General features: G+C 38.8%; 5 protein-coding genes across 6 annotated transcripts in view; 3 read left to right on the plus strand and 2 right to left on the minus strand.

Moving 5' to 3' along the window:
* The first annotated feature begins 381 nt into the window (after nt 1–381).
* LOC132764543 (pre-mRNA-processing factor 39-like) lies at nt 382–15,401 on the plus strand. Its single transcript, XM_067472592.1, has 14 exons — nt 382–511; nt 2,308–2,669; nt 5,096–5,221; nt 5,314–5,432; nt 7,874–8,041; nt 8,177–8,405; nt 9,615–9,722; nt 9,845–10,009; nt 10,151–10,277; nt 12,065–12,333; nt 12,565–12,749; nt 12,849–12,923; nt 14,258–14,411; nt 15,143–15,401. Exons 1-14 carry the CDS (start codon nt 409–411, stop codon nt 15,206–15,208), a joined length of 2,256 nt encoding a protein of 751 aa, XP_067328693.1. The 5' UTR covers nt 382–408; the 3' UTR covers nt 15,209–15,401.
* Nucleotides 15,402–17,206: 1,805 nt separating this feature from the next.
* MRPL49 (mitochondrial ribosomal protein L49) lies at nt 17,207–21,963 on the minus strand. Its single transcript, XM_060757830.2, has 4 exons — nt 21,837–21,963; nt 20,257–20,422; nt 19,649–19,773; nt 17,207–17,474 (listed from the first exon to the last, which is right to left on the minus strand). Exons 1-4 carry the CDS (start codon nt 21,909–21,911, stop codon nt 17,328–17,330), a joined length of 513 nt encoding a protein of 170 aa, XP_060613813.2. The 5' UTR covers nt 21,912–21,963; the 3' UTR covers nt 17,207–17,327.
* Nucleotides 21,964–22,169: 206 nt separating this feature from the next.
* FAU (FAU ubiquitin like and ribosomal protein S30 fusion) lies at nt 22,170–29,574 on the plus strand. Of its 2 annotated transcripts, none has more exons than XM_060757835.2 (5): nt 22,170–22,252; nt 25,252–25,338; nt 27,002–27,146; nt 27,936–27,991; nt 29,392–29,574. In XM_060757835.2, exons 2-5 carry the CDS (start codon nt 25,264–25,266, stop codon nt 29,515–29,517), a joined length of 402 nt encoding a protein of 133 aa, XP_060613818.2. In that variant the 5' UTR covers nt 22,170–22,252; nt 25,252–25,263; the 3' UTR covers nt 29,518–29,574. The 2 variants fall into 2 exon arrangements, with proteins under 2 accessions (XP_060613818.2, XP_060613817.2); XM_060757834.2 differs by having other exon boundaries at nt 22,185–22,253; nt 25,255–25,338.
* Nucleotides 29,575–31,588: 2,014 nt separating this feature from the next.
* On the plus strand, nt 31,589–35,240 carry ZNHIT2 (zinc finger HIT-type containing 2). The gene has a single exon (XM_060757836.2). It carries the CDS (start codon nt 31,628–31,630, stop codon nt 34,151–34,153), a length of 2,526 nt encoding a protein of 841 aa, XP_060613819.2. The 5' UTR covers nt 31,589–31,627; the 3' UTR covers nt 34,154–35,240.
* Nucleotides 35,241–38,643: 3,403 nt separating this feature from the next.
* Nucleotides 38,644–54,352, minus strand: part of TM7SF2 (transmembrane 7 superfamily member 2) — a 15,927-nt gene continuing 218 nt past the window's right edge. The window contains exons 2-11 of the mRNA XM_060757837.2: nt 51,516–51,622; nt 49,031–49,224; nt 48,884–48,938; nt 46,356–46,550; nt 44,878–44,981; nt 44,356–44,475; nt 44,069–44,237; nt 41,085–41,165; nt 40,864–40,986; nt 38,644–39,181 (exon numbers count right to left, since the gene is read on the minus strand). Of these exons, the coding sequence (XP_060613820.2) occupies nt 39,021–39,181; nt 40,864–40,986; nt 41,085–41,165; nt 44,069–44,237; nt 44,356–44,475; nt 44,878–44,981; nt 46,356–46,550; nt 48,884–48,938; nt 49,031–49,224; nt 51,516–51,570 (1,257 nt within the window). The 5' untranslated portion in view covers nt 51,571–51,622 and the 3' untranslated portion in view covers nt 38,644–39,020. The remainder of the gene's footprint in view (nt 39,182–40,863; nt 40,987–41,084; nt 41,166–44,068; nt 44,238–44,355; nt 44,476–44,877; nt 44,982–46,355; nt 46,551–48,883; nt 48,939–49,030; nt 49,225–51,515; nt 51,623–54,352) is intronic.

A 54,352-nucleotide genomic window follows, 5' to 3' on the forward strand; every position in this document is an offset into this window, starting at 1 on the left:
TTAAAGGAAACAGGCGGAGAATTGCATTAGGCCGGGTCCTCCCATATTCAAATTAAGGGGCGGGGCTAAGAGGCAGCATCCCACTGATTACCTCAAAAGAAAAAAGGCGGAGCTATAAGATAGCATCCCATTGGCTGGTTCCTCCGTTACTCAAAGGGAAGGGGCGGAGCTAGCACCGACTTACTCAAAGGGGCGGAGCTTTCGGCTGAATATTAATAAAAGGGGGTGGAGCCAGGTGGTTGGAAGCAGCATCCCAATGGCTGTCTCTCTGACTCAAAGCCCTCGGGGGAGCCAATGAAAGAGCGGCCCGCCGAAGGGGCGGGGCTAACAAGTAGGGTGAAGCCCCGCCTACATCCGGGTCCCGGGTCCGCGCATGCGCAGTTCAATCCGGCGTGAGGCGCCTTGAAGATGGCGGCGGAGGGTTGTGAGGGGCCGGGCAGCCCGGGCGCTGGAGGCATGGCGGCGGCGGCCGAGAGCGAGGAGGCGGCAGCAGCCCCGGAGGCCGTGGCCGGTGAGAGACCCTTGGAGAAGCAGAAAGGCCTTCCGAGAATAGAGAGGGTTCTCGAGGGAATGTAGGCCCGCATCTCCCAGCATCCCCCGCGCCTAGGCTCATTTGCATACAGGCTCAATATTTGCATACAGGCAGAAGGAGAGCTGGTTTAGCCATGCCACCATCACATACACATACTCACTCATATATATATAACATAGCATATACATTATGTATATACGTCTACACACACATATATAATTTTAATACATTCTATAATAATCTATATGTTATGCTATATATGTATATACATCTTTCTATATATATATATATAATTTTAATATATTAATATGATGTATATATATTAATATTATATGTAGGTGTGTATACATAATCTATATGTTATGCTATATATGTGTATGTATATATAATATATATTAATATGAATATTATGTTTCTTAATATTATATGTAGGCGTTTATACATAATGTATATGTTATGTTATATATGTGTGCATATATGTGTGTGTGTGCAGATATATACTATATATCAATATGAATATTATATATTAGCATATTACTCATATATAAGAGTATATACATAATGTATATGTTATGTTATATATGTGTGTATGAATATATGTGTGTATATATAATATATATTAATATGAATATTATATATATTAATATATTAATATTCTATGTAGGTGTATATACATAATGTATATGTTATGTTATCTGTGTGTATGTATATGTGTGTATGTATAATATATATTAATATGAATATTATATATATTAATATATTATTATATGTAGGTTTATACATAATGTATACATTATGTTATATATGTGTGTATGTATATGTGTGTGTGTGTGTATAGAATATATTAATATATATACTGTTCATATATATATATATATACTCACATATATAACATAACATATACATTATTTATATATTCCTACATAGAATACTAATATACTAATATATATATATATATTACATTAATATTATATATACATAGTGTATATATTATGTTATGTATATGTGTGTGTAGATATATTAATATATATTAATATATATATTAATATGGATATATATATTAATATATGTAGGCATATATACATAAGGTATATATTATGTTATGTATATGTGTATGTATATGTGTGTATGTATATATAATATATATTAATATGAATGCTATATATATTAATATATTAATATATGTAGGCATTTATACATAATGTATATGTTATGTTATATGTGTGTGTATTTATACGTGTGTTTGTGTGTGAAATGAGTTACTGGAAAGGCTAATGGAATATGTAATTGACGCATATATTGATCTAAGCTATATGTAAGGAATTTACTGTCTCCACAACATAATAATAATAGAAATAACGATGGCAATAATAATAGTATCTACAATAATAATATCTATAAAATACTACATTAATATGATTTTAATAATTATAATAATAATATATTATTATTATTATTATGGCTTCTCCCAATCCACATTATTAATACTAATACTAATAATATGATATTATAATCATATATTTATATTACATGTAATATTGCTAATAATAATATAACAATATAATAGTATAGTACAATATAGTAATTTTTTTGTGGTCGTGTCAGGAGCAACTTCAGAAACTGCAAGTCACTTCTGGTGTGAATTGGCCGTCTGCAAGGGCGTTGCCCAGGGAACGTTGCCCGGATGTTTTGATGTGTTGCCATCCTTGTGGGAGGCTTCTCCCATGTGGAAATAAATTAGTGATGCTTTCTTATTTCCTCCCGAAATAATGCAGCCACCGTGGAGGAGCTGCCTGCCAAGCCGCCCAGCAGCAATGGCGCTCCGAAGCCGCCGGAGGAGGAGGAGGAAGTGGCGCCTGTGCCGGCGCCATTGGATGAAGGCTGCAATGGGTCCAGTGGGGAAGCCACCGCGGTTGTGGCCACTGCTACGGCCTGCCCGTTGCTGATGCCGGAGCCCATGAAGGAGGAGGTGTCGATGGCGGTGCCGGAGCTGGTGACGCACCTGGCGCAGAACCCGCCGCAGGAGGACCTCTCCATCACCTACCCGCTGGACTTTGAGCGCTACTGGCGCGCCGCCCAGGACAACCCCCTCGACTTCACCGCCTGGACGGACCTCCTCCAGTACGTCGAGCAAGAGGTGGGTGGGCAGCCGTTATTAGACTATCCCTCTTCCTGGTTTGGAAGCGTCATTTCCTGTTTCGTGATGCGGTCTGGATGTTCCACTCTGGAAACTGCGTTGTTTTTATGTCCGAATTGGTTGAGACTCAGTGATGAGTGATTTATTAGGAAACTATACTAGCAAAATGTTCTATGGCCGGATGTCCCTCTGTCCCTCCCTCAGAAACACAGTTTGTCCAGTTCAGTAAACTTTCCCCATGTTTTTATGATTAGTTTAGTTTTGGTAAAGTTTAGGTAAAGGTTTTCCCCTGGTATATTGTCGAAGGCTTTCATAGCCGGAATCACTGGGTTGTTGTGGGTTTTCCAGGCTGTCTGGCCATGTTCCAGAAGCATTCTCTCCTGATGTTTCCCCTGCATCTGTGGCAGGCATCCTCAGAGGTTGTGAGGTCTGTTGGAAACTCCTTGGAGCAAGGCCAACGGAGGTGGCCTCGCGACCCCTCCAAAATGGCCAGGTGACCCCCCTGGGGGTCGCGACCCCCAGATTGAGAACTGCTGTATTTTATTGTGTTATTATATTATCAAGTAATAATAATATAAGGAAGTTAGTGAAAAGTGGGTCACAACAATTATTATTCTTATAATAATAATCATCATCATCATCATATAAGTAAGCAGCTAAGGAGAAATGGGTCACAGAATTCATTCCATTATTATTCTGTTATTAAGTAATAATAATAGAAGTTGGTAAGGAAAAGTGGACCTGTCGTGACCCAGAACCCAAAGATTGTCCAACACAGCAAATAAGGGGTTAACAGTCTTTAATGGGTCTTTAACAAGGCTAATAGCACTTAAACTGCAGTACTAATTAGCAAAACAAAAAGGCCTTCCTGCAGGTAAACAAAGGAGGAGAAAAGCCGCATTTTCTCAGAACTCAGTCACTCAAAAAGGAAAGCTGGAGCAAAACTAGCGATGGCAAATGCGAAGTCAAACAGTCCTAGGTCAAACATGGAGTAAGGCAGCAAGAAGGGTCCAAAAGGCAGATGTCGTGGTCAAGAAACGTTCCGTTCCGTAGTCAAGGGCAAGGCCAATCCAGAGTCGAGGCACACAGTAACACGATAGCTGTATTCCCAGGACCCAAACAGGAGATAAGGCAGCACAAAACACCCGATACAACGCTTTGTCCTTTGCAAAGCTACACATCCCAAAGCCCTCATTTTATTAGCAGTCGCTATCGCTGGATTGACTATCATCACTTGCACCTGGATCATTATCTTCAGCTGCTGGCTCATTACTTCGCCAGCGTTGCCAACGTTGATCTTGTCCAGAATCCTGCCAAGACGTGCCTGCCTGCCAAGTATCTTGGAATCCTTCAAACTCGTCGCTAGACGTGGGCTGTGTACATATGTCATGAATTTCTCTAACACGCATCCAGTCCAGCCCCTCTTCCATTTCCCCATCACTGGATCCCTGTTCATCCGAACTGCAATTGTTGGCTATATCTTTAAGCCGTTTGTTCAGTACTTCCTCATCACTGTTGGACTCACTGGCAAAGCGCTTTACTCCCCTGTAATCTAATTCCTCTAAGTCTTCAGGTCCAAACCCTGCAAAGTCCTCCGAGTCACTAGGTGCCAAAATAATCTCCCGAATGCGTTTCAGCTGACGCTGTTCCTCCTCTAACTCAGCATCACTCCTTTTCCTCCTACAACTGCTAGTAGCTTCACTGCCAGGACGCTGAGCCTCAACAGGACCGTAGATAAAATTTATTATATTATTAGGGTCACAAAATTTATTCTTATTCTGTTATTAAGTAATAATAATAGAAGTCAGTAAGGAAAAGTGGACCGTAGATACAATGTATTATATTATTATTTAATAGTATAAGTAAGAGAAGCAAGAAAGGTCAGAAAATTTGTTATTACCATATATATGGTAATGGCGCTCCATGTAGCCATGTTGGTCACATGACCTTGGAGGCGCCTATGGACAATGCCGGCTCTTTGGCTTTGAAATGGAGATGAGCACCAGAATCCCAGAGTCGGACACTAGAATATATTTGGTATTCTATTATCATTATTATTATTATTCTATTATTAAGTCATATAAGTACGTAAGGTGAAGCACTCCAAGGGGCCAGATAATGGTCAAAGGACATTTAATCAACTACCAAACTCACTAATTTTGTATTATGTCTGTTTATGTGCTTTGTTCTGTTAGAAATGTAATATAATTGACTGGCTGTCCTGACACGAAATAAATAAAAAGTAAGGTGAAATGGGTCACAAAACTTATTGTATTATTATTATTATTATTATTATTATTAAAGTAATCTAAGGAAGCAAGTCAAGAGAGGTGGGTTGCAACATTTATTAATATTATTCTATTATCAAGTAATAAAAGTGTTCTAAGGGGAAGTGGGTCACAGATTCAGTATTCTTCTTCTTGCAGAACCACATCTATGCGGCCCGGAAGGCCTTTGACAGCTTCTTCCTGCGCTACCCGTACTGCTACGGCTATTGGAAGAAGTACGCCGACATGGAGCGGCGCTTCGACTTCATCAAGGAGACGGAGGAGGTAGGGGAGGCCCTCCAATCCCTCCTGACAGATGGCCAGCTGGACGGACCCTTCCTCGCCCCTTATCATCTCCTCTCTTCTCTTCTCGACAGGTCTTCCAGCGCGGCCTGCAGTCCATCCCGCTGAGCATGGACCTCTGGATCCATTACATCTCCTTCCTCCAGTCCTCCTTGGACATGAACCACCCCGATTCGGCCCAGAAGATTTGCGGGTAAATCCTAGAATCCTAGAATCCTAGAGTTGGAAGAGACCTCCTGGGCCATCCTCCAGTCCAACCCCATTCTGCCAAGAAGCAGGAATATTGCATTCAAATTACCCCTGACAGATGGCCATCCAGCCTCTGTTTCAAAGCTTCCAAAGAAGGAGCCTCCACCACACTCCGGGGCAGAGAGTTCCACTGCTGAACGGCTTTCACAGTCAGGAAGTTCTTCCTCATGTTCAGATGGAATCTCCTCTCTTGTAGTTTGAAGCCATTGTTTTGCATCCTAATACTCATCATCATAATACTCATTGCATTTCTTACCCGTCTCTCCTCGAGGTGGCTTGCAGCCTAATTAAAACATGTAAACATTGCAAAAATTCTAGAAATACACAGATTAAAATGCATTTCTATAAAAGATACATATCGAAGCATGTTGTTGTTGTTCAGCAAAGGCTGGGAAGCCTCTTTGAATCGTACAGTCATCTCAGCCCAGACTTACTTTCTCTTTCTCTCTATATAACCTCCATCATTATTATTATTATTATTATTGTTATTATTATTATTATTATTATTATTATTCAGAGGCTGGGTGGCCTCTTTGAAGCATACAGTGATAACAACCCAGACTTACTTTCTCTTTCTCTCTCTCTAATATCTATTATTATTATTATTATTATTAATTATTATTATTATTATTATTATGTTGAACCCTGTGAATTATTATTGTTATTATTCAAAGGCTGGGAGGCCTCTTTGAAGCATACAGTCATATCAGCCCTCTCTCTCTCTCTATATATATATAATCTCTATTATTATTATTATGTTGAATTCTTTGAATTATTATTATTATTATTATTATTATTATTATTATTATTATTCAGAGGCTGGGTGGCCTCTTTGAATCGTACAGTCATCTCAGCCCAGACTTACTTTCTCTTTCTCTCTATATAACCTCCATTATTATTATTATTATTATTATTGTTGTTAAGCAAAGGCTGAGTGTCTCTCTATGTATATATTCTACATGATGATGATGATGATTATTATTATTCAGAGGCTTATTATTTATTTATTATAAATAATAAATCTCTATTATTATTATTGTGAACCCTGTGAATTATTGTTGTTGTTATTATTATTATTCAGAGGCTGGGAGGCCTCTTTGAAACATACGGTCATCTCAGTCCAGACTTTCTCTTTCTCTCTCTCTCTCTCTAATCTTTATTATAATTATTATTATTATTATCATGTTGAACCCTGTGAATTATTTTTATTTTTATTCAGAGGCTGGGAGGCCTCTTTGAAGTATACAGTCATATCAGCCCACTTACTTTCTCTCTCTATATATATAATATCATATTATTATTGTTATAACATTGAGCAATTTGAAATATTATTATTATTATTATTATTATTATTCAGAGGCTGGGTGGTCTCTTTGAAGCATACAGTCATCTCAGTCCAGACTTACTTTCTCTATATATAATCTCTATTATTATTATTATTATTATTATTATTATTATTATGTTGAACTCTATGAATTATTATTATTATTGGGTTATATGGCCATGTTCTAGAGATATTATTATTATTATTATTATTATTATTATTATTCAGAGGCTGGGTGGCCTCTTTGAAGCATACGGTTATCTCAGTCCAGACTTTCTCTTTCTCTCTCTCTTTCTAATCTCTATTATTATTATTATTATTATTATTATTATTATTATCATGTTGAACCCTGTGAATTATTTTTATTCAGAGGCTGGGAGGCCTCTTTGAAGTATACAGTCATATCAGCCCACTTACTTTCTCTCTCTCTCTCTCTCTCTATATATATATTATATCATATTATAACACTGAACTCTTTGAATTATTATTATTATTTATTCAGAGGCTGGGTGGTCTCTTTGAAGCATACAGTCATCTCAGTCCAGACTTACTTTCTCTCTATATATAACCTCCATTATTATTATTATTATTATTATTATTATTATTATTATTATGTTGAACTCTGTGAATTATTATTATTATTGGGTTATATGGCCATGTTCTAGAGATATTATTATTATTATTATTATTATTCAGAAGCTGGGTGGCCTCTTTGAAATGTACAGTCATCTCATCCCAGCCTTACTTTCTCTCTCTCTCTCTCTCTCTATATATATATTATTATTATTATTATTATTATTATTATTTTATTATGTTGCACCCAGTGTATTATTATTATTATTATTAGTAGTAGTAGTAGTAGTAGTAGTAGTAGTCAGAGGCTGGGAGGCCTCTTTGAGGCTTACTTTCTATATATATAGATAGATAGATAGGCCATTTGTTGGGTAGGCTTGAGTGGTGCCTTCCTGGCTCAACGCTTGCCTTGACCCCGCATCTTGACCGTTGTCAACAGCCACGTCTCTCTCTCTCTCTCTCTCTGTCCCTCCCCCCCCTCCTGGCAGGACCTTTGAGTCGGCCATTGCTGCGGCTGGGGTGGACTTCCGCTCGGACAAGCTGTGGGAGATGTACGTGGAGTGGCAGCGGGAGCAGGGCGACCTCAAGGCCGTCACCAGCATCTACGACCGCGTCCTCAGCACCCCCACCCAACTCTACAGCCACCACTGGGAGAAGTACGCTGGGCAGACTGGGAGCAATGGGGCTGCAACATAAGGAAACCCACCCCTCTGGGCCTTCTCTGCTTGGGATTGACTATATCATTTATTATTATTATTATTATTATTATTATTATTATTATTCCCACCCAGGTTCAAGGAGCACCTGAGCAGCCACCACCCGAGGGACATCCTCTCCTCGGAGGAGCTGCTCTGGATCCAGTCCAAGATGGCTGCCGATGCTGGGCGGAGCAAAGGCCTGGAAGGGGGGGCTGAGGAGGAGGAGGAAGAAGAGGCCCCGCCCCCAGGGGAGGAACTCCCGCCCCCCAAGAGGGAGGCTCCCGCGCCCACGGAGGGACCCGGACAAGCGGGACACGCTGTGGTGAGTCCTGGCCTTCTTGGGGGTGTCCCATCCGCTTCTGTTCCACGGCTGCATCTCCAACATCAGGAGGAGGAGGAAGCTAATGCAGGAACAACAACAACAAGAACATAATAATAATAATAATAATAATAATAATAATAATTATTATTATTATTATAAGTCGAACCCTTCCCAGGCATCTAGGACTGCTGGCTGTTGTTTATTCTTCTTATTATTATTATGTATAGATAGATAGACATGTATGATGTATATTATTATTATTGTTGTTGTTGTTATTTGAAACATAACAAAATGAGTCTACAGCAGACAAGATCACTCTGCTGGCTGCTTATTATTATTATTAATAATAATAATATTAATATTATTATTATGTATAGATAGGCATGTATGATGTATATATTTATTATTTTTATTACTATTATTACTATTATATTGTTATACTATGTTGATTATTATTATTATTTGAAACACAACAAGATGAGTCCACAGCAGACAAGATCACTCTGCTAGCTTATTATTATTATTATTATTATTATTATTATTATTATTATTTATAGATAGATAGACAGACAGACATGTATGATGTATATATTATTATTATTACTATTATTTGAAACACAACAAGATGAGTCCACAGCAGATAATATCACTGCTGGCTGTTGATTATTATTATTATTATTATTATTATTATTATTATGTCTAGATAGATAATGTATGATGTATATGTATATATTATTATTATTATTATTATTATTATTATTATTATTATTATTAGAAACACAGCAAGATGAGTCCACAGAGGACAAGATCACTCTGCTGGCTTATTATTATTATTATTATTATTATTATTATTATTATTATGTATAGATAGATAGACATGTTTGATGTATATATTATAATTATTATTATTGTTATTATTAGAAACACAACAAGATGAGTCCACAGAGGACAAGATCACTCTGCTGGCTTATTATTATTATTATTTATAGATAGATGGACATGTATGATGTATACGTACATATTATTATTATTATTATTATTATTATTATTATTATTTGAAACACAACAAGATGAGTCCACAGCAGCCAGGACCACTCTGCTGGTTAATTATTACTATTATTATTATTATCATTATTATAGATAGATAGATATTGTGTGTGTGTGTGTGTGTGTGTGTGTGTGTGTGATCTGTTTTCTCCTGGGTTCCAGGGTCCCGTGGATGAGGACAAAATCCTGGAGATGTCCCTCTCCATTCGGCAGCAGATCTTCAGCCAGAACGAGGCCGAAGTCAGCAAGCGCTGGAACTTTGAGGATGGGGTTTGTATCCCTTATGATGATGCTCAAGTGTGAGCTTCATCCATGTCTTAGATGGGAGGTGGGAAGCCAGAGAGCGCAATCGAAGCAAGTTCTGACTTCTCCTCCGTCTTGTGTTGGTGCAGATCAAGCGGCCCTACTTCCACGTCAAGCCCTTGGAGCGTGCGCAGCTGCGCAACTGGCGCGAGTACCTGGACTTTGAGATCGCCAGCGGGTCCCACGAGCGCACCATCGTGCTCTTTGAGCGCTGCGTCATCGCCTGCGCCCTCTACGAGGAGTTCTGGATCAAGGTAGGAAGCATGCATAGAACCCCTGGTCCCACTCATGGAAGGAGTTCGTGGTGAGGCCGTACGCAAGGCGCTCTCTCTTGACCACAGAGGGGATGACCACGGGGACAGTGACCCTAACCCTCTCTCCTCTCTTGGGCGCAGTACACGAGGTACCTGGAGAGTCACAGCGTGGCCGGGGCCCGCAACGTCTTCCAGCGCGCCTGCTGCTACCACCTCCCCCGGAAGCCCACCATCCACCTCCTCTGGGCCGCCTTCGAGGAGAAGCATGGTCAGCAAGATTGCATCTTTCTACTACTACTACTACTACTACTACTATTATTATTTGATGGCCTTTAGTATCCCAACTCTAGGATTCTATGCTTCTATTGTTGTTATTATGTGATGGCCCTTGGGGTCCCTTCCAACTCTAGGATTCTATGCTTCTCTTATTGTTGTTGTTGTTATGGGTCCTTTCCAACTCTAGAGTTGTATGGTATTATTGTTGTTGTTGTTGTTATTGTTATTATTATTTGATGGCCCTTAGGATCCCAATTCTAGGATTCTATGCTTCTGTTGTTGTTGTTGTTGTTGTTGTTGTTGATTCTATGCTTCTATTGTTGTTGTTGTTGTTGTTGTTGTTGCTATTATGTGATGGCCCTTGGGGTCCCTTCCAACTCTAGGGTTGTATGCTAATATTATTGCTATTATTATTACTACTATTATTATTATTTGATGGCCCTTGGGATCCCAACTCTAGGATTCTATGCTCCTATTATTGTTGTTGTTGTTGTTGTTGTTGTTGTTGTTGTTGTTGTTATTATGTGATGGCCCTTGGGGTCCCCTCCAACTCTAGGCTTGTATGGCAATATTATTGCTATTATTATTTTTATTATTATGTGGAGACTGAATGATATTGGTTGGAATATAATTCTATTATTATTATTAAGTAGAAACTAGGTAGCCATCTGTTGGGAGGGAATCTATGATTCTATTATTATTGCTATTATTATTAAGAGAGACTGGGTGGGCCTTGGTTGGGAGTCTATGATTCTATTATTATTGAGACTAGGTGGGCATTGTTTGGGAGTCTATGATTCTACTAATACTATTATTATTATTATTATTATTATTATTATTAAGAGAGACTGGGTGGGCATTGGTTATGTTTCTACTAGTACTACTACTACTATTATTATTATTATTATTATTATTATTATTATTAAGAGAGACTGGGTGGGCATTGGTTGGGAGTCTTGATTCTACTAATACTACTACTATTATTTATTAAGAGAGACTAGATGGGCATTGGTTGGGAGTCTATGTTTCTACTACTACTACTACTACTACTATTATTATCATTAAGAGAGAATGGGTGGGCATTGGTTGGGAGTCTATGATTGTACTACCATTATTATTATTATTATTATTATTATTATTATTATTATCATTAAGAGAGACTGGGTGGGCATTGGTTGGGAGTCTATGATTCTATTATTATTTTTAATGTTATTATTATTAGTAGTAGTAGTAGTACTACTACTACTAAATAGAGACTGGGTAGGCATTGGTTGGGAGTCTATGTTTCTACTACTACTACTACTACTACTACTACTATTATTATTATTATTAAGAGAGACTGGGTGGGCATTGGTTGGGAGTCTATGATTCTATTATTATTTTTAATGTTATTATTATTATTATTAGTAGTAGTAGTAGTAGTAGTAGTAGTACTAAATAGAGACTGGGTAGGCATTGGTTGGGAGTCTATGTTTCTACTACTACTACTATTATTATTATTAAGAGAGACTGGGTGGGCATTGGTTGGGAGTCTATGATTCTATTTTTATTATTACTACTACTACTATTACTACTAAATGGAGACTGGGTAGGCATTAGTTGGGAGTCTATGCTTCTGTTGTTGTTGTTGTTGTTGTTGTTATGAATGTTATTAAGTAGAGACTGGGTGAGACTTGGCCCGGTCTGGCTGTCCTTTGGGGGCCCCTTTTGACCGCTGTTTCCGGTGTGCTTCCTTCCTTCCTTCTTTCCTTCCTTCCTCCCTTCCTTCTGCTGCTGCAGGGGAGGTGGAGGAGGCGCGTCGCATCCTGCGCACCTTTGAGGAGTGCGTCCCGGGCCTGGCGATGGTGCGGCTGCGGCGGGTGAGCCTGGAGCGGCGGCAGGGCAACATGGAGGGGGCGGAGGCGCTGCTGGCGGCCGCCATCCGGGAGAACGAGGGCCTCCCCGTCTCCTCCTTCTACTCGGTCAAGCTGGCCCGCCAGGTCCTCAAGGTCCAGAAGAACATCGCCAAGGCCCGCAAGATCCTCCTCGAGGCCCTCGAGAAGGACCCCGTAAGCATGGCTCCAATTAGCGATTAGCGTAGTGTCATATTGTTGGGCTTGGCCACATGTAAGCCTCCCCGAGTCCCCTTGGGGAGATGGTGGCGGGGTATAAATAAATTATTATTATTATTATTATTATTATTATTATTATTATGTAGTATTAGTACTACTAGATTCTATTATATATTATTCCTACTATGGTTATTGTTATGTTATATTAAATGATGATTAACCCGTTAGGACAACGCCAAGCTGTACGCCAACCTGCTGGAGATGGAGTTCAGTGCGGACGTGCGCCAGAACGAGGGCCACACCATGAGCAGCTTTGACCGGGCCTTGACCAGCGGCCTCCCCCTCGAGACCAAGATCATCTTCTCCCAGCGACGGGTCGAGTTCCTGGAGGACTTTGGCTCCAGCATCCACAGGTAGGGGGGGGCACATGCAGGGGGCACCATGGGGGGCCCCATAGTGCCCCTCTCCCAGCCATGTCCCATCCTCAACGCCATCCCCACCCTCTCTTCCAGCTTGTTGGTGTCGTACGATGAGCATCAGAAGCTCCTGAATCAACAGATGCTGAGAAAGAGGCTCCTCGAAAACGGGTATTGTATTATTATTATTACCTCTTCCAATCTCCTTGGGTGCAGAGGGTTAGCTGGGAGTCTATTGTATTATTATTATTATTATTATTATTATTATTATTGCCTCTTTCAATCTCCTTGGGTGCATAGGGTTAGCTGGGAGTCTGTTGTATTATTATTATTATTATTATTATTACTATTGCCTCTTCCAATCTCCTTGGGTGCATAGGGTTAGCTGGGAGTCTATTGTATTATTATTATTATTATTATTGCCTCTTCCAAACTGCATAGGGTTAGCTGGGAGTCTATTGTATTATTATTGTTATTATTATTGTTATTATTATTATTATTATTATTAGAAATGCAACACGATGAGTCCACAGCAAACAGATTCACTCTGCTGGCTGTTGTTTTGGATCACACATCAGACACTTCCCTATTATTATTATTATTATTATGGTTTCTCTCAATCCCCATGTATGCCATGGGTTAGCTGAATCTATGTTGTTGTTGTTGTTGTTATTCTGGCCTCTCCCAATCTCCATAAGTGCAATGAGTTAACTGTGAGTCTATTGTATTATTATTATTATTATTATTATTATTGCCACTTCCAATCTCCTTGAGTGCATAGGGTTAGCTGGGAGTCTATTGTATTATTATTATTATTATTATTATTAGAAACACAACACGATGAGTCCACAGCAAACAAGTTCATTCTGCTGGCTGTTGTATTGGATCAGACACTTCCCTAATAATAATCATCATCATAATCATAACAACAACATTATTATCATGGCTTCTCCCCATGTGTGCCATGGGTTAGCTGAGTCTATGTTGTTGTTGTTGTTGTTATTCTGGCCTCTCCCAATCTCCATGAGTGCAATGAGATAGCCGAGAGTCTATTGTATTATTATTATTATTATTATTATTATTATTATTATTATGTGATACACAACACAATTAGTACACGGCAAACAAGATCACTCTGCTGGCTCTTGAATTGGATCACATATTGGACACTTCCCAAGTAGTTATGATGATGATGATGATTATTATTATGGCTTCTCCCAATCCGCATGCGTGCCATAGGATGGCTGAGTCTATGTTGTTGTTGTTATTCTGGCCTCTCCCAATCTCCATGAGTGCAATGAGATAGCTGGGAGTCTATTGTATTATTATTATTATTATTATTATTAACACAACAAAATTAGTACAGAGCAATATTATTATTATTATTATTATTTGAAACACAACAAGATGAGTCCATAAGAAACTCTGTTGGCTGTTGTATTGGATCACATGTTGGACACATTATTATTATTATTGTTATTATTATTATTATTTGCCTTCTGCAGGAGCGCTGAGGAGTTGGACGAGAAGCGCCTGAGGCTGGAAGAGGCCGGCGGGGGCAGCCTGGCTGTGGCCACGACCGGCATCACGCCCTTAATGGCCGCCGACGTGGCCAACAGCGCCACCGGGAGCGCCTACAACTACAACGCCTGGTATCAGGTGAGCCCCCGGCCTTGGTTCAATGCTGGGCAATTGCCTTGCCTTAGTGCTATGGACGATGTATTACTATTTTTACTATTAGTGTATATTATATTAATATTAGTAGAAGTAGTAGTAGTAATATATAATTATTATATATTAGATTGCATTATATTAATATTAGTAGTAGTAATATATAATAATTATATATTAGTTTGTAATATATTAATATTAGTAGTAATAGTACTAATATATATAATCATTGTTATATGTTAATTTTTATTATATTAGTAGTAATATATAATCATTGTTATATATTGGTGTGTACTATATTTTATATTAGTAGCAGTAATATATAATCATTGTTATATATTAGTTTGTATTATATTAATATTAGTAGAATTAGTATTATATAATCATATATTTGTATTACATTTTGTTAGTAGTAGTAATATCTAATCATTATATATATGTTTGTATTATATTAATATTAGTAGTAATATATATAATAATTATTACATATTAGTTTGTATTATATTAATATTAGTAGTAGTAATATCTAATCATTGTTATATATTTGTACTATATTAATAGTAGTAATATATAATCATTATATATATATATATATCTCATCTTGCAATGTTGTCAAAGGCTTTCATGGCGGAATCACTGCCTTGCTGTGAGTTTTCAGGGCTGTCTGGCCACCTTCCAAAAGCATCGAGTTTGCCCTAACTTCCCCTTTCTCGTTGCAGAACTACAGCAACTACGGATACCAGAACGCGTGGAACTACAACCAGTATTACCAGCAGCAAACCTGAGAAGGACACCCCAAACAAAGGCCTCCTCCTGGGCGTTCGGCCCGCAAACAAGCAAAAAACGAAGCCGCCCAGCCGCAAAACGGACTTTGGATGATTCCCGAGCCCTTCGGAGGCGGGACTTCCTCTTTTGTACGCTTCCCCTTCCGCCTGTTTCACATGTAAATAAACCCAAATTACAGTGTCGTTTGAGAAATTCTGAGCTTCGGAGTCTGTTGGAAGATGAAGGTATTTTTAAATATTATTATTGTTATTATTGAGTCTCCTTTGTGAAGAAAAAGAGTGGGGGATAAATAAACTTTATATTATTGTTGTTATTATTATTACTGACACAGAAACACAGTATGTCTCACAGCAAATGAGATCTCTCTGCTGGATTTCGTATCACAACATCACAAATTGAACACTTCCCAAGCGCCTAGGACTGTGTGATGTATTTTCGAATGATGCGCGCAGATCCAGGCCAGGTGGCCTTTTGCAGTTGACAGAGTGTGATTTTGTTGATGTTTGTTGTTTCCAAATGTCGGCCGAGATCTTTTGGCACGGCACCCAGTGCGCCCATTATGACCACTGGGACCACCTGGACTGGTTGATGTCAGTTCGATTTTGAGGTCTTGATAGCGGCTGAGTTTTTCCTGTTGTTTTTCCTCAATGCGACTCTCACCTGGAATGGCGACATCAATAATCCAGATTTTTTTCTTTTCCACAATCGTGATGTCTCACGTGTTGTGTTCCAAAACTTTGTCAGTCTGGATTTGAAAGTCCCACAGGATTTTTGCGTGTTCACTTGCGTATTACAGGGAAAACCAGCTGATCCCTAATCCATCTAAAACACAGACATGCGCCTTTCACCTTAAAAACAGACAAGCATCCCGAGCTGTGAGGATTATTACCTGGGAAGGAAGGAATCCCACGGGAGCATTGCAACACACCCAAATCCCTGGGAGGAGTCACTCTGGACCGTGCTCTGACCTACAAGAAGCACTGCTTGAACATCAAGCAAAAAGTGGGTGCCAGAAACAATATCATACGGAAGCTGACTGGCACAACCTGGGGATCACAACCAGACACAGTGAAGACATCTGCCCTTGCGCTGTGCTACTCTGCTGCTGAGTACGCATGCCCAGTGGGGAACACATCTCACCACGCTAAAACAGTGGATGTGGCTCTTAATGAGACATGCCGCATTATCACGGGGTATCTGGAGAAATTACTCTGTCTAGACGGTATCACACCACCTGACATCCACCGGGAAGTAGCAGCCAATAGTGAAAGGACCAAGGCAGAAGAGACATCTCCAGCTCATCCCCTGTTTGAGTATCAGCCAGCACGGCAATGACTTAAATCAAGAAATAGTTTTCTAAGATTTACAGAGACACTTGCTGGAACACCTCAGCAAGCGAGAGTCCAAACGTGGCAGGCTCAAACCCAGAACTGATACCAGATGAGAGACTCCCCCCTGGGCACACAGAAGACTGGGCAACTTGGAAGGCGCTGGACAGACCACGCTCTGGCACCACGAGATGCAGAGCCAACCTTCAGAAATGGGGCCACAAAGTGGACTCCACGACATGCGAGTGCGGAGAAGAGCCAACCCCTGACCACCTGCTGCAATGCACCCTGAGCCCTGCCACATGCACAATGGAGGATGTTCTTGCGGCAACACCAGAAGCACTCGAAGTGGCCAGATACTGGTCAAAGGACATTTAATCCACTACCAAGCTTGCAAACTTTGTGTTTGTTTGTTAGTTAAAAAATGCAATGCAACTGTTTGGTCTGCTTCTCACACGATAAATATGTGCATTCCCACACTGAGCCTCCCTCCAGCCTCGCTCGCTCTCCCTTGCCCGTACATGCTAAGCACGCCTGCTCTCCCCTCTTGACTCGGAGTCTCAGAAACAGCCCCTCCCCTTGGCTGAGAGGCCGGCCAATCACAACTTTTGTGAGCAGGGCATGGATTCTGCCAAGTTTCAGAAAAAATCATTCATCTACTGATTTTTATTTATTTATTTATTTACAAATTGTCTCTTTTTTTTCCTAACTAGGAAACATAATAATATCAATATCTATTCTCTTGCGACCCCCCCCCCCCCCTTTTATTATTATTATTATTGTTCTGAGTTCAGAAGCCTTTGTCCACCAGCCAGGCCTTTAATTCCTTGTCGAAGTATCCCTTGATGCGGAGGCTGGAGGCCACTTCGTTGACTTGCGTCAGGGGCGTCTCTCCAGACAGATCGGTCAGGAAGGCCTTCACTTCCTTCTCGAGGGCCTGCGGGGCAAAAAAGGGAGACGGAAAGTCAGCTCGAAAAGGGACCCGTTGCAGACCGCTAGGAGCCCCTTCCCAGCCCATTACACTATTGCTGCCATGGCAACATCCCATGAGATGATGATGGGATGTGTAGTTTGGGACAAGGCCTTGAGAACAGACAGTTCCATCGAATGCAGTAGTGGCAATTACAGGGGGAAATCACATACTGAATTGCAGAGGCCGGTCATAAATTCAATAATATATTATATTATTCTATTTTTCACATACTGAATTGTAGAGGCAGGTCATAAATTCAATAATATATTATATTATTATTCTATTCTATTTTTTCACATACTGAGCTGCAGAGGCAGGTCATAAATTCAATAATATATTATATTATTATTATTATATTATTTTTCACATACTGAATTGCAGAGGCAGGTCATAAATTCAGTAATATATTATTCTATTATTTTTCACATACTGAATTGCAGAGGCAGGTCATAAATTCAATAATATATTATTATTATATTATTTTTCACATACTGAATTTCAGAGGGAGGTCATAAATTCATTAATATATTATTCTTATTATTTTTTCACATACTGAATTGCACAGGCAGGTCATAAATTCAATAATATATTATTATTCTATTCTATTTTTTCACATACTGAACTGCAGAGGCAGGTCATAAATTCATTAATATATTATTCTATTATTTTTCACATACTGAATTGCAGAGGCAGGTCATAAATTCAATAATATATTATTATTATATTCTATTATTTTTCACATACTGAATTGCAGAGGCAGGTCATAAATTCAATAATATATTATTATTCTATTATTTTTCACATACTGAATTGCAGAGGCAGGTCATAAATTCATTAATATATTATATTATTATATTATATTATTTTTCACATACTGAATTGCAGAGGCAGGTCATAAATTCAATAATATATTATATTATTATTATTATATTATTATTATATTATTTTTCACATACTGAATTGCAGAGGCAGGTCATAAATTCATTAATATATTATATTATTATATTATATTATTATTATATTATTTTTCACATACTGAATTGCAGAGGCAGGTCATAAATTCAATAATATATTATATTATTATTATTATATTATTATATTATTTTTCACATACTGAATTGCAGAGGCAGGTCATAAATTCAATAATATATTATATTATTCTATTATTTTTCACATACTGAATTGCAGAGGCAGGTCATAAATTCAATAATATATTATTATTATTATTATTATTATTATTATTATTATTATTTTCACATACTGAATTGCAGAGGCAGGTCATAAATTCAATAATATATTATATTATTATTATTATATTATTATTATATTATTTTTCACATACTGAATTGCACAGGCAGGTCATAAATTCAGTAATATATTATTATTATTATATTATCTTTTGCATACTGAATTGCAGAGGCCGATCATAAATTCATTAATATATTATATTATTATTATTATATTCTAATATAGCCCTATTATTCTATTCCATTCTCACATTATTGTATTACATCCTCATATTACTCTATTCTATTATGTTCTATTTCATTCTTGTATTATTAATTTCTAATCCATCCCCAGAGGTGAAACTGTCTTTCGGGTCAACAGCAAGCTAGACAAATGGTTGGGAGCTTACTCCGGCCCGGGCTGTTTTCGAACTCATGACCTTCCAGTCAGTAGTGATTTTAATGTAGCTGATGCCCAACCAGCTGCGCCACAACTCGGTATTGTATTTTATATACACATATATAAAATCATATAGTTTGCTGTGTGTCAAAGGCTTTCGTGGCCAGAATCCCTGGCTGTCTGGCCTTGTTCCAGCAGCATTCCCTCCTGACATTTTGACCACATCTATAGCAGGCATCCTCAGAGGTTGAGGAGTCTGTTGGAAATTACGAAAATACCTGCAGAATGTCCAGGGTGGGAGAAAGAACTCTTTGTCTACTGGAGGCAAATCTGAATGTTGCAATTGGCCAGCTTGATTAGCATTGAATGGCCTTGTAGCTTCAAAGCCTGGCCTATTGATAGTGACTTAATTCTGCTTTTTTTTAATCAAACGGAGCACATCTATTGGGGCGCCTAAACATCTCCGGAGGGGGATCAGGGGGCCACTTTACCCCTCTGAAGGGCCACTTTACCCAGATGTCCCCTTCGATCTTCCGGATGACGGTCATCTTCCTGCACCCGTGGGTGACGTCCGTGTAAACGGGGATGTTGTGCATGCGTGACCGGCGGACAAAGAAAGGCAGGTCAGGAGGCGGATCTGGAGGGAGGAAGGGAGAAACTGTCTCACCAGTCATATTGCCATATAATACACTATACTAATATATACTAATATATATAACATAATAATACATATAATACAATATAATACTACTACTAATAATACAATATTACATGTAATATTACTAATAATACTGTAGTACAATATGGGAATGTATGCTACTAATATTGTGCTATGCTAATAATATAATATTTTGTATTTACATATAACTTGTAAGGCGCTCAGAGTCTCCCCTTTATTTGCCGTAAATAAATAAACATAACAGCCTTATTTTCGCAAAACAAAACCTTAAAAATATACAAAATACTTCTTATCTCCGCATTTCCTTGCATGCTCCAACAAAAACAAAACACTTTTCTTTACAAAAACGACAAAATCAAAATATTGAAATAGGATGAAATATTGCAATTCATAAGAAGTAAAATTCTTGAAGCAAAACTGGAGAAACGAATATATAAGAACCTTGTGGGGGTCTCCACCCGGAGGGTGTGGGGTATTTCTCGTGCTTTGGTGGCTCCGGGACTCGGGTGGGAGGGATGAGCCTCTCCACAAAGCGATACTCCTCACGGGACTCCTCGATGCCGGGGTATCTGGGCTCCAAAGAGGCGGGCTCCGTTGACACCTGGCTCTGCAAGAAGGGAAGGAGAGCACAGGCAGGGGCTGAGTTTCTAACTTGGGGGGGGGGGGGAGGCTGATTGCTCAGTGATGGAAGGAAGGAAGGGAAGGAGGAAGGAAGAAAGGAAAGATTGAAGGAGAAAGAGAGGTAAAGAAGGAGGAAAGAGTGAAGGGAGAAAGAAGGAAAGGGGGGAAAGGAGGAAGGAAGGAAAGAGAAAAGGGAGGTTTTGAAAGATGGAAGGAGAAAGAGAGAGGGAAAGGATAAGGAAAGGGAGAAAGGAAAAGATGGAAAGATGGGGAGAGGGAAGGAAGGGAAGGAGGGAGGTAAGGAAGCAAGGAAAGAGAAGGAAGGAATTAAGGGAAGGAGGAAGGAAGTATGAAAGGGAAGGGGGAAAGGGAGGACACAGAAGGAAGGATGAAAGGGAGGGAGGAAATAGGGAAGGAGGGAGGAAAGGGGAATGAATGAATGGAGGAAATGAAAGAAGAAGGATGGAAGGAGGAAGGAAGGAGGAAAGGAAATGGGGAAAGGGAGGACAGAAGGAAGGAAGAATGAAAGGGAAGAAGGAGGGGGGCAAGTGGGAAGGAAGGAATGAAGGAAAGAGGAAAGAAGGATGAACGGGAAGGATAAAGGAAGGAAAGGGGGAGGGAGGGAGGAAGCAAGGAAAGAGAAGGAAGAAAGGAAAGGGGGGAAGGGAAAGGGGGAATAAGAGGGAAGGGGGAGGAAAAAGGAAGGAAGGAAAGAGAAGTAGTAAAGGGGGAAAGGGAAGGAGGGAGGAAAGAAGGAATGAATGAATGAAGGGAAGGGAGGATGGATGAAAGGGAGGAAGGGAAAGATGGAAGGAGAGAGGTAAGGAAGGAAGAGAAAAGGAGAGGGAAGGGGTGGTAGGAAAAAAGGATGAGAGGAAGAGAAAGGAAAAGAGGAAAGGGAAGCAAGAAAGAAGGGAAGGAGGAAGGATGAACGAGGAAGGGAAGGATGGATGGGGAAAGGGAAGGAAGAAAAAGAAGAGAGGGAAGGAGGCGGAAAGAAGGAAGGATGAAAGGGAGGAAGGGAAAGAGGGTAGGAGGGAGGGAAGAAGGCAAGGAAAGAGGAAGCAGAAGGAAGGGAAAAGCAGGAAGGAGATGGATGAAAGAAGGAAAGAGAAGGAAGAAAGGGATGAATGAAGGGAAGAAGGAAGAAAGAGGGAAAGGGAGAGTGAAAGGAAGGAGGGAGAGAAGGAAGGAAGGAAGGAAGGAAAGAGAGGAGGAAGGGAAAGATGGAAGGGGAGAGAGGGAAGGAGAAAGAAGGAAGGGAGGAAGAGAAAGATGGATGGAAGGAAGGGAAAGATAAAGGAAAGAGAGAAGGAAGGAAAGACAAAAGGGAAGAAAGGAGGAGGGAAAGAGGGAAGGAAGGGAAAGATAAAAGGGGAAAGAGGGAAGACTCCCTTTACCCGCCTGATGCTGAGGAGGAGGAGAAGCCTGGGCCCAGTTTCCCTCCTCGCCAAAGACAGCGCCAGCGCCGCCATCTTGGCGCTTCCCCGTCGCGCCGCTTGATGACGTCTGCCTCTGCGCAGGCAGCCAGGCGATGACGTTTGGCACCGCCCCCGAAGCAGAGAGGAGAGAGCCGGGCGTCACCAGCCAAGTCTCGCGACGCTTGGCATGAACTCTCCTTAGGGACGGCTGGCCGGGCAGATCTCGCGAGACTTGGTAAGCCAACGCCGCCGAAGAGGAGAGGAGAGAGGAGAGTTGGCGTCACTGCGCCTGCGCGTACCTCCCCGTCAGAGGCCCGCCCCCTCTACTTCCGGCTTCTCAATTCCGACTTCCTTTTCTCTCTGGCCTCCATCTTGGCGCCTCGCGTGGAAGGAAGGTGAGCCCCCCCTCAGGAAAGAGAAAGAGGCCTCCTAGTTATATTCTTCTTATACTTATGTCAATCAAGTATACACAAATGTATTTATGTTATTTACTATTTGGAGACATATGTGTATCTCAATATTTATATATGCACATTTTAATATTTTATTTAATTATATAGACACATATTTATATTATATATATATATATATATGAAAATTATGGATACACAAATATATTATTTACTATTTGGAAAGTGTGTATCTAAATATTTAATTATATAGACACATATTTATATTGTATTTAATTGTATTTAATTATATAGACACATATTTATATTTTATTTCATTATATATGCACATAATATATATGAAAATTATGGATACACAATATATTTATATTATTTACTATTTGGAAACGTGTGTATTTAAATATTTAATTATATATGCACACATATATTTAATTTAATTATATGTACACATATTTATATTATATATATAATATAATATAAGGCCTTCTCCCCTTCGGTCTCTCTGTCTCATATTTACATTCTTCTTATACTTATGTGAATTAAATATATACAAATATATTTATATTATTTGCTATTTAGATATACGTGCCTGTATCCAAATATTTAATTATATGTACACATGTTTATATTATATATATTTGAATATATGAAAATTAAGGATACACAATATATTTATATTATTTACTATTTGGAGATGTGTGTATCTCAATATTTAATTATATATACACATTAATTTTATTTAATTATATGTACACATATTTATATTATATATATATTTATTTATGAAAATTATGGATACACAATATATTTATATTATTTACTATTTGGAAATGTGTGTGTATCTAAATATTTAATTATATATACACATATTTATACTATATATATATTTATGAAAATTATGAATACACAAATATATTTATATTATCTATTTGGAAACGTGTGTGTATCTCAATAATTATATAGACACATATTTATATTTTATGTAATTATATAGACACATAATATATATATGAAAATTATGGATACGTAAATATATTTATATTATTTACTATTTGGAGATGTGTATGTGTATCTAAATATTTAATTATATATACCCATATATTTTATTTAATTATATTTAATTATATGTACACATATTTATATTATATACTTATTTATTTAGAAAAATTATGGATATGCAATATATTTATATTATTTACTGTTTGGAGACGTGTGTGTATCTAAATATTTCATTATATATACACATTTTTATTTTATGTATACACATATTTATATTATATTATATATATATATATATATATATATATATATATATATATATATATGAAAATTATGGATAATAATAATAATAAACTTTATACCCCACCACCATCTCCCCAAGGGCCTTGGAGCAGCTTACATGAGGCCCAGCCCAACAACACAGCAATAAAACAGGAAAGCAATAAACAAAAACGATACAATTAGTATAAATCACATATAAACAATAACACACAAAGATTTAAAAACCTATGGCCAGGCGAAATGTGTTAGTTTAAATTTAAAAAATAAATGCTGGACATGAACAAGGTAGGATATATAGAATCATAGAGTTGGAAGAGACCTCCTGGGCCAGTCCAACCCCATTCTGCCAAGAAGCAGGAATATTGCACTCAAATCACCCCTGACAGATGGCCACCCAGCCTCTGTTTAAAAGCCTTCAAAGAAGGAGCCTCCACCACACTCCGCGGTAGAGAGTTCCACTGCTGAACGGCTCTCACAGTCAGGAAGTTCTTCCTCATGTTCGCGTGGAATCTCCTCTCTTGTAGTTTGAAGCCATTGTTCCACATCCTAGTCTCCAGGGAAGCAGAAAACAAGCTTGCTCCCTCCTCCTCCCTGTGGCTTCCTCTCACATATTTATCCCTGTCCCTCATCATATCTCCTCTCCGCCTTCTCTTCTTCAGGCTAAACATGCCCAGCTCCTTAAGCCGCTCCTCATAGGGCTTGTTCTCCAGACCCTTGATCATTTTAGTCGCCCTCCTCTGGACACATTCCAGCTTGTCAATATCTCTCTTGAATTTTGGTGCCCAGAATTGGACACAATATTCCAGATGTGGTTTAACCAAAACAGAATAGAGGGGTAGCATGACTTCCCTAGATCTAGACACTAGGCTCCTCTTGATGCAGGCCAAAATCCCATTGGCTTTTTTTGCCGCCACATCACACTCCTGGCTCATGTTCCCCTTCCTCCCCACAAGGACTCCAAGATCTTTTCCACACGTCCTGCTCTCGAGCCAGGCATTGTCCCCCATTCTGTATCTTTGCATTTCATTTTTTCTGCCAAAGTGGAGTATCTTGCATTTGTCACTGTTGAACTTCAGTGACAAATGCAAGGAGGGTTTTAAAGAAGTGAGGGGAGCGCAATCCAACGAATAGTTAAAGTGCATTCTGAGGACATTTTGCTGGGAATAATAATAATAATACTTTATTTATACCCCGCTACCATCTCCCCAAGGGACTCGGTGCAACTTACATGAGGCTAAGCCCACAATACATCAATACAAGCAATAACAGACACAATACAAAGCAATTAAAATAAATCTCATACACAAATAGCATTTATTTCCTTATTCTGGGAAGGCACACTGGAACAGCCACGTTTTCAGGCTCCTCCCAAAGACTGCCAATGTTGTGGCATGCCTGATATCCCTGGGAAGTGAATTCCAGAGATGGGGGGCCACCACCGAGAAGGCCCTCTCCCTCGTCCCCACCAATTGTGTGTGCGAAGGGGGCGGGAGCGAGAGCAGGGCCTTTCTGGACAATCGAAGAGGTCGTGTGGGTTTGTACACAGAAATGCGGTCACGCAGGTAGGCGGGTCCCAAACCGTTCAGGGCTTTGTAGGTAAGAATCTGCACCTCTGGGGTCAAGCCAGCCTTTTCCAGTGGACTTTACCCCCTTCCTCCATTTTGGGGAAAGTAAACACAGCCGGCTCCTTCCCTCTCTTGCAGGTCTCTCTCGCCATGCAGCTCTTTGTTCGCGCTCAGAGTCTCCATGCCCTCGAGGTCTCCGGGCAGGAAACTGTCGCCCAGATTAAGGTAAGCAAGGAAAGGAAATGCAGCCTTATTGTGTTCAGAATGCATCGCCTAGGTGCATCAGTAGAAGGATAGAAAGAGAGTTAGATATAGATGGATAGAAACATAGATAAATATGGATGGATGAACAGATAGATATAGATAGAAAGATAAATAGTGATAACAATATAGTTATAGAAAGATAGAAAGAGATATGGATATAGAGAGAGGGGGACAAAAGACAGTTCCATCTTATCTCCTGTGCTTTACTAATAATATAGTATAATATATTGGATATACATATAGTATTTATAATACTATAATGTAATACAATATTATAGTCATGTATATTTATATTACATCTAATATTACTAATAATATTACAATTAATGGTATAATGCAAGATAGTAATATATAATACTGATATTGTACTATGCTAATAATATAATATATTTATATACATATTTATAATATTATAATACTAATAATATAGTATAATTATATATTTTATATTACTAATAATATTACAGTACGATGGTATAGTACAATATAGTAATATATAATACTGAAATTGTACTATGCTAATCATGTAATATATTGTATATACATATAATATTTATAATATTATAATGTAAAACAATATAATACTAATAATAATACAATATTTTAATTATATATTTTATATTACATCTAATATTACTAATAATATTACAATATAATGGTATAATGCTGATATTGTACTATGCTAATAATATAATATATTGTATATACATATTATATTTATAATACTATAATACAATATAATAATAATAATACAATATTATAATTATATATTTTATATTACATGTAATATTGGTAATAATATTACAATATAATGGTGTAGTACAATATAATAATATTTAATACTGATATTGTACTATGCTAATAATATAATATATTGTATGTGTATATATATCTTGTAAGCTGCTCTGAGTCCCCTTGGGGTGAGAAGGGCGGCATATCATTGTAAATACATAAATAAATATGGATAGAAATAGAGAGCTAGATAGAATAGAAAGATAAATCAGATTGCAGGTGCTCTGTGTGTGTGTGTGTGTAAAAAAAGCACCAGATAGATAGGTCAGATTGCAGGTGCTATCTGTGTGTGTGTATGAAAAGCAACAGATGGATAGATGGATATGGATGGATGAATAGATTGAGGAGGGGGGATAGACAGGTAGGTGGACAAATAGATGGATAAATAGATAAGTACGGATAAATATATAGGTATGGATGGATGGATGGTTGGATAGACGGATAGGTGGATGGATAGAGGGATAGGTGGATGGACAGATAGATAGAGGGATGGATAGATAGATGGATGGATGGATAGACGGATGGATAGACTAGATAGGTGGACGGATGGATGGATGGATGGATGGACTAGATAGGTGGACAAATGGATCGATGGATGGATAGACCGATGGATAGATAGAGAGAGGGGGGGATAGAGGGATAGATAGGTGGATAAATGGATGGATAGATAGAGGGATAAATAGATAAAGAGATGGATGGATGGATAAATAGATGGATAGATAGATAGATAGATAGATAGATAGATAGATAGATAGATAGATGAGGTGGAGATGGTGGGGAGGAGGGAGAGGCCTCTTCCTTCCTGCTTCTAAGTGCCTGCCTTTCCTTCCAGGCCCAGATCCAGGCCTTGTCGGGCCTTGCAGCCGAGGAGCAGGTCCTTCTTGTGGGCGGGACTCCCTTGGAGGATGATGCCGTGATTGGACAATGCGGGGTCGCCCCCCACAGCACCCTGGAGGTGGCCGCGCGCATGCTGGGCGGTAAGGACCGTGGCTGCCCTGCCTTTGTTGGGGGGGGGGGGCAGATGGGACCACCATGGCCTCATGGTGACCATGAACCCACCGCTGTACTTGCCATGGCTCAAGCCTAATTTTTTACTTACTTAATTAATTAATTAATATCCCGCTTTAAATCTCTCTCCCGATGGAGACTCAACATATCACAAAATCGCATTATTATTATTTAGTATACAAACACACTATCACATAATAATAATAATAATAATAATAATAATAATAATAATAATTTGTTGACACAAAAACACAGTATGTCACAGCAAATGAGATATATATGCTGGATTTTGTATCACAAAATCACATAACTATTATTACTATTATTATTATTTAGTATACAAACACAAACTGTCACACCATATTATTATTATTATTATTATTATTATTTTACTGACACAAAAACACAGTATGTCACAGCAAATGAGATATATATGCTGGATTTTGTATCACAAAATCACATAACTATTATTACTATTATTATTATTTAGTATACAAACACAAACTGTCACACCATATTATTATTATTATTATTATTATTATTATTTTACTGACACAAAAACACAGTATGTCACAGCAAATGAGATATATATGCTGGATTTTGTATTACAAAATCACATAAGTATTACTATTATTATTATTTAGTATACAAACACAAACTGTCACACCATAATAATAATAATAATAATAATAATAATAATAATAATAATATGCAAATGCATGACCTTGATTTTGCCCCTTGTTTCCCCTCCTCTGCAGGGAAGGTCCATGGCTCTTTGGCCCGTGCGGGGAAAGTGAGGGGCCAGACCCCAAAGGTAAGCCACGAAATGGGGCACTTGATTACTCATTGATTGGAGTCCGGAGGGCTTGGAAGGTGCCTTCCTTTATGGCGGAAGGAGGTTGGACTTGGGTGGCCTTTGGGAATCCCTTCCAAATCCTGTCTATGAGACTGGGCGGCCATCTGTGGGGAAGGCTTTGGTGGTGCTTTTCCTGCCTGGCGGAAAGGGGTTGGACTGGATAGCCTTTGAGGATCCCTTCCAACTGAACCGTTCTTCTATTATCATCTGATGGCCTCAATGTGCCTTCTAGTTCTGGGATTCTGTGGTTATTATTAAGCAGGGGCTGGGTGGATATCTGTCAAGAGGGGTCGGTGGTGCCTTTCCTGCCTGGCAAAAGGGGGTTGGGATAGATAGCCTTTGGTGTCCCTCTCAACTCTAGAATTCTATTACTACTGTTATTATTTGTGTCCCTAGGATTCTATTATTAAACAGAGACTGGATGGCCATCTGACAGGGCGGATTAGATGGTGTCTGTTGTTATTAAGTAGGTCTGGATGGACATCTTTCAGGATGGATTAGATGGTGTCTTGTTAAGAAGGTCTGGATGGACATCAGTTGGGAGGGATTAGATGGTGTCCTATTATTATTACTTAGCAGTAGCAGGATAACCATCTGTCAGGATAGATTAGATAGTGTCCTATTATTATTATTATTATTATTATTATTATTATTATTAAGGTCTGGATGGCCATCTGTCAGGATGGATTAGGTGGTGTCTTGTTGTTTATTATTACTATTAAGGTCTGGATGGCCATCCGTTTGGAGTAATTCGATGGTGCCCTATTATTATTAAGTAGGTCTGGATGGCCATCTGTCGGGAGGGATTAGATAGTGTTCTATTATTATTATTTTTATTAAGAAGGTCTGGATGGCCATCTGTTGGGAGGGATCAAATTGTGTCCTTATTATTTAAGCAGTTGCTGGATGGCCTTTGGGATTTCCCTCCAACTGTAGCATTCTATTATTATTACTATTATTATTACTATTACTATTATGAAGAAGGGACTGAATGGGGACCCTTTCAATTCTAGGATTCTATTATTATTATTATTATTATTATTATTATTATTATTGGATCGCCCTTGGGGTCCCTTCCCTTCCTCCCTTTCCATAGCAGAAGGGGGCTGGTCTGGATGTCCTTTGGGGTTCCCTCCCTGCTCAGTCTATATTATACGTATACGTCCCTGGATGACCATCTGTTGGGATAGATTAGATGGTTTCCTATTATTATTATTATTATTATTATTATTATTATTATTATTATTTAGAAGGTCTGGATGGCCATCTGTTGGGAGGTATTAAATGGTGTCCTAATTCTAGGATTCCATTATTACAGCTCAGCATATATCATACCTATACGTCCCTTCTTTCTTTAGGTGGCGAAGCAGGAGAAGAAGAAGAAGAAGACGGGGCGGGCCAAGCGGCGCATGCAGTACAACCGGCGCTTCGTCAACGTGGTGCCCGGGTTCGGGAAGAAGAAGGGGCCCAACGCCAACTCCTAAGCCCCGCCCAACACTCTCTCTGACCAATCAATAAACACATCAGAATAATTGTCAGAAGCGTGCTTTGTATTTGCAGAACAGGCTCCAAACAGAGCAGCATACACAGCGCGGACCATAAAACGCAGGGATCAAAACACACATCATTCAGAAAATATTATCATTATTATTAATATTATTATTTGAAAAACAATAAAACGCAGGGATCAAAACAGACATCATTAGGTAAACATTATTATCATTATTATTATTTGAAAAACAAAACACAAGGATCAAAACATCATTAGGAAATTATTATTATTATTATTATTATTATTATTATTATTATTAGAAAAACAATAAAACGCAGGGATCAAAACACATCATTCAGAAAACATCATTATTATTATTATTTGAAAAACAATAAAACACAAGAATCAAAACACATCATTAGAAAAACATCATTAATATTATTTGGAAAAAAAACGCAAAGATCAAACACATTCAGAAAACATTATTATTATTATTATTTGAAAAACAATAAAACATAAGGATCAAAACACACATCATTCGGAAAACATCATTATTATTAATATTATTATTATTCGAAAATAAAACAAGGATCAAATAGACATCATTAGGAAAACATTATCATTATTATTATTTGAAAAACAATAAAACGCAGGGATCAAAACATATTAGGAAAACATCATCATTAATATTATTATTATTATTTGAAAAACGCAAGGATCAAAACAGACATCATTCGGAAAACATTATTATTATTATTATTATTATTTGAAAAAACAACAAAACACAGTTTGTCACCAACATAAAATAATAATAATGATAATAATGTTTTCATAATGGTGTTATTATTGTTATTATTCTCCCAGGGCTGTTTGTGATAATAATTTTACCATTTAAACTGTTATAAACACTTGGGATTTTGGATATATATGCTATTTCAATACGTTTATTTGTGTGTGTATAAATATTGTGTATGTGTGTGTGTGTGTGTATATATATATAGTGTATATGTGAGTATGTATATATGCCGTTCAGCAGTGGAACTTTCTGCCCCGGAGGGAGTGTGGTGGAGGCTCCTTCATTGGAAGCTTTTAAGCAGAGGCTGGATGGCCATCTGTCAGGGGTGATTTGAATGCAATATTCCTGCTTCTTGGCAGAATGGGGTTGGACTGGATGGCCTTTGAGGTCTCTTCCAACTCTTTGATTCTAGGATTCTATATATACATACACACACACTATATTTATACACACACCCCCATATAGCCTGAAGGTAATTATCTGCAATATAAACTTCCAAATCGACGGAAACGCCCGAAGTGAAAGGAACGAGAACCTGAGAGCTGACGGAAAGGGCCGAAGTCGGGCGGAGCCTCCCTCGGGAAAGAGCGCGAGCGTTGACGGAAACGCCCGAAGCGAAAGGAAGGCGGCTTTTCCAATGGGAGCGGGAACGCTGACGGAAAAGCCCGAAGTGAAATGGTCCTCCGAATGGGAGCGGGAAGGCCCGAAGTGAGCCGAAGCCCTGCCTAAGGGGGATGGCGCGAGTGTGGACGGAAAGCTCCGAAGTGAAGCGAAAGTTTGACGAATGAGGGAGAGCGTTGACGGAGAGGCCCGAAGCGAAAGGAAGGTGGCTTTTCCAATGGGAGCGGGAACGCTGACGGAAAGACCCGAAGTGAAATGGTCCGAATGGGAGCGGGAAGGCCCGAAGTGAGCCGAAGCCCCGCCTCCGGGTTGAGAATGGCGCGAGTGTGGACGGAAAGCTCCGAAGTGAAGCGAAAGTTTGACGAATGAGGGAGAGCGTTGACGGAAAGGCCCGAAGCGAAAGGAAGGCGGCTTTTCCAATGGGAGAGAGAGCGCTGACGGAAAGACCCGAAGTGAAATGGTCCTCCGAATGGGAGCGAGAAGGCCCGAAGTGAGCCGAAGCCCCGCCTCCGGGGGGAGTATGGCGCGAGTGTTGACGGAAAGCTCCGAAGGTTCGACGGACGTGAGAGGGAGTGTGGACGGAAAAGCCCGAAGCCCCGCCTTCTGATTGGAAGGCGTTGAGGAGGCGGAGTTTCCCGAAAGTAGGCAGAACTTCCCGAAGGCGCTTCGGCTGTTTCCGTCGAGCATGGAGGCCGCGAGTTCGAGGCCCGTCTCCGGCGGCGGCGACCTCCTTCGGTGCGGCTTCTGCCCTTCCCTGAGGGCGCCGTACACGTGCCCGCGGTGCCTGCTCCGCTTCTGCTCGGTGCCTTGCTTCCGCGGCCACGGCTCCTGCGCCAGGGACTTCCGCGAGCGCGAGCTCCGCCTCCGGCTCCGAGGCCTGCGGGGCGACGAGGCCTCCTCGCGAGTCCGGCTCAGGGAGGCCCTCCTGCGGCTGAGGGAGCTACGCGAGCCCGGGGATGAGCAGGCCCAACTAGGCCTCGGCCCGGAAGAAGCGCCGCTGTGGGAGCAGCTCACCCCCGAGGAGCAGAAAGCCTTCCGGAAGCTCCTCAACAGCGGCGGCGCCGCCTCCCTCGTGCCCCTCTGGACCCCCTGGTGGGAGGAAGGCCCAGCCCCGAGGGGGCTCGTCCGGGAAGTGGGTCCCCGGGATCCACCCAAAGCGGGGGGAGGCGATCCAACTGAGCCAAGGGATCCCCAGAATCCACTGGGAGGGGAGGAAAGGGGTCCCCAGGTCACAGGAGGCGAAAAATGTGATCTAGCTGAGGATGTGGATCCCCAGAATCCATTACAAGGAGGGAAATGGGATCTGATTGAGGAAATTGATCCCCAGAAGACCTTAGAAAGAAAAGACTGTGATCTCATTGTGGAAATGGATCCCCAGAAGACCTTAGAAAGAGAAGAAAGTGATCTCATTGTGGAAATGGATCCCCAGAAGACCTTAGAAAGAGAAGAAAGTGATCTACTCAAGGAAATTGTTCCCCGGAATCCATTACAAGGAGAGAAATGTGATCTGATTGTGGAAATGGATCCCCGGAAGACCTTAGAAAGAGAAGAAAGTGATCTAATCAAGGAAATGGATCCCCGGAATCCATTACATGGAGAGAAATGTGATCTGATTGTGGAAATGGATCCCCGGAAGCCCTTAGAAAGGAAAGGCTGTGATCTGATTGTGGAAATGGATCCCCAGAATCCATTACAATGTTCTCTCATTGAAGAAATTGATCCCCAGGATCCATTACCAAGAGGGAAACAGGCTTTGATCGAGGAAATAGATCCCCAGAAGCCCTTAGAAAGAGAAGAAAGTGATGTAATTGTGGAAACTGATCCCCAGAAGCCCTTAGAAAGAGAAGGAACCAATCTGATTGTGGAAATTGATCCCCAGGATCCATTACAACGTATTTTCATTGAGAAGATAGGTTCCCAGAATGCATCAGAAGTAAACGGCTGTGCATTCATTGACAAAATGGATCCCCGGAAACTCTTAGGAGGGGAACACGATCTAACTGAGCCAAGGGATCCCCAGAATCCATTACAAGGTGCTTTCATTAAAGAACTGGATCCCCAGAATCCATTAGAAGCAGGAGAATGTGATCGAATTGAGCAGAAGAATCCTCAGAATCTGTTACAAGCAGGAGAACGTAATCAAATTGAGCAAAGAGATCCCCAGAATCCAATAGAAACAGAAGAGCGTGATTGCATTGAGCAAAATTATCCCCAGAATCCGTTAAAAGAACGTGATTGCATTGAGCAAAAGGATCCCCAGAATCCATTGGAAGCAGAAGAACGTGATCGAATTGGGCAAAGGGATCCCCAGAATCCATTCAAAACAGAAGAACAGGCTTTGATTGACCAAAAGGATCCCCGGAATCCATTGCAAGGTGTTTTCATTGAGGAAACGGGTCCTCCGAAGCCATTAGTTGAGGAAAGGGATCCCAGGAATCCACTAGAAGCAGAAGAACGTGTTTTGATGGACGGAAGGGGTCTCGATAGTCTATCCCAAGGCGAAGAAGGCGTCCCGAGAGGTCCCGCGAAGCCTCTTTGTGAGACGGAGGCCGCTCGCCTCTTGAGCTTGATCCCTCCCGAGATCCCTCCGTTGTCGTCCTTCAGGACCTCCGTCTCGCCTTCCGTCGGCTTCCAGCTTCCGGGCGTCCTCTACGGCTACGTCTACGCCTTGTCTCTCTACAACGGGGACGTCGAGGGCGAAGAGGACGTTCTGGGCGAGTTCTGCGAGACCCTTCTGGACGTCTCCCCGCCCTTGGGGTCATCCCCGCCCAGGGTGTACGCATCCGTCTCGGAAGCCTTGCAGGACGCCTCCCGATCCGTGGTGGACCATCGTTACCCAGAGTGCCCTTTGGGGCGGGGCGGGGCCATGTCCGCCGTGGCCAGGCTCCTTTCCCAGAAGGCCTTTCTCCTGGCGGCCTTGTGCCACCTCGGGAAGCTCCTCTGCAAAGGGAGGAAGCACATGGCGGACGCGGACCGGAGCCAGGCCTTCCGGGCCGGGAAGAAGTGCGCCTTCCTGCTCTCCTGGGCCAATGAGAACGAAGGACTGCTGCCCCTCCTGGCATTGGCCGCACGGGAGGAGGGGCGGAGCCAGAGGGAGGCGGGACAGGAAGTGGGCGCCCTGCGGAGGGGGCTGGAGAGGAAGTGGCGGGGAAAGAGGCCCCCGAGGGAGGAGAAGAAGAAGGAGAAGGCCCTCATTGAGGAGCTGGACTGAGAGCCCAATGAGGACTACAACACCCAACATTCCTTGCCATTGATTGCTTTGAAGCCTGTCAATCAAGCACTTGTGGTCGTTGAGGACTCCAAGGCCCAGCACTCTTCACCTCTCATAGTGTTGAAGCCTGTCAGTCAAGGACTCCAAGGCCCAGCATTCTTCACCTCTCATTGTGTTGAAGCTTGTCAATCAAGGACTTTGAGGCCAAGCATTCTTCACCTCATAGGGTTGAAGCCTGTCAATCAAGGATCCAAAGGCCCAGCATTCTTCACCTCTCATTGTGGTGAAGCCTGTCAGTCAAGGACTCAAAGGCCCAACATTCTTCACCTCATTGTGTTGAAGCCTGTCAATCAAGAACTCCAAGACCCAGCATTCTTCACCTTTCATTGTGTTGACTGTCAATCAAGGACTCCAAGGCCCAGCGCTCCTCAACTTTGTCTCTATTGGAGCATGTCCTTTGAGAACTCCAAAGCCCAGTATTCTTCAGTGTCAATTGTTTTGAATGGCTTCCACCAAGGACTCCAAAGCCCAGCATTCTCAACTGTTAGTTGTGTTGAAACATAGCCATTGAGGACTCCATTGCCTAGCATTCCTAACCTTTTGTGGTGTTAAAGCCTGGCAGTCAATGATTACAAAGCCCAGTGTTCACCATTGGTTGTGTTGAAGGGTCTGTATTGAGGACTACAAGGCCTAGCATTCCTGACCATTGCTTCCATTGAAGCGTTTGTATTGAGGACACTCATGCCAGGGAGGACTCCAAGGCCCAGTGTTCCTCACCTTTGCTTCTGTTGAAGCATATGTATTGTGGACTCCGATGCCCACCATTCTTCGCCCTTTGGTTGTGTTGAAACATGACCATTGGGGACTCTAAAGCCCAGCATTCCTCACTATTGATTGTGTGGAGTGGCTTCTTCCATTGAGGGCTTTATGTGTGTGTATCCATGACTTTAGTTGTGTTGAAAGGTTTCCATTGAGGACTCCAAGGCCCAGCAGTCCTCGCCATTGATTCTATTGAAGTGTATTGAGGACTCTGATGCCCAGCATTCCTCACTTTGGTTTCATTAAAGAGTTTCCATTGAAAGCTTCAGTATTGTGTTCCTCACCTTTGTTTGGGTTGAAGGTTTCCATTGGGGACTCCAAGTCCCAGCGTCCCTCATTTTTAGTTGCGTTGAATGGCTTGCATTGCGGTTCCAATTGCCTAATAATCCTCTCCATTGTCTGTCAATCAAGGACCACCAAGGCTCACTTCTAGTTGTGTGGAAGGGCTTCCATTGAGGACAACAAGGCCCAGCAGTCCTCATGTTTGGTTGCATTGAAGCATATGTATGGAGGACTCTGATGCCCAGCATTCTTTGCATTTGGTTGCATTGAAGTGTGTGTATTGTGGTCTCCAAGGCCCAGCGTCCATTGCCTTTCAGGATGTTAAAACTTGTCCTTTGCGGACTCCGAGGCCCATCATTTTTTGCTGCATCTCTTAATGCATCATTCCTTCCATCCTGTCATTCATTTTCGGTGTGCAGTGTTCCCTCACTTATCGCGGGCATTACGATCCAGGGCCACCCGCGAAAAGTGAAAATCCGCAAAGTAGGGACACTATATATGTATATCGTGTTCGGAGGGTGAGGCAGAAGTGAGGAGAGATTTAAATGCACAGCACACCTTTATTCTTTGCTAGCTGTCCCTGGAAACATGGCCAAATATGGGGTCAGTCATGTGTCCCCCTCTAAGAAGGGGGTATTGCAAATATGTCTGAATTTGGGGTCAATCGTGTGCCTCCCTCTAAGAAGAGGGTACTTCAAATATGGCCGAATATGGGGTCGGTCATGTTGCCCCTCCAATAAGAGTGTACCATAAATATGACCGGATACAGGGTCGGTCATGTGCCTCCTCCAAGATGGGGGTACCGCAAATATGGCCTAATATGGGGTCAGTTGTGTCCCCCCTCCAATAAGTGTACCATAAGTATGGCCGGATACAGGGTCGGTCATGTGCCCCCCTCCAAGATGGGGGTACCGCAAAATATGGCCTAATATGGGGTCAGTTGTGTCCCCCCTCCAATAAGTGTACCATAAGTATGGCCGGATACAGGGTCGGTCATGTGCCCCCCTCCAAGATGGGGGTACCGCAAAATATGGCCTAATATGGGGTGAGTTGTGTCCCCCCTCCAATAAGAGTGTACCATAAGTATGGCCGGAAACAGGGTCGGTCATGTGCCCCCCTCTAAAAAGGAGGAACTGCAATTATGTCCAAATATGGAGTTTGTCCTCCCCCCCCCCCCCAATAAGAATGTACCATAAATATGGTCAGATACGTTTTCAGTTATGTGCCCCCCTCTAAGAAGGGGGTACTGCAAATATGTCCGAATATGAGGTCGGTCCTCCCCCCCCCCCCCCCCAATAAGAGTGTACCACAAATATGGCCAGATACACGGTTGGTCATGTGTTCCCCACTAAGGAGGTACCACAAATGTGGCCAAGTACAGAGTCAGTGGTGTGTCCCTCTCCAAGAAGGAAATATTGGAAGTATGGCTAAATATCTAAGAAGGGGGTACTGCAAATATGGTCAAATTTGGAGTCGATCATGTGCCCTTCAGTAAGGGTGTACCATAAATATGGCTGGATACAAGGTCAATCATGTGCCTCCCTCTAAGAAGGGAATACTGCAAATATGGCCGAATATGAGGTCAGAGCTGACCCCCCCCCCCCCCCGATAAGAGAGTGCCACAAATATGGCTGAATTTGGGGTTGTGACGATGTGTAAGATTGTATTCCTTTGGTTATGTGTAGTTTGGATAGTGGTTTAGGGATGGTAAGTATGTAAGATTATGTTTTGTGGAAGTGGCTTGGCGTTAGCTGAGTTGCCATAGCAACAGGGGCGGAGCCAACTGCCTCTTCAGGGGCAGCTGTTTTAAAAAAGAGTGAGTCAGTAAGCCAGCGAGCTACTGAGTGGACTGAATCTTTTGGTGGAGATTCAGAGAATGTGTCTGTAGCCAGTGTGCTATAGGGAAAGACTGAATCTCTTGGTGGAGATTCAGGGAATCAATTGGTGACCAAGTGGTTGCAGAGAAGGACCCGGTACAGGGGGTTGTTGATTCTGAATCAAGAATCAAGGTTTGGCTGGGTTTAAGCCTGTTGTGCCAGCTGTGAAACCTTATGAAGTGTTTGCCTGAGTTTACTTATGAAACCTTTCCAGTGTATCCATCAAGATTTGTGCCTCTTTTGAAGAACAGTTATACATTGTTATACTCCTGTTGAAATAAACTTGTTGCTGTTTTCCTCAAGTCTTGCCTGATACAGTTGCTCCTAAGTTGAACAGCCTGCAATAGTAAAGTCAAGCCAAGAAAGTAAACGCTACACTATCAAGTGAATAAAGCCTTCTGTAATTAACAGTCCCTTTATAAAATAGTTCCTAGGTTGATATTGATCGTTGCCCGGCTTCCCTCATAGATTAGGTGGCAGTGGGTACTTTACCACGCGCACCTTCACAATTGGTGGCATTAAAACGGTCATCGTTTTGGGGTCAGTTGTGTAACCCCCTCTGAGAAGGGGTACAGAAGGGAATATTGCAAATATGGCTGAATATGGGGTCAGTCATGTGGCCATCTCCAAGAAGGAGGTACCCCAAATATGGCCGGATACGGGGTCAATCATGTGGCCATCTCCAAGAAGGAGGTACCCCAAATATGGCCGAACACGGGGTCAGTCATGTGCCCTTCTCCAAGAAGGAGATACCCCAAATATGGCTGAATACGAGGCCGGTCATGTGCCCATTTTCAAGAAGGAGGTACCCCAAATATGGGGTCGGTCATGTGGCCATCTCCAAGAAGGAGGTACCCCAAATATGGCCGAATATGGGGTCAGTCATGTGGCCATCTCCAAGAAGGAGGTACCCCAAATATGGCCGAACACGGGGTCAGTCATGTGCCCTTCTCCAAGAAGGAGATACCCCAAATATGGCTGAATACGAGGCCGGTCATGTGCCCATTTTCAAGAAGGAGGTACCTCAAATATGGGGTCGGTCATGTGGCCATCTCCAAGAAGGAGGTACCCCAAATATGGCCGAATATGGGGTCGGTCATGTGTCCATCTCCAAGAAAGAGGTACCCCAAATATGGCCGAATACGGGGTCAGTCACGTGCCCTTCTCCAAGAAGGAGGTACCCCAAATATGGCCGAATACGAGGTCAGTCATGTGCCCATCTCCAAGAAGGAGGTACCCCAAATATGGCTGAATACGAGGCTGGTCATGTGCCCATCTCCAAGAAGGAGGTACCCCAAATATGACCAAATACGGGGTCAGTAATGTGCCCATCTCCAAGAAGGTGAGGCAGAAGTGAGGAGAGATTTAAAGGCACCGTGCAGGATTACGCCACTTGGTGCAACCATTCATAAACTGGGAGGCAAAAGCCCGCGAAACAGCGAATCCGCGAAAGCGAACCACCGCGAAGTAGTGAGGGAACGTAGTATTGAATTAAGGGTTCGCCAGAGTGACTATTGTATAAATAAGACTTTTTATTAATCGCTTCCCTCTGCGAATCAAGGGGCCAGTCCTTATCGCGGGCCAAAAGGATCTCATGATCGTAAACATAATTGTAGCAAAATCTGTTCCTGGTTGGAAAGTGCTATTTCCTCTTTAATTGTGAGGTCCTGGCTTTGAAAGTCGTCCTTCTACTCCAGAAACTTTGTTTTCGTGGCTGCCACGAGGCTGAATGCATTGAGATATTCTGTTGGAAAACGAGCATAATGTGCTGCCGTAGGAAGTCCCTCCCGCGGAAACAGAGTGTTGGTGGTTGGGCCAACTTTCCTCATGTTGTGATGGTAGAAGCAATGCGGAGATGCCACCGATGAGCCTGGAGCACTGGTGCGCCTTCAGTACACGTAGGGCAGGATGCGGAAGGGGACTTTCCGGCAATACTCCCGCCAGGCCAGGCCGTACTGGCGCAGGCAATGGCGCTCGTCCCGGGCCTCGCGGTGCAGAAGCAGCAGCAAGAAGTAGATAGGGTAGAAGTACGGCAGCGCATGCGTCAGCCCTGAAAACGGACAGAAATTATTATTATTATTAATATTATAAATAATGTGTGGAAGTAGAAGGGGTAGAAGTAGGGCAGCGCGTGTGTCAGCCCTGCAAAGAATTATTATTATTATTATTATCATCATTATTATTATATTGAATGTGTGGAAGTAGAAGAGGTAGAAGTAGGACAGCACATACGTCAGCCCTGCAAATGATGATGATGATGATTTTGATTATTATTATTATTATTATTATTATGGTGAATGTGTGGAAGTAGAAGGGGTAGAAGTAGGGCAGAACATGCATCAGCCCTGCAAACGATTATTATTATTATTATTATTATTATTATTATTATTATATTGAATGTGTGGAAGTAGAAGGGGTAGAAGTAGAGCAGCACGTGCGTCAGCCCTGCAAACTACTACTACTAGTATTATTATTATTATTATTATTATATTGAATGTGTGGAAGTAGAAGAGGTAGAAGTAAAGCAGCATGTGCGTCAGGCCTGCAAACAATTATTATTATTATTATTATTATTATTATTATTATATTGAATTTGTAGAAGTAGAAAAGGTAGAAGTAGGGCAGCACCTGCATCAGCCCTGTAAACAATTATTATTATTATTATTATTATTATTATTATTATTATTATCATTATCATTATTATTATTATATTGAATGTGTGGAAGTAGAAGAGGTAGAAACAGGGCAGCATGTGCATCAGCCCTGCAAACAATTATTATTACTATTAAATTGAATGTGTGGAAGTAGAAGGGGTAGAAGCAGAGCAGCACGTGTGTCAGCCCAGCAAACTATTACTATTATTATTATTATTATTATTATTATTATTATTATTTTGAATCTGGAAGTATATAAGGTAGAATTCCTTGTGTCAGGCCTGCAAGCACAGAGAGGAATCATCATTATTTGTTGTTGTTATTATTATTATTATTATTAGTAGTAGTAGTAGTAGTATATTGAATCGGTAGAAGTAGAAGGGGTAGAAGTAGGGCAGCACATGGGTCTTCCTTGCAAGCAGAGAAAAATTATTATTATTATTATTATTATTATTATTATTATTATTTGCAGCCCAGATCCATCATGCCATATGCCATGGAGCGGCCTTAGTGGCTTATTATTGTTGTTGTTGTTATATTGGTGAGGCCTAGATCCATCATGCCATGGAGGAGCCTTAGTGGCATATCATCATCATCATTATTGTTATTATTACACTCAGATCCATCATGCCATGGAGGTGCATTAGTGGTATGTTGTTGTTGTTGTTGTTGTTGTTGATAATGATGTTGTTACTATTTGGCCCAGACCCATCACGCCATGGAGAAGCCTTGGTGGAATATTATTGTTGTTGTTGTTACTATTTGGCCCAGATCCATTATGCCATGGAGGAGCTTTTGTTTATTATTATTATTATTATTATTATTATTATTATTATCATCATCATCGTTATATTGCTGAAGGCTTTCATGGCTGGAATCATTGGGTTGCTGCAAGTTTTTCGGGCTGTATGGCCATGTTCCGGTTTTTCTGTCCAGATCATCCAGCTCTTTTTTAATAATAATAATAATAATAATAATAATAATAGCAATAATGAGGATGCCAAGGGGGGCTCCTGGGATGGGAAGCATCAGACCCTCCCTCTTTGCCCTTGATTGACCGATTGAGGGGCAGACTGACCGCAGGGGAGTGACCACGCGAGGGCCATGAGGAGGTCCCCCAGGTAGTTGGGGTGGCGGACCAGCCCCCACCAACCGCTGACCAGCAGGCGCCGCCCGGTCGCCGTGGGTATCGTCCGCAGGCCTGCAAGGAAAAGAGAGAGAGAGAAACAAAGCTCAAGGAAGGAGCACCAAAGTGGGGCAAACTGGCTGTGCGGACAATGCGTCAGAAGGGTCACCCACCGGCCACTCGGGGGTCGTTGGGGTTCCGGCGGAAAGTGTTCTTCTGGGAGTTGGCGCCCCGGAAGATGGCGTAGCCCAGGCCTGGCAGGCAAGCAAGGAAACACAAGGTGATGATTAGTATTTGAAACACAACTGTGTGATGTATCAACTATTATTATTATTATTATTATTATTATTATTATTATTATATTTGTACATATTACAATAGATTATTATCATTGTCCAACCACAATAATAATAATGAAGTTATTATTATTATAGGTATTATTATATATTAATACATTTATTGCTAAATATATATTATCATTTATTACTATTATTATCATTATATTAGTACATATTATGATTATTATCATTGTCCAACCACAGCAATAATAATAAAGTTATTATTATTATATTTAGTATTATATATTATATATTATTATATTTATTACTAAATATATATTATCATTAGCAACCCCACTCCCCCGCCGCCGCACACACACACACAACCCCACGCTCCATCACTCCCCCCGCCGCCACACACACACACGCAACCCCACGCTCCATCACTCCCCCCGCCGCCACACACACACACGCAACCCCACGCTCCATCACTCCCCCCACCGCCGCGCACACACACACAACCCCACGCTCCATCACTCCCCCTGCCACCACACACACACACGCAACCCCACTCCCCCCGCCGCCGCACACACACGCAACTCCACGCTCCATCACTCCCCCCACCGCCACACACACGCAACCCCACGCTCCATCACTCCCCCCGCCGCCACACACACGCAACCCCACGCTCCATCACTCCCCCCGCCGCCACACACACACACGCAACCCCACGCTCCATCACTCCCCCCGCCGCCACACACACGCAACCCCACGCTCCATCACTCCCCCCGCCGCCACACACACACACGCAACCCCACGCTCCATCACTCCCCCCACCGCCACACACACGCAACCCCACGCTCCATCACTCCCCCCACCGCCACACACACGCAACCCCACGCTCCATCACTCCCCCCGCCGCCACACACACACACGCAACCCCACGCTCCATCACTCCCCCCGCCGCTGCACACACACACGCAACCCCACGCTCCATCACTCCCCCTGCCACCACACACACACACGCAACCCCACTCCCCCCGCCGCCGCACACACACGCAACTCCACGCTCCATCACTCCCCCCACCGCCACACACACGCAACCCCACGCTCCATCACTCCCCTGCCCCAATCTTACCTCTTTTTACTTCACGTCACCTCCAAACCCCACCCCACCCCTTCCCGCCCTGTCAAAATCCAGGAAAGAAGGGAAGGAAGGAAAGAAGGAAGAAAGAGAAAGGGAGGTAAAGAAAAGGGGGAAGGAAGGAAAGTTAGAGAAAGAAGGAAGAAGAAAAGGAAAGGAAAGATGGAAGGAAAGAAAAGAGAGACAGCAGAAGAGAAAGAAAAAGGGGGAAGGAAGGAAAGAGGTAGAGGAAGAAATGAGAGACAGAGGGAGGGAAAGAAAAAGGGGGAAGGAAGGAAGGAGAGAAGGAAAGGAAAAAAGGAATGAAGGAAGGAAAGAGGGAGTGAAGGAAGGGGGAAGATGTAGAGAAAGAGGGAGGGAAGGAAAGAAGGAAAGAGAGAAGGAAGAAAAGAGACCAGAAGAGAAAGAAAAAGGGGGAAGGAAGGAAGGAAGGAAGGAGAGGAGAAAAAAGGGAATGAAGAAAGGAAAGAGGGAGTGAAGGAAGGGGGAAGATGTAGAGAAAGAGGGAGGGAAGGAAAGTAGGAAAGAGAGAAGAAAAGAGACCAGAAGAGAAAGAAAAAGGGGGAAGGAAGGAAAGTTAGAGAAAGAAGGAAGAAGAAAAGGAAAGGAAAGATGGAAGGAAAGGAAAGAGAGACAGCAGAAGAGAAAGAAAAAGGGGGAAGGAAGGAAAGAGATAGAGAAGGAAGAAATGAGAGACAGAGGGAGGGAAAGAAAAAGGGGGAAGGAAGGAAGGAGAGAAGAAAAGGAAAAAAGGAATGAAGGAAGGAAAGAGGGAGTGAAGGAAGAGCGAAGATGTAGAGAAAGAGGGAGGGAAGGAAAGAGAGAAGGAAGAAAAGAGACCAGAAGAGAAAGAAAAAGGGGGAAGGAAGGAGAGAAGAAAAAAGGGAATGAAGGAAGGAAAGAGGGAGTGAAGGAAGGGGGAAGATGTAGAGAAAGAGGGAGGGAAGGAAAGAAGGAAAGAGAGAAGAAAAGAGACCAGAAGAGAAAGAAAAAGGGGGAAGGAAGGAAAGAGAGAAGGAAGAGGAGAAGGAAAGATGGGAGGGAAGGAAGGAAGGAAGGAGGGAAAGAAGGAGAGAAAGAGGGAAGGTTGGCCACAGCAACGAGTGGCGGGTAAAGGTTGTTATTTCTATTATTATGATGATGCTCTTATTCCTCCTCTGAGACCCTTTGAGGGGGAATGGGAGAGGTGTCAGGTCCCGGAGGCAATGCATGGCATTATTGTTATTGTTATGATGGTGGTGAAATAAAAGGAAATAAAAAGTGAAAGAAGGAAGCAAACAGGGAGGGAAGAAAGGCAAAGGAAGGAAGGGGGAGGGAATGAAGGAAAGAGAGAAGGATGAAACCAAGTAGTGAAAGAAGGAAAGAAAGAAAGAAAGAGAGAAGGAAGAAAGGAGAGAAAGGGGGAAGGAATAGGTAGGTACCTCTCTTTCATAATAGTCCAGATATCGACCTCAACTTTGATAAGTTTTACTATAGGCCACAGCAACGCGTGGCAGGGCACAGCTAGTTATTATTATACATTATATATTATTACATTTATTACTAAAGATATATTATCATTTATTATTATTATTATTATTATTATTATTATTATTATTATTATTATTTTATTAGTACATATTATAATATATTATTATCATTGTCCAACCACAATAATAATAATGAAGTTATTATTATATTTTATTATTATTATTATATTATTATTATTATTATTATTATTTATGTATGATCTCACCGTTAAGGAGGACGATGCCGGCGGCCGCAGGGAGGCTGACCTTATGGGGGTGAGTGACCAGGAAGTGACCCTGGAGGCTGTAGAGGAAGGGCACCCAGGCCAGGTCGCCAAAGGCCAGCATGAAGCCAAAGCCGTCCCGCTGGATGTCCATCGTGGTCAAGACCGCCTCCTGGGGGCCGGAGCAGAGGTTGGTGGATGCCATGGCCCCCTTAAGGAATGGGGCTGTGGCCCCTTTAAGAGGGGGACCCTGCCCTTGGCCCCCTTAAAGGGCCGGTGACACCTTTTACCTCGTGCCACAAAGCGTCCACCACGTACAGCAGCTGGAAGCCGTTGACCAGGACCATGGCCAGCGAGGGGCTGCCACGCAGCTCCGCCTCCTTCATCAGCATTCCCATGTTGATCACCGCCTGCATCGTCACCATAACAATAATAACATCAATAATAATAATAATAATAATAATAATAATAATAATAATTTATTATTATTATTTATATTATAAAATATTCATCATCATAATAGAAACACAAAATCCTAGAGTTTGAAAGGACCCACAAAGGTCATCCAGTCCAAGCACAACAACAACAACAACAACAATAATAATAAGGTCTTTAGGCACTGCACCCAATGTGCCTATCACCACTGGGACCGCCTTGACTGGCTTGTTTTAATATTATCACAAACCCCGATGACATCTAGACATTTGATGATCCAACAATGGCATTGAGTCAAATGCTTTATAATAATAGTAGTAATAATAATAATAATAATAATAATAATAATAATAATAATAATGGGAGCCATGCCTTACCCATCCCAGGAGACCGGGGCGCAGCTCACAAAAGAACTTGAGGTCGAAGGAGCCGATTCGAGGGTTCAGCTCGTGGCCCAGGAAGAAATCATAGATGGGGTTCCCTACAAAGGGGGGGGGGAATAATAATTATTATTATTAGTTTTATTATTATTAAGGTAAAGGTAGTCCCCTGACATGAAGTCCAGTCATGTCTGACTCTGGGACTCTGGTGCTCATCTCCATTTCTAAGCCGAAGAGCCAGCGTTGTCCGTAGACACCTCCAAGGTCATGTGGCCATAGGCATGACTGCATGGAGCGCCCTTACTTTCCCGTCGGAGCGGTACCTATTGATCTACTCACATTTGCATGTTTCCGAACTGCTAGGTTGGCAGAAGCTAGGGCTGACAGCGGAAGCTCACGCCGCTCCCCGGAATCGAACCTGCGACCTTTCGATCAACAAGCTCAGCAGCTCAGCGCTTTAACCCACTGAGCCACCGGGGGCTCCAATAATAATAATAATTATTATTATTATTACATATCTGATTATTATATTGTATATTTGTATTATTATTATTATTATTATTATTATTATTATTATTATATCTTATATGATTGTTATTATTTTATTTTATTTCATCCAGTCCAACCACAACAACAACAATAGTAGTAATAATAACAACAACAATATTAGAATCATAGAGTTCAAAGGGACCCCCTCATCCCATCCAACCATAATAATAATAATAATAATAATAATAATAATAATAATAATAATAGAATCCTTAATTTGGAAGGGAGCCCTAAAGGTCGTCTAGTCCAAAACTAGTAGTAGTAGTAGTAGTAATAATAATAATAATAATAATAATAATAATAATGCATTAATAATAATAGAAGAATCCTAGAGTTGGAAGGGACCCCCAGAGGTCATCCAGTCCAACCACAACAACAATAGCAATAATAATAATAATAACAATAATAATAATAATAATAATGTATTAGTAATAATAATAGGACCCTAGAGTTGGAAGGGGCCCCTAAATGTCATCTAATCCAAACCGAATAATAATAATAATAATAATAATAATAATAATAATAATAATAGAATCCTAGAGTTCAAAGGGACCCCAAAGGCCATCCAGTCCAACCACAACAACAATAGAAATAATAATAATGGAATCCTAGAGTTGGAAGGGGCTCCTAAATGTCATCCAGTCCAAAAACAACAACATTAGTAATAATAATAATAATAATAATAATAATAATAATAATGCATTAGTAATAATAAGAGGATCCAAGAGTTGGAAGGGATCCCCAAAGGTCATCCAGTCCAACCCTGATGATAATAATAATAATAATAATTAATAATAATAATACAATCCTAGACACGGAAGGAAACCCTAAAGGCCACCCAGCCCAGCCCAGCCCCATTCTACCGCCATATATACATAGGGAAGGCACAATGCGATCCCTCCCGGCAGATGTCCGGCCGAACTCACCCGAGTTGCCCCCCGGGGCCAGGGCGTTTTGTGGGGCCACCAAGGCCTTGAGGTAGAGGATGAGGCTGAGGGCAAAGGCCACCAGGGTGGCAGCGAAGGCCAGCTGCAGGAAGTGGTCATAGACGTAGCTGAGGCGCAGCCCCCCCGCAAGCCCCGCCCCCAGCACCACGCCCGTCACCCCCAGCGCATGGCACCCTGGGAAAGGGACACACAAGAGAAGATATAAATACACATCACTAAAATAATATATATTATTAATTTTGTAATAAATTAATAATAATAATTGTGTAATAATATATATTACTACACTATTATTAATATTATTAATTTATTACAAAAATATCTATATATTTATTATACAGATGGAAAATATATATTTCATATTTTAAAAATAAATTATTATAAAATATATATTATTGTACAACTATTACTATTATTGAATAATTATAAAATATTATTATAAAATAGAAGCTATATATTAGTATTATTAAAATTATTATAAAACTTGTATTATTCTACAAATATTATTATTGGATTATAAAAATATTATAAAAATAGAAGCTACATATTATTTAGTGTTATTAAAAATTATTATAAAACATATTATTCTACAATTATTTTTGAATTATAAATATATTATAAAAATAGAAGCTACATATTACTTAGTGTTATTAAAATTATTATCAAACATATTATTCTACAAATATTGAATTACAAAAATAATATAAAAATAGAAGCTACATAGTGTTATTAAAATTATTATAATACATATATTATTGTCCAAATATTGCATTACAAAAATAATATTATAAAAACAAGCTACATATTAGTGTTATTAAAATTATTATAAAACATATATTGTACAAATATTATTATTATTTAATTATAAAAATAATATAAAAATACAAGCTACATATTATGAAGTCTTTTTAAAATAAATTATTACAAAATATATATTATTGTACAATTATTAAAATAAATTATATCAAAAGAAAATAAATATTAAAATAATTATAAAAATACGATATAATATTATGAAAATTACAATAATATTATACAAAGAGAAGCTACATATTAGGTAGTATTATTGAAATAAATTATTATAAAATATATATTATTGTAAAATTATTATTAAAATAAATTATATATATATATCTAAAGAAAACAAATATTAAAATAATTATTAAAAATATATATTATTATGAAAATTAAAATAATATACAAAGAGAAGGTGCATATTATGTAGTGTTATTGAAATAAATTGTTATGAAATATATATTATCATGAAATTATTATTAAAATAAAATTCATATTGATATATCCAAATAAATATAAAATAATTATTAAAATATTACATATTATTATGAAAATTGCAATAATATTATACAAAGAGAAGCTACATATTAGGTAGTGTTATTGAAATAAATTATTACAAAATATATATTATCATAAAATAATTATTAAAATAATTATTAAAAGACTATATAATATTATGAAAATAAAAATAATATACAGAGAAGCTACATATTATGTAGTTATTGAAATAAATTATTATAAAATATATATTATTGTAAAATAATTATTAAAATAATTATAAATATATATCTCAAAAGAAAATAAATGTTAAAATAATTATTAAAATACTATATAATATTATGAAAATAAAAATAATGTTATACAAAGAGAAGCTACATATTATGTATTGAAATACATTATTATAAAATATATATTATCATAAAATTATTATGAAAATAAATTATTATAAATATATATATATATCCAAACAAAATAAATATTAAAATAATTATAAAAATACGATATATTATTATGAAAATAAAAATAATATTATACAAAGAGAAGCTACATATTATGTATTGAAATACATTATTATGAAATGTACATTGTACAATTATTATTAAAATAAATTATTATAAATATATATATATCAATAGAAAATACATATTAAAATAAATTATTATAACAATACTATATATTATGAAAATATAATGTGTATATTATTATTAAAATAAATGATTATAACATATTTATTACTGTACAATTATTATTCAAAAAAGATATTATAAAAACAAGTTGTGATCAAAATAAATTATCATGAAAATAAAATACATGATTATGAAAAATAGAAAGCACATTGTATTGTCGAAGGCTTTCATGTCTGGAATCACTCAGTTCTTGTGGGTTTTTTCGGGCTATATGGCCATGTTCTAGAGGCATTCTCTCCTGACGTTTCGCCTGCATCTATGGCAAGCATCCTTAGACCTCACCTCTGAGGATGCTTGCCATAGATGCAGGCGAAACGTCAGGAGAGAATGCCTCTAGAACATGGCCATATAGCCCGAAAAAACCCACAAGAACTGAGAGAAAGCACATTATTATTTAAACGAATTATACAAATAATATATTATTATTATATTATTGTTATTAATTATTAAATTATTTATTATTATTATTATTAAATTATTATTATTATTATTACTATTATTATAAAATTGTGAAAATGTTTTCACCATTGATGCGGTACTGGAGGCGTGTCTTGTCCCGTAGCGGGGTCCCCTCGGTGACCTGTTTGGAACAAGGGCATCATTCAGTGGGTTGCATTCTTTTTGTGTAGGGTTGTGGTTGTCTTGTTGTTGTTGTTGTTGTTTGTTGTTTACCTTTCCGAGGGGGGCCTGGGCGAGGAGGGCCTGTGCAGCGATCCAGGCCAGGACCAGGCCGAGGTCGGTGGGGTCCCAGAGGGAGCGGAAAGTCGGGAAAGGGGGCAAGGACAGCAAGGAAGCCCCCGCCGTCCGGCTGACCAGCAGCAGGTAGAAGGTCGAGGCGGGCAGCAGGAGGGTCAAGCACGCCGCCCCTTTAAGGAGGAGGAGGAGGAGAGAAATAATCATCATCATAATCAATAAAATAGTAATAATAATAGATACAATAATAATAATAATTCATCATAGATACAATATATTATCATTATTTCAATTGATTATTATATCATTTGATAACAATAACAGTAATAATAATAATAATAATAATAATAATAATGGATAATAGGTAGATAAAATAATATATAATGATAACGGTAATAATAGATAATATAATAATAGATAGGTAATAGATAAAATAATAGAGATAATATATTATCATATCAATACAATAATAATAATAATAATAATTCATCATAATAGATACAATAATAATAGATACAATATATTATCATTATATCAATTGATTAATATAATAATAGATAGATAATAAAATAATAGAGTTAATATTATATCAATTGATAACAATAATAGTAATAATAATGGATAATAGGTAGATAAAATAATATATAATGATAACGGTAATAATAGATAATATAATAATAGATAATAGATAAAATAATAGAGATATTATATTATCATATCAATACAATAATAATAATAATAATAATTCATCATAATAGATACAATAATAATAATAGATACAATATATTATCATTATATCAATTGATTAATATAATAATAGATATATAATAAAATAATAGAGTTAATATTATATCAATTGATAACAATAATAGTAATAATAATGGATAATAGGTAGATAAAATAATATATAATGATAATGGTAATAATAGATAATATAATAATAGATAGATAATAGATAAAATAATAGAGATAATGTATTATCATATCAATACAATAATAATAATTCATCATAATAGATACAATAATAATAATAATAATTCATCATAATAGATACAATATATTATAATATCAATTGATTAATATAATAATAGATAGATAATAAAATAATAGAGTTAATATTATATCAATTGATAACAATAATAGTAATAATAATGGATAATAGGTAGATAAAATAATATATAATGATAACGGTAATAATAGATAATATAATAATAGATAGATAATAGATAAAATAATAGAGATAATATATCATATCAATTGATAACAGTAATAATAATAATGGAGAATAGCTAGATAAAATAATAATAATATATGAGAATAATGGTAATGATGGATATTATAATAATAGATAGATAAGAGATAAAATAATAGAGATAATATATTATCATATCAATTGATAACAATAATAATAATGGAGAATAGGTAGATAAAATAATAATATATATAATAATACATAAGAATAATGGTAATGATGGATAATATTATAATAAAAGAAAATAATAGAGATAATATATTATTATATCAATTGATAACAATAATAATAATGGAGAATAGGTAGATAAAATAATAATAATAATATAAGAACAATGGTAATGATGGATAATATTATAATAATAGATAATAGATAAAATAAGAGATAATATAGATATTATAGGCATAACTATTATATCAATTAATAATAATAATAATAATAATAATGGATAATAGGTAGATAAAATAATAAGAATAATGGTAATGATGGATAATATAATAATAGATAATAGATAAAATAATAGAGATAATATAGATATAGGTATGAGTATTATATCAATTGATAATAATAATAATAATAATAATAATAATAATAATAATGGATAATAGGTAGTTAAAATAATAATAATATATAAGAATAATGGTAATGATGGATAATATTGTAATAATAGATAAAATAACAGATAATATTATTTTATTATTTTATCTACCTAACTATTATCCATTATTATTACTATTAATGTTATCAATTGATATAATATGTTATATCTATTATATCTATATTATAATATAGATATTATAGATATAACAATTATATCAATTGATAACAATAATAGTAATAATAATGGATAATAGATAGGTAGATAAAATAATAATGGTAATGATAATTCTATAAAAATAATAGATAATAGATAAAATAATATATATATAATAGATATAATTATATAATTAATAGAGATGATGATGATGATAATAATAAACAATAGATATAATAATAATGCAGAAAAATATAATAGTAATTGTAGAAGAGGGTTGGACTGGGTGGCCTCTGGGGGACTCCTTCAGCTGTGAATAATAATAATAATAATAATAATAATAATGGATAATAGATAGGTAGGTGGCCAATTGCAAGAGTCACACAGGAGACAGGCTGGCCATCTGTTGGGAGGGATCGGATGGTGTCGTGACTGCCAGAGTACGGGTCTAGGCTCACCCCAAGTGCCCCCAAATTCCAGTTCAGTGGTCCGGGGGACTCTCGGCGCCTCCATCGCCTCGTCCTTTCTGTTCTTTCCGTGCCTCGGTTTCCCCAAAGAAGCAAGGCTGTAGGAGGAGATATGCAAACCTGTTAATTAATCCCATTAAGGCTTCACAACAGGAGGCTCGTCTGGGTGTTGTTATGCCGTCTAGGAATTAGGAGAGGCAGGTGTCGCCTTGTTTTGGAGCCATGAATCACCCGCAGAACACGAACATCAAGTTCTGGCACCACTTCTAAGGGCTTCCAAGGGATGATGGAAGTTGTAGTTGCACAAGGGCTAGTAGGGACACCCCCAACTACAGTTCCCATGAGTCTCAGCACTCCTTTCATGCTGGGTATTATTATTGTTATTATCCCTTAACGGAGAGTCCATAGCATTGAACCAGACATCCCAGTGTTCTTTCCCTCTCCATTGGTGCAGAATGTGCATGATCCCACCCACTGCCTCTTCCATAACCTTCATGCTGGGTTGTATTATTATTATTATTATTATTATTATCCCTTAACTGAGAGTCCATATCATTGAACCAGATATCCCACTGTTCTTTCCCTCTCCATTGGTGCAGAATTTGCATGTTCCCACCCACTGCCTCTTCCATAAACTTCATGCTGGGTTGTATTATTATTATTGTTATTATCCCTTAACGGACAGTCCATATCATCGAACCAGACATCCCAGTGTTCTTTCCCTCTCCATTGGTGAAGAATTTGCATGATCCCACCCACTGCCTCTTCCATAACCTTCATGCTGGGCAGTATTATTACTATTACTATCATTATTATTATTATTATTATTATTTATCCCTTAACGGAGAGTCCATAGCATTGAGCTACAGACACCCCAGTGTTCTTAACTCTCTCCACTGGTGTGGAGTTTGCATGATCCCGCCCACTGCCTCTTCCATAACCTTCATGCTGGATTGTATTATTATTATTATTATTATTATTATTATTATTATTATTATTATCCCTTAACGGAGAGTCCATAGCATTGAGCCACAGACACCCCAGTGTTCCTGACTCTCTCCACTGGTGCTGAATTTGCATGATCCCACCCACTATCATAATCTTTATGCTGGTTGTATTATTATTATTATTATTATTATTATTATTATTATCGCTTAACAGAGAGTCCATAGCATTGAGCCACAGACACCCCAGTGTTCCTGACTCTCTCCATTGGTGTGGAATTTGCATGATCCCAACCACTATCATAATCTTTATGCTGGTTGTATTATTATTATTATTATTATTATTATTATTATTATTATTATTATTTATCCCTTAACGGAGAGTCCATAGCATTGAGCCACAGACACCCCAGTGTTCCTGACTCTCTCCATTGGTTTGGAATTTGCATGATCCCACCCACTATCATAATCTTTATGCTGGTTGTATTATTATTATTATTATTATTATTATTATTATTATTATTATTATCGCTTAACAGAGAGTCCATAGCATTGAGCCACAGACACCCCAGTGTTCCTGACTCTCTCCACTGGTGCTGAATTTGCATGATCCCACCCACTATCATAATCTTTATGCTGGTTGTATTATTATTATTATTATTATTATTATTATTATTATTATTATTATCGCTTAACAGAGAGTCCATAGCATTGAGCCACAGACACCCCAGTGTTCCTGACTCTCTCCATTGGTGCTGAATTTGCATGATCCCACCCACAGCCTCTTCCATAACCCTTTCCTACTCTTTTCACAACAATAATAACATGATAATAATAAACTGTATAATATGTAATATAATACTATTTATTAAAAAGTACAATATAATAATATAATAAATAGTATAATATAATAATATATAATATCACAACACTATTTATAATAATATAATAATATATAGTATAAAATCATACTATATAATATAATAATACTATCTAAAAATAGTATAATGTAGTAATATGATAATAATAAATAATATATAATATAATGGGACTAAAAATACTATATAATATAATACTATTTAAAAATAGTATAATATATTATATCACTATAATAATATATTTAATATAAAATACTATTTGTATAATATAATATAATAATAAATAGTATAAAATATTATATAATATAATAATACTATTTAAAAACAGTATAATTATATCATTATAATAATATATAATATAATACTATTTGTATAATATAATTATATCATTATAATAATATATAATATAATACTATTTGTATAATTATATCATTATAATAATATATAATATAATACTATTTGTATAATATAATTATATCATTATAATAATATATAATATAATACTATTTGTATAATATAATATGATAATAATAAATAGTATAAAATCATACTATATAATATAATAATACTATTTAAAAAGAGTATAATATAGTAATATCATGATAATAATAAATAATATATAATATAGGACAATTTAGTGAAAAGAGTATTAATATAATATGATAATGATGCAATCACACAATATAAAAATAATAGTTATGATAATGACGCTGGCGATATATTGAAAATAAACAATATTAAAATGATAATATAATTATATAATATAAAATAATAGTTATAATTTTATTTTATATTATTATGATTATATTATATAATATATTATATTATATATTTTATTTTATATTATTATGATTATATTATATAATATATTATATTATATATTTTATTTTATATTATTATGATTATATTATATTATATATTTTATTTTATATTATTATGATTATATTATATTATATATTTTATTTTATATTATTATGATTATATTATATTACATTATATATTTCAT

This window comes from Anolis sagrei, chromosome 12 (assembly GCF_037176765.1).
Source record: "Anolis sagrei isolate rAnoSag1 chromosome 12, rAnoSag1.mat, whole genome shotgun sequence".
Taxonomy (NCBI): domain Eukaryota; kingdom Metazoa; phylum Chordata; class Lepidosauria; order Squamata; family Dactyloidae; genus Anolis; species Anolis sagrei.

Excerpts from the sequence above, each read along its gene's own strand:
- LOC132764543 (XM_067472592.1), top strand. The coding sequence starts at position 409 with ATGGCGGCGGAGGGTTGTGAGGGGCCGGGCAGCCCGGGCGCTGGAGGC. Across the intron at positions 5,222-5,313 it reads TCATCAAGGAGACGGAGGAG|GTCTTCCAGCGCGGCCTGCA; the intron begins GTAGGGGAGGCC and ends TCTTCTCGACAG. Across the intron at positions 10,010-10,150 it reads ACGAGGAGTTCTGGATCAAG|TACACGAGGTACCTGGAGAG; the intron begins GTAGGAAGCATG and ends TCTTGGGCGCAG.
- MRPL49 (XM_060757830.2), bottom strand. The coding sequence starts at position 21,911 with ATGGCGGCGCTGGCGCTGTCTTTGGCGAGGAGGGAAACTGGGCCCAGG. Across the intron at positions 20,423-21,836 it reads TCCTCCTCAGCATCAGGCGG|AGCCAGGTGTCAACGGAGCC; the intron begins GTAAAGGGAGTC and ends CCCTTCTTGCAG. Across the intron at positions 19,774-20,256 it reads CGGGTGGAGACCCCCACAAG|ATCCGCCTCCTGACCTGCCT; the intron begins GTTCTTATATAT and ends TCCTCCCTCCAG.
- FAU (XM_060757835.2), top strand. The coding sequence starts at position 25,264 with ATGCAGCTCTTTGTTCGCGCTCAGAGTCTCCATGCCCTCGAGGTCTCC. Across the intron at positions 25,339-27,001 it reads AAACTGTCGCCCAGATTAAG|GCCCAGATCCAGGCCTTGTC; the intron begins GTAAGCAAGGAA and ends CTTTCCTTCCAG. Across the intron at positions 27,147-27,935 it reads GGCCGCGCGCATGCTGGGCG|GGAAGGTCCATGGCTCTTTG; the intron begins GTAAGGACCGTG and ends CCTCCTCTGCAG.
- ZNHIT2 (XM_060757836.2), top strand. The coding sequence starts at position 31,628 with ATGGAGGCCGCGAGTTCGAGGCCCGTCTCCGGCGGCGGCGACCTCCTT.